Raw genomic sequence first — 72,089 nt, forward strand, 5'->3', positions numbered from 1 at the left:
TTACGCTACTGCGACTTCCACCACTTTTCCCAGGGGCATTAAGACCTTCTTGTTAAGCTACTGCGACCTCCACCACATTTTCAAGGGGCATTGATATTGTCTTTTTATTCCACTGCTACCTCCACTTCTCTTCCAAGCGGCACTAAAACAGTCTTGTTAAGCTATTGCGACCTTCACCACTTTTTCCATGGGCAATAAAACCGTCTTGTTAAGCTACTGCGACCTCCACCACATTTTCAATGGGCATTGATATTGTCTTTTTATTCCACTGATACCTCCACTTCTCTTCCAAGGGGCCTTAAAACCGTCTTGTTAAGCTACTGCGACCTCCACCACTGCTCTTAGGGGCATTAAAACTGTCTTGTTAAGCTTCTGCGACCTCCACCACTTTTCCAAGAGTCATTTAAACCGTCATTTTAAGCTATTGTGACCTCCACCGCTCTTCCAAGGGGCATTAAAACCGTCTTGTTAAACTACTGCGATTTCCACCGCTCTTCCAAGGGGCAGTAAAACCGTCTTGTTAAGCTTCTGTGACCTCCACCACTTTTCCCAGCGGCATTAAAACCGTCTTGTTAAGCTCCTAAGACCTCCACCACTTTTCCCAGTGGCATTAAAGTCGTCTTGTTAAGCTACTGCATCCTCCACCACTTTTCCAAGAGGCATTAAATCCGGCTTTTTAAGCTACTGCGACCCACCACTTTTCCAAGGGGCATTAAAACCATCTTGTTAAGCTACTGTGACCTCCACCACATTTTCAATGGGCATTCATATTGTCTTTTTAATCCACTGTGACCTCCACGTCTTTTCCAATGGGCATTAAAACCATCTTTTTTAGCTACTGAGACCTCCACCACTATTCCAAGTAACATTAAGCCGTCTTGTTAAGCTACTGCGACCTCCACCATTCTTCGAAGGGGCATTAAAACCAACTTGTTAAGCTACTGCGACCTCCACCACTTTTCCAAGGGGCATTAAAACCATCTTGATAAGCTACTGTGACCCCCACCACATTTTCAAGGGGCATTGATATTGTCTTTTTACTCCTCTCTGACCTCCATGTCTCTTCCAAGGGGCATTAAAACCGTCTTGTTAAGCTACTGCGACCTCCACCACTTTTCCAAGGGGCATTAAAACCGTCTTGTTAAGCTACAGCGACCTCCACCACTCTTCCAAGGGGCATTCAAAAAGTATTGTTAAGCTACTACGACCTCCACTATTCTTCCAACGGGCATTAAATCCATCTTGTTAAGCTACTGCGACCTCCAAAACTTTTCCCAGGGGCATTAAAACCTTCTTGTTAAGCTACTGCGACCTCCACCACATTTTCAAGGGGCGGTAATATTGTCTTTTTACTCCACTGCGACCTCCACGTCTCTTCCAAGGGGCATAAAAACTGTGTTGTTAATCTACAGCGACCTCCACCACTTCTCCAATGGGAATCAAAACCGTCTTGTTTAGCTACTGAGACCTCTACCACTATTCCAAAGGGCATAAAACCGTCTTGTTAAGCTATTGTGACCTCCACCAATTCTCCAAGGGGCATAAAAAACGTCTTGTTAAGCTACTGCGACCTCCAACGCTTTTCCAAGGGGCATTAAAACCATCTTGTTAAGCTACTGCGACCTCCACCACTCTTGCAAGTGGCATTAAAACCATCTTGTTAAGCTACTGCGACCTCCACCATTCTTCCAAGGGGCAAAAAAACAGTCTTGTTAAGCTACAGCAACCTCTACCACTTTTCCAATGGGCATTAAAACCATCTTGTTTAGCTACTGAGACCTCCACCACTATTCCAAGTAACATTAAGCCGTCTTGTTAAGCTACTGCGACCTCCACCATTCTTCGAAGGGGCATTAAAACCATCTTGTTAAGCTACTGCGACCTCCACCACTTTTCCCAGGGGAATTAAAACATACTTGTTAAGCTATTGCGACCTCCACCACATATTCAAGGGGCAGTGATATTGTCTTTTCACTCCACTGCGATCTCCACGTCTCTTCCAAGGGGCAAAAAAACAGTCTTGTTAAGTTACAGCAACCTCCACCACTTTTCCAATGGGCATTAAAACCGTCTTGTTTAGCTACTGAGACCTCCACCACTATTCCAAAGGGCATTAAACCGTCTTGTTAAGCTGCTGCGACCTACACCGCTCTACCAAGGGGCATTAAAACTGTCTTGTTAACCAACTGCGACCTCCACCATTCTTCGAAGGGGCATTAAAACCATCTTGTTAAGCTACTGCGACCTCCACCACATTTTCAAGGGGCATTTATATTGTCTTTTTATTCCACTGATACCTCCACTTCTCTTCCAAGGGGCATTAAAACCGTCTTGTTAAGCTACTGCGACCTCCACCACTGCTCCAAGGTGCATTAAAACTGTCTTGTTAAGCTTCTGCGAGCTCCACCACTTTTCCATGAGGCATTTAAACCGTCATTTTAAGCTACTGTGACCTCCACCGCTCTTCCAAGGGGCATTAAAACCGTCTTGTTTAGCTACTGAGACCTTCACCACTATTCCAAGGGGCATTAAACCGTCTTGTTAAGCTACTGCGACCTCCACCGCTCTTCCAAGGGGCATTAAAACCGTCTTCTTAAGCTACTGTGACCTCCACCATTCTTCGAAGGGGCATTAAAACCATCTTGTTAAGCTACTGCCACCTCCACCACTTTCCCAAGGGGCATTAAAACCGTCTTGTTAAGCTACGGTGACCTCCACCACATTTTCAAGGGGCATTGATATTGTCTTTTTACTCAACTTTGACCTCCACGTCTCTTCCAAGGGGCATTAAAACCGTCTTGTTAATCCACTGTGACCTCCACCAATTATCCAAGGGGCATAAAAAACTTCTTGCTAAGCTACTGCAATCTCCACCACTTTGCCAAGGGGCATTAAAACCATCTTGTTAAGCTACTGCGACCTCCACAATTCTTCCAAGGGGCATTAAACCTTCTTGTTATGCTACTGCCACCTCCACCACTTTTCCCAGGGACATTAAGACCTTCTTGTTAAGCTACTGCAACCTTCACCACTTTTCCAAGGGGCATTAAAACCGTCTTGTTAAGCTACTGCGACCTCCGACACTTTTCCAAGGGGCATTAAAACCATGTTGTTAAGCTAATGTGACCTCCATCACTTTCGCAGGGGCATTAAAACCATCTAGTTAAGTTAATGCGACCTTCACCAATTCTCCAAGGGACATTAAAACCATCTTGTTAAGCTACTGCGACCTCCACTTCTTTTCAAGGAGTATTTAAACCGTCATTGATATTGTATTTTTATTCCACTACGACCTCCACGTCTCTTCCAAGGGGCATTAAAACAGTCTTTTTAAGCTACTGCGACCACCACCATTCTTCGAAGGGGCACTAAAACTGTCTTGTTAAGCTACTGTGACCTCCACCACTTTTCCCAGGGGCATAAAAACTGTCTTGTTAAGCTACAGCGACCTCCACCACTTTTCCAATGGGCATTAAAACCGTCTTGTTTAGCTACTGAGACCTCCACCACTGTTCCAAGGGGCATTAAACCGTCTTGTTAAGCTACTGCGACCTCCACCACTCTTCTAAGGGGCATTAAAACTGTCTTGTTATTCTACTGTGACCTCCACCATTCTTCGAAGGGTCATTAAAACCATCTTGTTAATCTACTGCGACCTCCACCACTAGTCCAAGGGGCATTAAAACCGTCTTGATAAGCTACTGTGACCTCCACCACATTTTCAAGGCGCATTCATATTGTCTTTTTACTCCACTCTGACCTCCACGTCTCTTCCAAGGGGCATTTTGAAAACGTCTTGTTTAGCTACTGTGACCTCCAACAATTCTCCAAGGGGCATGAAAAACATCTTGTTAAGCTACTGCGACCTCCACCACTTTTCCAAGGGGCATTAAAACCATCTTGTTAAGCTACTGCGACCTCCACCATTCCTCCAAGGGCCATTAAAACCGTCTTGTTACGCTACTGCGACCTCCACCACTAATCCGAGGGGCATTAAGACCTTCTTGTTAAACTACTGCGACCTCCACTACATTTTCAAGAGGCATTGATATTGTCTTTTTATTCCACTGCGACCTCCACATCTCTTCCAAGGGGCATTAAAACCATGTTGTTAATCTACTGTGACCTTCACCACTTTCGCAGGGGCATTAAAACCATCTAGTTAAGGTAATGCGACCTTCACCAATTCTCCAAGGGACATTAAAACCGTTTTGTTAAGCTGCTGTGACCTCCATCATATTTTCCAGGGGCATTGATATTGTATTTTTATTCCACTACGACCTCCACGTCTCTTCCAAGGGGCATTAAAACAGTCTTTTTAAGCTACTGCAACCACCACTATTCTTCGAAGGGGCACTAAAACTGTCTTGTTAAGCTACTGCGACCTCCACGACTTTTCCCAGGGGCATAAAAACTGTCTTGTTAAGCTACAGCGACCTCCACCACTTTTCCAATGGGCATTAAAACCGTCTTGTTTAGCTACTGAGAGCTCAGACACTATTCCAAGGGGCATTAAACCGTCTTGTTAAGCTACTGCGACCTCCACCGCTCTTCTAAGGGGCATTAAAACTGTCTTGTTAAGCTACTGCGACATCCACCATTCTTCGAAGGGGCATTAAAACCACCTTGTTAAGCTACTGTGACCTCCACTACATTTTCAAGGGGCATTGATATTGTCTTTTTACTCCACTCTGACCTACACCTCTCTTCCAAGGGACAGTAAAACCGTCTTGTTAAGCTACTGTGACCTCCACCAATTCTCCAAGGGGCATAAAAAATGTTTTGTTAAGCTACTGCGACCTCCTCCACTTTTCCAAGGGGCATTAAAACCATCTTGTTAAGCTACTACGACCTCCACCACTCTTGCAAGCGTCATTAAAACCATCTTGTTAAGCTACTGCGACCTCCACCATTCTTCCAAGGGGCATTAAAACCGTCTTGTTAAGATACTGCGACCTCCACCACTTTTCCCAGGGGAATTTAAACCTACTTGTTAAGCTACTGCGACCTCCACCACATTTTGAAGGGGCAGTGATATTGTCTTTTCACTCCACTGCGACCTCCACGTCTCTTCCAAGGGGCGAAAAAAACAGTCTTGTTAAGCTACTGCGACCTCCACGACTTTTCCCAGGGGCATAAAAACTGTCTTGTTAAGCTACAGCGACCTCCACCACTTTTCCAATGGGCATTAAAACCGTCTTGTTTAGCTACTGAGAACTCAGACACTATTCCAAGGGGCATTAAACCGTCTTCTTAAGCTACTGCGACCTCCACTGCTCTTCCAAGGGGCATTAAAACTGTTTTTTTAAGCTACTCCGACCTCCACCATTCTTTGATGGGGTCATTAAAACAATCTTGTTAAGCTACTGCGACCTCCACCGCTCTTCCAAGGGGCCTTAAAACTGTCTTGTTAAGCCACTGTGACCTCCAACAATTCTCTAAGGGGCATAAAAAACATCTTGTTTAGCTACTGCGACCTCCACCACTTTGCCAAGGGGCATTAAAACCATCTTGTTAAGCTACTGCAACCTCCACAATTCTTCCAAGGGGCATTAAAACTGTCTTGTTACGCTACTGCGACCTCCACCACTTTTCCCAGGGGCATTAAGACCTTTTTGTTAAGCTACTGTGACCTCCACCACATTTTCAAGGGCATTGATATTGTCATTTTATTCCACTGCTACCTCCACTACTCTTCCAAGGGGCACTAAAACCGTCTTGTTAAGCTACTGCGACCTCCACCATTTTTCCCAGGGGCATTAAAACCGTCTTGTTAAGCTACTGCGACCTCCACCACATTTTCAAGGGGCATTGATTTTGTCTTTTTATTCCACTGATACCTCCACTTCTCTTCCAAGGGGCATTAAAACCGTCTTGTTAAGCTACTGCGACCTTCACCACTGCTCCAAGGGGCATTAAAACTGTCTTGTTAAGCTTCTGCGACCTCCACAACTTTTCCAAGAGGCATTTAAACGTCATTTTAAGCTACTGTGACCTCCACCGCTCTTCCAAGGGGCATTCAAACCGTCTTGTTCAGCTACTGCGATTTCCACCGTTCTTCCAAGAGGCAGTAAAACCGTCTTTTTAAGCTCCTAAGACCTCCACCACTTTTCCCAGTGGCATTAAAGTCGTCTTGTTAAGCTACTGCATCCTCTACCACTTTTCCAAGAGGCATTAAATCCGGCTTTTTAAGCTACTGCGACCCACCATTTTTCCAAGGGGCATTAAAACCGTCTTGTTAAGCTACTGTGACCTCCACAACATTTTCAATGGGCATTCATATTGTCTTTTTAATCCACTGTGACCTCCACGTCTCTTCCAAGGGGCATAACAAACAGTCTTGTTAAGCTACTGCGACCTCCACCACTTTTCCAAGGGGCATTAAAACCGTCTTGTTAAGCTACTGCAACCTCCACCACTCTTCCAACGGGCATTAAAACCATCTTGTTAAGCTACTGCGACCTCCAAAACTTTTCCCAGGGGCATTAAAACCTTCTTGTTAAGCTACTACGACCTCCACCACATTTTCAAGGGGCAGTGATATTGTCTTTTTACTCCAGTGCGACCTCCACGTCTCTTCCAAGGGGCATGTTTAGCTACTGAGACCTCCACCACTATTCCAAGGGGCATTAAACCGTCTTGTTAAGCTACTGCGACCTCCACCGCTCTTCCAAGGGGCATTAAAACCGTCTTCTCAAGCTACTGTGACCTTCACCATTCTTGGAAGGGGCATTTTAAACCGTCTTGTTAAGCAACTGTGACCTCCACCACATTTTCAATGGGCATCCATGTCTTTTTAATCCACTGTGACCTCGACGTCTCTTGCAAGGGACATTAAAACCGTCTTGTTAAGCTCCTGTGATCTCCAACAATTCTCCAAGGGGCATAAAAACTGTCTTGTTAAGCTACTGCGACCTCCACCACTTTTCCAAGGGGCATTTAAGCCGTCTTGTTAAGCTACAGCGACCTCCACACTCTTCCAAGGGGCATTAAAACCATCTTGTTAAGCTACTGCGACCTCCACCATTCTTCCAACGGGCATTAAAATCATCTTGTTAAGCTACTGCGACCTCCAAAACTTTTCCCAGGGGCATTAAAATCTTCTTGTTAAACTACTGCGACCTCCACCACATTTTCAAGGGGCAGTAATATTGTCTTCTTACTCCACTGCGACCTCCACGTCTCTTCCAAGGGGCATAAAAACTGTGTTGTTAAGCTACAGCGACCTCCACCACTTTTCCAATGTGCATGAAAACCGTCTTGTTTAGCTACTGAGACCTCCACCACTATTCCAAGGGGCATAAAACCGTCTTATTAAGCTACTGTAACCTCCACCTCTCTTCCAAGGGGCATTAAAACCATCTTCTTAAGCTACTTTGACCTCCAGCATTCATCGAAGGGGCATTAAAACCGTCTTGTTAAGCTATTGTGACCTCCACCAATTCTCCAAGGGGCATAAAAAACGTCTTGTTAAGCTACTGCGACCTCCACCACTCTTGCAAGCGGCATTAAAACCGTCTTGTTAAGCTACTGCGACCTCCACCATTCTTCCAAGGGGCATTAAAACCGTCTTGTTAAGCTACTGCGACCTCCACCACTTTTCCCAGGGGAATTAAAACATACTTGTTAAGCTATTGCGACCTCCACCACATTTTCAAGGGGCAGTGATATTGTCTTTTCACTCCACTGCGATCTCCACGTCTCTTCCAAGGGGCAAAAAAACAGTCTTGTTAAGTTACAGCAACCTCCACCACTTTTCCAATGGGCATTAAAACCGTCTTGTTTAGCTACTGAGACCTCCACCACTATTCCAAAGGGCATTAAACCGTCTTGTTAAGCTACTGCGAACTACACCGCTCTTCCAAGGGGCATTAAAACTGTCTTGTTAATCAACTGCGACCTCCACCATTCTTCGAAGGGGCATTAAAACCATCTTGTTAAGCTACTGCGACCTCAACCACTTTCCCAAGGGGCATTAAAACCGTCTTGATAAGCTACTGCGACCTCCACCACATTTTCAAGGGGCATTTATATTGTCTTTTTATTCCACTGATACCTCCACTTCTCTTCCAAGGGGCATTAAAACCGTCTTGTTAAGCTAATGCGACCTCCACCACTGCTCCAAGGTGCATTAAAACTGTCTTGTTAAGCTCCTGCGAGCTCCACCACTTTTCCATGAGGCATTTAAACCGTCATTTTAAGCTACTGTGACCTCCACCGTTCTTCCAAGGGGCATTAAAACCGTCTTGCTAAGCTACTGCGACCTCAACCACTTTTCTCAGGGGCATTAAAATCTTCTATTTAAGCTACTGTGACCTCCACCACATTTTCAAGGGGCAGTGAAATTGTCTTTTTACTCCACTGCGACCTCCACGTCTTTTCCAAGTGGCATTAAAACTGTCTTGTTAAGCTACTGTGACCTCCACCAATTCTCCAAGGGGCATAAAAACTGCCCTGTTAATCTACAGCGACCGCCACCACTCTTCCAAGGGGCATAAAAACTGTCTTGTTTAGCTACTGAGACCTCCACCACTATTCCAAGGGGCATTAAACCGTCTTGTTAAGCTACTGCGACGTCCTCCGCTCTTCCAAGGGGCATTAAAACTGTCTTGTTAAGCTACTGCGACCTCCACCATTCTTCGAAGGGGCATTAAAACCATCTTGTTAAGCTACTGCGACCTTCACCACTTTTCCAAGGGGCATTAAAATCATCTTGTTATGCTACTGTGACCTCCACCACATTTTCAAGGGGCATTGATATTGTCTTTTTACTCCAGTCTGACCTCGACGTCTCTTCCAAGGGGCATTAAAACCGTCTTGTTAAGCTACTGTGACCTCCACTATTCTTCGAAGGGGCATTAAAACAGTCTTTTTAAGCTACTGCAACCACCACTATTCTTCGAAGGGGCACTAAAACTGTCTTGTTAAGCTACTGCGACCTCCACGACTTTTCCCAGGGGCATAAAAACTGTCTTGTTAAGCTACAGCGACCTCCACCACTTTTCCAATGGGCATTAAAACCGTCTTGTTTAGCTACTGAGAGCTCAGACACTATTCCAAGGGGCATTAAACCGTCTTGTTAAGCTACTGCGACCTCCACCGCTCTTCTAAGGGGCATTAAAACTGTCTTGTTAAGCTACTGCGACATCCACCATTCTTCGAAGGGGCATTAAAACCACCTTGTTAAGCTACTGTGACCTCCACTACATTTTCAAGGGGCATTGATATTGTCTTTTTACTCCACTCTGACCTACACCTCTCTTCCAAGGGACAGTAAAACCGTCTTGTTAAGCTACTGTGACCTCCACCAATTCTCCAAGGGGCATAAAAAATGTTTTGTTAAGCTACTGCGACCTCCTCCACTTTTCCAAGGGGCATTAAAACCATCTTGTTAAGCTACTACGACCTCCACCACTCTTGCAAGCGTCATTAAAACCATCTTGTTAAGCTACTGCGACCTCCACCATTCTTCCAAGGGGCATTAAAACCGTCTTGTTAAGATACTGCGACCTCCACCACTTTTCCCAGGGGAATTTAAACCTACTTGTTAAGCTACTGCGACCTCCACCACATTTTGAAGGGGCAGTGATATTGTCTTTTCACTCCACTGCGACCTCCACGTCTCTTCCAAGGGGCGAAAAAAACAGTCTTGTTAAGCTACTGCGACCTCCACGACTTTTCCCAGGGGCATAAAAACTGTCTTGTTAAGCTACAGCGACCTCCACCACTTTTCCAATGGGCATTAAAACCGTCTTGTTTAGCTACTGAGAACTCAGACACTATTCCAAGGGGCATTAAACCGTCTTCTTAAGCTACTGCGACCTCCACTGCTCTTCCAAGGGGCATTAAAACTGTTTTTTTAAGCTACTCCGACCTCCACCATTCTTTGATGGGGTCATTAAAACAATCTTGTTAAGCTACTGCGACCTCCACCGCTCTTCCAAGGGGCCTTAAAACTGTCTTGTTAAGCCACTGTGACCTCCAACAATTCTCTAAGGGGCATAAAAAACATCTTGTTTAGCTACTGCGACCTCCACCACTTTGCCAAGGGGCATTAAAACCATCTTGTTAAGCTACTGCAACCTCCACAATTCTTCCAAGGGGCATTAAAACTGTCTTGTTACGCTACTGCGACCTCCACCACTTTTCCCAGGGGCATTAAGACCTTTTTGTTAAGCTACTGTGACCTCCACCACATTTTCAAGGGCATTGATATTGTCATTTTATTCCACTGCTACCTCCACTACTCTTCCAAGGGGCACTAAAACCGTCTTGTTAAGCTACTGCGACCTCCACCATTTTTCCCAGGGGCATTAAAACCGTCTTGTTAAGCTACTGCGACCTCCACCACATTTTCAAGGGGCATTGATTTTGTCTTTTTATTCCACTGATACCTCCACTTCTCTTCCAAGGGGCATTAAAACCGTCTTGTTAAGCTACTGCGACCTTCACCACTGCTCCAAGGGGCATTAAAACTGTCTTGTTAAGCTTCTGCGACCTCCACAACTTTTCCAAGAGGCATTTAAACGTCATTTTAAGCTACTGTGACCTCCACCGCTCTTCCAAGGGGCATTCAAACCGTCTTGTTCAGCTACTGCGATTTCCACCGTTCTTCCAAGAGGCAGTAAAACCGTCTTTTTAAGCTCCTAAGACCTCCACCACTTTTCCCAGTGGCATTAAAGTCGTCTTGTTAAGCTACTGCATCCTCTACCACTTTTCCAAGAGGCATTAAATCCGGCTTTTTAAGCTACTGCGACCCACCATTTTTCCAAGGGGCATTAAAACCGTCTTGTTAAGCTACTGTGACCTCCACAACATTTTCAATGGGCATTCATATTGTCTTTTTAATCCACTGTGACCTCCACGTCTCTTCCAAGGGGCATAACAAACAGTCTTGTTAAGCTACTGCGACCTCCACCACTTTTCCAAGGGGCATTAAAACCGTCTTGTTAAGCTACTGCAACCTCCACCACTCTTCCAACGGGCATTAAAACCATCTTGTTAAGCTACTGCGACCTCCAAAACTTTTCCCAGGGGCATTAAAACCTTCTTGTTAAGCTACTACGACCTCCACCACATTTTCAAGGGGCAGTGATATTGTCTTTTTACTCCAGTGCGACCTCCACGTCTCTTCCAAGGGGCATGTTTAGCTACTGAGACCTCCACCACTATTCCAAGGGGCATTAAACCGTCTTGTTAAGCTACTGCGACCTCCACCGCTCTTCCAAGGGGCATTAAAACCGTCTTCTCAAGCTACTGTGACCTTCACCATTCTTGGAAGGGGCATTTTAAACCGTCTTGTTAAGCAACTGTGACCTCCACCACATTTTCAATGGGCATCCATGTCTTTTTAATCCACTGTGACCTCGACGTCTCTTGCAAGGGACATTAAAACCGTCTTGTTAAGCTCCTGTGATCTCCAACAATTCTCCAAGGGGCATAAAAACTGTCTTGTTAAGCTACTGCGACCTCCACCACTTTTCCAAGGGGCATTTAAGCCGTCTTGTTAAGCTACAGCGACCTCCACACTCTTCCAAGGGGCATTAAAACCATCTTGTTAAGCTACTGCGACCTCCACCATTCTTCCAACGGGCATTAAAATCATCTTGTTAAGCTACTGCGACCTCCAAAACTTTTCCCAGGGGCATTAAAATCTTCTTGTTAAACTACTGCGACCTCCACCACATTTTCAAGGGGCAGTAATATTGTCTTCTTACTCCACTGCGACCTCCACGTCTCTTCCAAGGGGCATAAAAACTGTGTTGTTAAGCTACAGCGACCTCCACCACTTTTCCAATGTGCATGAAAACCGTCTTGTTTAGCTACTGAGACCTCCACCACTATTCCAAGGGGCATAAAACCGTCTTATTAAGCTACTGTAACCTCCACCTCTCTTCCAAGGGGCATTAAAACCATCTTCTTAAGCTACTTTGACCTCCAGCATTCATCGAAGGGGCATTAAAACCGTCTTGTTAAGCTATTGTGACCTCCACCAATTCTCCAAGGGGCATAAAAAACGTCTTGTTAAGCTACTGCGACCTCCACCACTCTTGCAAGCGGCATTAAAACCGTCTTGTTAAGCTACTGCGACCTCCACCATTCTTCCAAGGGGCATTAAAACCGTCTTGTTAAGCTACTGCGACCTCCACCACTTTTCCCAGGGGAATTAAAACATACTTGTTAAGCTATTGCGACCTCCACCACATTTTCAAGGGGCAGTGATATTGTCTTTTCACTCCACTGCGATCTCCACGTCTCTTCCAAGGGGCAAAAAAACAGTCTTGTTAAGTTACAGCAACCTCCACCACTTTTCCAATGGGCATTAAAACCGTCTTGTTTAGCTACTGAGACCTCCACCACTATTCCAAAGGGCATTAAACCGTCTTGTTAAGCTACTGCGAACTACACCGCTCTTCCAAGGGGCATTAAAACTGTCTTGTTAATCAACTGCGACCTCCACCATTCTTCGAAGGGGCATTAAAACCATCTTGTTAAGCTACTGCGACCTCAACCACTTTCCCAAGGGGCATTAAAACCGTCTTGATAAGCTACTGCGACCTCCACCACATTTTCAAGGGGCATTTATATTGTCTTTTTATTCCACTGATACCTCCACTTCTCTTCCAAGGGGCATTAAAACCGTCTTGTTAAGCTAATGCGACCTCCACCACTGCTCCAAGGTGCATTAAAACTGTCTTGTTAAGCTCCTGCGAGCTCCACCACTTTTCCATGAGGCATTTAAACCGTCATTTTAAGCTACTGTGACCTCCACCGTTCTTCCAAGGGGCATTAAAACCGTCTTGCTAAGCTACTGCGACCTCAACCACTTTTCTCAGGGGCATTAAAATCTTCTATTTAAGCTACTGTGACCTCCACCACATTTTCAAGGGGCAGTGAAATTGTCTTTTTACTCCACTGCGACCTCCACGTCTTTTCCAAGTGGCATTAAAACTGTCTTGTTAAGCTACTGTGACCTCCACCAATTCTCCAAGGGGCATAAAAACTGCCCTGTTAATCTACAGCGACCGCCACCACTCTTCCAAGGGGCATAAAAACTGTCTTGTTTAGCTACTGAGACCTCCACCACTATTCCAAGGGGCATTAAACCGTCTTGTTAAGCTACTGCGACGTCCTCCGCTCTTCCAAGGGGCATTAAAACTGTCTTGTTAAGCTACTGCGACCTCCACCATTCTTCGAAGGGGCATTAAAACCATCTTGTTAAGCTACTGCGACCTTCACCACTTTTCCAAGGGGCATTAAAACCATCTTGTTATGCTACTGTGACCTCCACCACATTTTCAAGGGGCATTGATATTGTCTTTTTACTCCAGTCTGACCTCGACGTCTCTTCCAAGGGGCATTAAAACCGTCTTGTTAAGCTACTGTGACCTCCACCAATTCTCCAAGGGCATAAAAAACGTCTTGATAAGCTACTGCGATCTCCACTACTTTTCCAAGGGGCATTAAAACCATCTTGTTAAGCTACTGCGACCTCCACCACTTTTGCAAGGGGCAATAAAACCATCTTGATAAGCTAATGCGACCTCCACCATTCTTCCAAGGGGCATTAAAACCGTCTTGTTAAGCTACTGCGACCTCCACCACTTTTCCCAGGGGCATTAAAACCTACTTGTTAAGCTACTGCGACCTCCACCACCTTTTCAAAGGGCAGTGATATTGTCTTTTCACTCCACTGCGACCTCCACGTCTCTTCCAAGGGGCAAAAAAACAGTCTTGTTAAGCTACAGCGACCTCCACCACTTTTCCAATGGGCATTAAAAAAGTCTTGTTCAGCTACTGAGACCTCCACCACTATTCCAAGGGGAATTAAACCGTCTTGTTAAGCTACTGCGACCTCCACCGCTCTTCCAAGGGGCATTAAAACTGTCTTGTTAAGCTACTGTGACCTCCACCACTCTTCGAAGGGGCATTAAAACCGTCTTGAAAAGCTACTCTGACCTCCACCACATTTTCAAGGGGCATTGATATTGTATTTTTACTCCACTGTATCCTCCACGTCTCTTCCAAGGGGCATTAAAACCGTCTTGTTAAGCTACTGTGACCTCCAACAATTCTCCAAGGGGTATAAAAAACATCTTGTTAAGCTACTGTGACCTCCACCACTTTTCCAAGGGGCATTAAAACCATCTTGTTAAGCTCCTGCGACCTCCACAATTCTTCCAAGGGGCATTAAAGCCATCTTGTTAAGCTACTGCAACCTCCACAATTCTTCCAAGGGTCATTAAAACCGTCTTGTTACACTACTGCGACCTCCACCACTTTTCCCAAGGGCATTAAGACCTTCTTGTTAAGCTACTGCTACCTCCACCACATTTTAAAGGGGCAATGATATTGTCTTTTTATTCCACTGCTACGTCCACTTCTCTTCCAAGGGGCATTAAAACCGTCTTGTTAAGCTACAGCGACCTCCACCACTTTTCCAATGGGCATTAAAACCGTCTTGTTTAGCTACTGAGACCTCCACCACTATTCCAAGGGGCATTAAACCGTCTTGTTAAACTACTGCGACCTCCACCGCTCTTCCAAGGGGCATTAAAACTGTCTTGTTAAGCTACTGCGACCTCCACCATTCTTCGAAGGGGCATTAAAACCATCTTGTTAAGCTACTGCGACCTCCACCACTTTTCCAAGGGGCATTAAAACCGTCTTGATAAGCTACTGTGACCTCCACCACATTTTAAGGGGCATTGACATTGTCTTTTTACTCCACTCTGACCTCAATGTCTCTTGCAAGGGGCATTAAAACCATCTTGTTAAGCTACTGCGAACTCCACCACTTTTCCAAGGGGCATTAAAACCGTCTTGTTACGCTACTGCAACCTACACCACTCTTCACAGGGGCATTAAGACCTTCTTGTTCAGCTACTGCGACCTCCACCACATTTTCAAGGTGCATTGATATTGTCTTTTTATTCCACTGATACCTCCACTTCTCTTCCAAGGGGCAATAAAACCGTCTTGTTAAGCTACTGCGACCTCCACCACTTCTCCAAGGGGCATTAAAACTGTCTTGTTAAGCTTCTGCGACCTCCACCACTTTTCCAAGAGGCATTTAAACCATCATTTTAAGCCACTGTGACCTCCACAGCTCTACCAAGGTGCATTAAAACCGTCTTGTTAAGCTACTGCGACCTCCATCGCTTTTCCAAGGGGCATTAAAACCGTCTTGTTAAGCTACTGCGATTTCCACCATTGTTCCAAGGTGGCAGTAAAACCGTCTTGTTAAGCTACTGTGACCTCCACCACTTTTCCCAGGGGCAGTAAAACTGTCTTGTTAAGCTACTAAGACCTCCACCACTTTTACAAGGGGCATTAAAACCGTCTTGTTAAGCTGCTGCCACCTCCACCAAATTTTCAAGGGCCATTGATATTGTCTTTTTATTCCCCTGCGACCTCCACGTCTCTCCCAAGGGGCATTTAAACCGTCTTGTTAAGCTACAGCCACCTCCACCACTTCTCCAATGGGCATTAAAACCATCTTGTTTAGCTTCTGAGACCTCCACCACTATTCCAAGGGGCATTAAACCATCCTGTTAAGCTACTGTGACCTCCACGTTTCTTCCAAGGGGCATTAAAACCGTCTTGTTAAGCTACAGCGACCTCCACCACTTCTCCAATGGGCATTAAAACTGTCTTGTTTAGCTTCTGAGACCTCCACCACTATTCCAAGGGGCATTAGAAAGTCTTGTTAAGCTACTGCGACCTCCACTGCTCTTCCAAGGGGCATTAAAACTGTCTTGTGAAGCTAATGCGACCTCCAACATTCTTCGAAGGGGCATTAAAACCATCTTGTTAAGCTACTGCGACCTCCACCACTTTTCCAAGGTGCATTAAAACCGTCTTGTTAAGTTACTGTGACCACCACCACATATTCAATGGGCATTCATGTTGCATTTTTACTCCACTGTGACCTCCACGTCTCTTCCAAGGGGCATTAAAAGCATCTTGTTAAGCTACTGTGACCTCCACCAATTCTCCAAGGGGCATAAAAACCATCTTGTTAAGCTACAGCTACCTCCACCACTTTTCCAACGGGCAATAAAACCATCTTGTTAAGCTACAGCGACCTCCACCATTCTTCCAAGGGGCATTAAAACCGTCTTGGTAAGCTACTGCGACCTCCACCATTCTTCCAAGGGGCATTAAATCCTTCTTCTTAAGCTACTGCGACCTCCACCTCATTTTCAAGGGGCAGTGATATTGTCTTTTTACTCCACTGCGACCTCCACGTCTCTTCCAAGGGGCATAAAAACTGTCTTGTTAAGCTACAGCGACATCCACCACTTTTCAAATGGGCATTAAAACCATCTTGTTTAGCTACTGAGACCTCCACCACTATTCCAAGGGGCATTAAACCATCTTGTTAAGTTACTGCGACCTCCACCGCTCTTCTAAGGGGCATTAAAACAGTCTTCTTAAGCTACTGCGACCACCACCATTTTTCGAAGGGGCATTAAAACCATCTTGTTAAGCTGCTGCTACCTCCACCACTTTTCCAAGGGGCATTAAAACTGTCTTGTTAAACTACTGTGGCCTCCACCATTCTTCGAAGGGGCATTAAAACCATCTTGTTAAGCTACTGCGACCTCCACCACTTTTCCAAGGGGCATTAAAACCATCTTGATAAGCTACTGCGACCTCCACCACTTCTCCAAGGGGCATTCAAACTGTCTTGTTAAGCTTCCGAGACCTCCACCACTTTTCCAAGGGGCATTTCAACCGTCATTTTAAGCTACTGTGACCTCCACCGTTCTTCCAAGGGGCATGAAAACCATCTTGTTAAGCTACTGAGACCTCCACCGCTTTTCCAAGGGGCATAAAAACCATCTTGTTAAGCTACTGCGATTTCCACCGCTCTTCAAAGGGGCAGTAAAATCGTCTTTTTAAGCTACTGCGACCTCCACCACTATTCCCAGGGGCATTAAAACCTTCTTGTTAAGCTACTGCGACCTCCACCACTTTTGCCAGGGGCAGTAATGTGGTCTTTTTAAGCTACTGCAACCTCCACCACTTTTCCAAGGGGCATTAAAACCGTCATGTTAAGCTACTGCCACCTTCACCACATTTTCAAGGGGCATTGATATTGTCTTTTTATTCCCCTGTGACCTCCATGTCTCTTCCAAGGGGCATTAAAACCGTCTTGTTAAGCTAAAGCGACCTCCACCACTTCTCCAAAGGGCATTAACATCATCTTGTTTAGCTATTAGCTATTGTCTTTTTTCTCCACTGCGACCTCCACGTCTCTTCCAAGAGGCATTAAAACCGTCTTGTTAAGCTAGTGCGACCTCCACCACTTCTCCAAGTGGCATTAAAACCATCTCGTTAAGCTACTGCGACCTCCACCACTTCTCCAAGGGGCATTAAAACCGTCTTGTTAAGCTACTGCGACCTCCACCACTTCTCCAAGGGGCATTAAAACTGTCTTGTTAAGCTACTGCGACCTCCACCACTTTTCCAAGGGGCATTTACACCATCATTTTAAGCTACTGTGACCTCCACCGCTCTTCCAAGGGGCATTAAAACCGTCTTGTAAAGCTACTGCAACCTCCACCACTTCTCCAAGAGGCATTAAAACCGTCTTGTTAAGCTCCTGCCACCTCCACCACATTTTCAAGGGGCATTAAAATCGTCTTGTTAAGCTACTGCGACCTCCACCGCTCTTCAAAGGTGCATTAAAACTGTCTTGTTAAGCTACTGCGACCTCCACCATTCTTCGAAGGGGCATTAAAACCATCTTGTTTAGCTACTGCGACCTCCTCCAGTTTTCCAAGGGGCATTAAAACCGTCTTGTTAAGCTACTGTGACCTCCACCACATTTTCAATGGGCATTCATATTGTCTTTTTACTCCAATGTGACCTCCACGTCTCTTCCAAGGGGCAATAAAACCATCTTGCTAAGCTACTGTGACCTCCACCAACTCTCCAAGGGGTAAAAAACCGTCTTGTTAAGCTACTGCGACCTCCACCACTTTTCCAATGGGCATTAAAACCGTCTTGTTAAGCTACAGCAACCTCCACCACTCTTCCAAGGGGCATTAAAACCGTCTTGTTAAGCTACTGCGACCTCCACCATTCTTCGAAGGGGCATTAAAACCGTCTTGTAAAGCTACTGCGACCTCCACCACTTTTCCCAGGGTTATTAAAACCTTCTTGTTAAACTTCTGCGACGTCCAACACATTTTCAAGGGGCAGTGATATTATCTTTTTAGTCCAGTGCGATCTCCAGGTCTCTTCCAAGGGGCATAAAAACTGTCTTGCTAAGCTACAGCGACCACCACCACTTTTCCAATGGGCATTAAAACCATCTTGTTTAGCTACTGAGACCTCCACCGCTCTTCCAAGGTGCATTAAAACAGTCTTGTTAAGCTACTGCGACCTCAACCATTCTTCGAAGGGGCATTAAAACCATCTTGTTAAGCTACTGCGACCTTCACCACTTTTCCAAAGGGCATTAAAACTTTCTTGTTAAGCTACTGTGACCTCCACCACATTTTCAAGGGGCATTGATATTGTCTTTTTATTCCACTCTGACCTCCACGTCTCTTCCAAGTTGCATTTAAACCGTATTGTTAAGCTACTGTGACCTCCACCAATTCTCCAAGGGGCATAAAAAACGTCTTGTTTAGCTACTGCGACCTCCACCACTTTTCCAAGGGGCATTAAAAACATCTTGTTAAGCTACTGCAACCGTCACCATTCTTCCAAGGGGCATTAAAACCGTCTTGTTAAGCTACTGCGACCTCCACCACTTTTGCCAGGGGCATTAATGTGGTCTTGTTAAGCTACTGCAACCTCCACCACTTTTCCAATGGGCATTAAAACCGTCATGTTAAGCTACTGCCACCTTCACCACATTTTCAAGGGGCATTGATATTGTCTTTTTATTCCCCTATGACCTCCACGTCTCTTCCAAGGGGCATTAAAACCGTCTTGTTAAGCTACAGCGACCTCCACCACTTCTCCAATGGGCATTAAAATCATCTTGTTTAGCTATTAGCTATTGTCTTTTTTCTCCACTGCGACCTCCACGTCTCTTCCAAGAGGCATTAAAACCATCTTGTTAAGCTAGTGCGACCTCCACCACTTCTCCAAGTGGCATTAAAACCATCTCGTTAAGCTACTGCGACCTCCACCACTTCTCCAATTGGCATTAAAACCGTCTTGTTAAGCTACTGCGACCTCCACCACTTCTCCAAGGGGCATTAAAACTGTCTTGTTAAGCTACTGCGACCTCCACCACTTTTCCAAGGGGCATTTACACCATCATTTTAAGCTACTGTGACCTCCACCACTTTTCCAAGGGGCATTAAAACCGTCTTGTTAAACTACTGCCACCTCCACCATATTTTCAAGGGTCCTTGATATTCTCTTTTTATTCCCCTGCGACCTCCACATCTCTTCCAAGGTGCATTAAAACTGTCTTTTTAAGCTACAGCGACCTCCAAAACTTCTCCAATGGGCATTAAAACCGTCTTGTTTAGCTTCTGAGACCTCCACCACTATTCCAAGGGGCATTAAATCGTCCTGTTAAGCTACTGAGACCTCCACCGCTCTTCCAAGGGGCATTAAAACTGTCTTGTTAAGCTACTGCGACCTCCACCATTCTTCGAAGGGGCATTAAAACAATCTTGTTAAGCTACTGCGACCTCCACTACTTTCCCCAGGGGCATTAAAACCGTCTTGCTAAGCTACTGCGACCTCCACTACTTCTCCAAGGGACATTAAAACTGTATTGTTAAGCTTCTACGACCTCCACCACTTTTCCAAGGGGCATTTAAACCGTCATTTTAAGCTACTGTGACCTCCACTGCTCTTCCAAGGGGCATTAAAACCGTCTTGTTAAGCTACTGCAATTTCCACCGCTCTTCCAAGGGGCAGTAAAACCGTCTTGTTAAGCTACTCTGACCTCTACCACTTTTCCCAGGGGCATTAAAACCGTCTTGTTAAGCTACTGCAACCTACAACACTTTTCCCAGGGGCATTAAAGTCATCTTGTTAAGCTACTGCAACCTCCACCACTTTTCCAAGAGGAATTAAAACCGGCTTTTTTAGGTACTGCGACCACCACCACTTTTCCAAGGGGCATTAAAACCGTCTTGTTAAACTACTGCCACCTTCACCACATTTTCAAGGGTCATTGATATTCTCTTTTTATTCCCCTGCGACCTCCACATCTCTTCCAAGGGGCATTAAAACCGTCTTTTTAAGCTACAGCGACCTCCACCACTTCTCTAATGGGCATTAAAACCGTCTTGTTTAGCTTCTGAGACCGCCGCCACTATTCCAAGGTGCATTAAATCGTCCTGTTAAGCTACTGCGACCTCCACCGCTCTTCCAAGGGGCATTAAAACTGTCTTGTTAAGCTACTGCGACCTCCACCATTCTTCGAAGGGGCATTAAAACAATCTTGTTAAGCTACTGCGACCTTCACCACTTTTCCAAGGGGCATTACTACCATCTTGTTAAGCTACTGCAACCTCCACCATTCTTCCAAGGGGCATTAAAACCATCTTGTTTCGCTACTGCGACCTCCACCACTTTTCCCAGGGGCATTAAGATCTTCTTGTTAAGCTACTGCGACCTACACCACATTTTCAAGGGGCAGTGTTATTGTCTTTTTACTCCACTGCGACCTCTACGTCTCTTCGATTGGGCATTAAAACCGTCTTGTTTAGCTACTGGGACCTCCACCACTACTCCAAGTGGCATTAAAACCGTCTTTTTAAGCTACTGCGATATCCACCGCTCTTCCCAGGAACATTAAAACCGTCTTGTTAATCTACTCCGACCTCCACCATTCTTCGAAGGGGCTTTAAAACCGTCTTGTTAAGCTAATGAGACCTCCACCACATTTTCAAGGGGCATTGATATTGTCTTTTTATTCCACTGCTACCTCCTCTTCTCTTCCAAGGGGCATTAAAACCGTCTTGTTAAGCTACTGCGACCTCCACCACTATTCCAAGGGGCATTAAAACCATCTTGTTAAGCTACTGCAACCTCCACCATTCTTCCAAGGGGCATTAAAACCATCTTGTTACGCTACTGCGACCTCCACCACTATTCCCAGGGGCATTAAGACCTTCTTGTTAAGCGACTGCGACCTCCACCACATTTTCAAGGGGCAGTGTTATTGTCTTTTTACTCCACTGCGACCTCTACGTCTCTTCGATTGGGCATTAAAACTGTCTTGTTTAGCTACTGGGACCTCAACCACTGCTCCAAGTGGCATTAAACCGTCTTTTTATTCCACTGCTACCTCCACTTCTCTTCCAAGGGGCATTAAAACCGTCTTGTTAAGCTACTCCGACCTCCACCACTTTTCCCAGGGGCATTAAAATCGTCTTGTTAAGCTACTGGGACCTCCACCACTTCTCCAAGAAGCATTAAAGCTGTCTTGTTAAGCTTCTGCGAGCTCCACCACTTTTCCAAGGGGCATTTAAACCGTCATTTTAAGCTATTGTGACCTCCACCGCTCTTCCAAGGGGCATTAAAACCGTATTGTTAAGCTACTGCGGCCTCCACCGCTTTTCCAAGGGGCATATAAACCGTCTTGTTAAGCTACTGCGATTTCCACCACTCTTCCATGGGGCAGTAAAACCGTCTTGTTAAGCTACTGTGACCTCCACCACTTTTCCCCGGGGCATTAAAACCGTCTTGTTAAGCTACTTCGACCTCCACCACTTTTCCCAGGGGCATTAAAGTTGTCTTGTTAAGCTACTGTAACCTCCACCACTTTTCCAAGAGGCATTAAAACCGGATGTTTAAGCTACTGCGACCTCCACCACTTTTCCAAGGGGCATTAAAACCGTCTTGTTAAGCTACTGCCACCTCCACCACATTTTCAAGGGGCATTGATATTCTCTTTTTATTCCCCTGCGACCTCCACATCTCTTCCAAGGGGCATTAAAACCGTCTTGTTTAGCTTCTGAGACCTCCACCACTATTCCAAGGGGAATTAAACCGTCCTGTTAAGCTACTGTGACCTCCACCGCTCTTCCAAGGGGCATTAAAACTGTCTTGTTAAGCTACTGCGACCTCCACCATTCTAAGAAGGGGCACTAAAACCATCTTGTTAAGCTACTGCGACCTTCACCACTTTTCCAAGGGGCATTTAAACCGTCTTGTTAAGCTACTGTAACCTCCACCACATTTTCAATGGGCATTGATATTGTCTTTTTACTCCACTGTGACCTCCACGTCTCTACCAAGGGGCATTAAAACCGTCTTGTTAAGCTATTGTGACCTCCACCAATTCTCCAAGGGGCATAAAAACCATCTTGTTAAGCTACTGCAACCTCCACCACTTTTCCCAGGGGCATTAAAACCTTCTTGTTAAGCTAGTGCGACCTCCGCTCATTTTCAAGGGGCAGTGATATTGTCTTTTTACTCCACTGCGACCTCCACGTCTCATCCAAGGGGCATAAAAACTGTCTTGTTATGCTACAGCGACCTCCACCACTTTTCTAATGGGCATTAAAACCGTCTTATTTAGCTACTGAGACCTTCACCACTTTTCCACGGGGCATTAAACCGTCTTGTTAAGCTACTGCGACCTCCACCGCTCTTCCAAGGGGCATTAAAACAGTCTTGTTAAGCTACTGCGACCTCCACCATTCTTCGAAAGGGCATTAAAACCATCTTGTTAAGCTACTGCGACCTTCACCACTTTTCCAAGGGGCATTTAAACCGTCTTGTTAAGCTACTGTAACCTCCACCACATTTTCAATGGGCATTGATATTGTCTTTTTACTCCACTGTGACCTCCACGTCTCTACCAAGGGGCATTAAAACCGTCTTGTTAAGCTATTGTGACCTCCACCAATTCTCCAAGGGGCATAAAAACCATCTTGTTAAGCTACTGCAACCTCCACCACTTTTCCCAGGGGCATTAAAACCTTCTTGTTAAGCTAGTGCGACCTCCGCTCATTTTCAAGGGGCAGTGATATTGTCTTTTTACTCCACTGCGACCTCCACGTCTCATCCAAGGGGCATAAAAACTGTCTTGTTATGCTACAGCGACCTCCACCACTTTTCTAATGGGCATTAAAACCGTCTTATTTAGCTACTGAGACCTTCACCACTTTTCCACGGGGCATTAAACCGTCTTGTTAAGCTACTGCGACCTCCACCGCTCTTCCAAGGGGCATTAAAACAGTCTTGTTAAGCTACTGCGACCTCCACCATTCTTCGAAAGGGCATTAAAACCATCTTGTTAAGCTACTGCGACCTCCACCACTTCTCCAAGGGGCATTAAAACCGTCTTGTTAAGCTACTGTGACCTCCACCACATTTTCAATGGGCATTGATATTGTCTTTTTACTCCTCTGTGACCTCCACGTCTCTTCCAAGGGGCATTAAAACCGTCTTGTTAAGCTTCTGTGACCTCCACCACTTTTCCAAGGGGCATTAAAACCGTCTTGTTAAGCTACAGCTACCTTCTCCACTCTTTCAAGGGGCATTAAAACCGTCTTGTTAAGCCACTGCAACCTCCACTATTCTTCCAAGGGGCATAAAAACCGTCTTGTTAAGCTACTGCGACCTCCACTACATTTTCAAGGGGCAGTAATATTGTCTTTTTACTCCACTGCGACCTCCACGTCTCTTCCAAGGGGCATAAAAACTGTCTTTTTAAGCTACAGCGACCTCCACCACTTTTCCAATGGGCATTAAAACCTTCTTCTTTAGCTACTGAGACCTCCACCACTTTTCCACGGGGCATTAAACCATCTTGTTAAGCTACTGCAACCTCCACCATTCTTCGAAGGGGCATTAAATCCATCTTGTTAAGGTACTGCGACCTCCACCACTTCTGCAAGGGGCATTAAAACCATCTTGTTAAGCTACTGTGACCTCTACCACATTTTCAATGGGCATTGATATAGTCTTTTTACTCCACTGTGACCTCCACATCTCTTCCAAGAGCATTAAAACCGTCTTGCTAAGCTTCTGTGACCTCCACCAATTCTCCAAGGGGCATCAAATACGTCTTGTTAAGCAACTGCGACCCCCACCACTTTTCCAAGGGGCATTAAAACCGTCTTGTTAAGCTACAGCTACCTCCACCACTCTTCCAAGGGGTATTAAAACCGTCTTGTTAAGCTACTGCGACATCCACCATTCTTCCAAGGGGCATAAAAACCGTCATGTTAAGCTACTGCGGCCTCCACCTCTTTTCCCAGGGAAATTAAAACCTTATTGTTAAGCTACTGTGATCTCCACCACATTTTCAAGGGGCATTGATATTGTCTTTTTTCTCCACTCTGACCTCCACGTTTCTTCCAACGGGCATTAAAACCGTCTTGTTAAGGAACTGCAACCTCCACCACTTTTCCAAGGGGCATTAAAACCGTCATGTTAAGCTACTGCCACCTTCACCACATTTTCAAGGGGCATTGATATTGTCTTTTTATTCCCCTGTGACCTCCATGTCTCTTCCAAGGGGCATTAAAACCGTCTTGTTAAGCTACAGCGACCTCCACCACTTCTCCAATGGGCATTAAAATCATCTTGTTTAGCTATTAGCTATTGTCTTTTTTCTCCACTGCGACCTCCACGTCTCTTCCAAGAGGCATTAAAACCATCTTGTTAAGCTAGTGCGACCTCCACCACTTCTCCAAGTGGCATTAAAACCATCTCGTTAAGCTACTGCGACCTCCACCACTTCTCCAAGGGGCATTAAAACCGTCTTGTTAAGCTACTGCCACCTCCACCACATTTTCAAGGGGCATTGATATTCTCTTTTTATTCCCCTGCGACCTCCACATCTCTTCCAAGGGGCATTAAAACCGTCTTGTTTAGCTTCTGAGACCTCCACCACTATTCCAAGGGGAATTAAACCGTCCTGTTAAGCTACTGTGACCTCCACCGCTCTTCCAAGGGGCATTAAAACTGTCTTGTTAAGCTACTGCGACCTCCACCATTCTAAGAAGGGGCACTAAAACCATCTTGTTAAGCTACTGCGACCTTCACCACTTTTCCAAGGGGCATTTAAACCGTCTTGTTAAGCTACTGTAACCTCCACCACATTTTCAATGGGCATTGATATTGTCTTTTTACTCCACTGTGACCTCCACGTCTCTACCAAGGGGCATTAAAACCGTCTTGTTAAGCCACTGCGACCTCCACCACTTTTCCCAGGGGCATTAAAACCATCTTGTTAAGCTACTGTGACCTCCAGCACTTCTCCAAGGGGCATTAAAACCGTCTTATTAAGCTACTGCGACCTCCACCACTTCTGCAAGGGGCATTAAAACTGTCTTGCTAATCTTCTGCGACCTCCACCACTTTTCCAAGGGGCATTTAAACCGTCATTTTAAGCTACTGTGACCTCCACCGCTCTTCCAAGGGGCATTAAAACCATCTTGTTAAGCTACTGCGACCTCCACCGCTTTTCCAAGGGACATTAAAACCGTCTTGTTAAGCTACTGTGACCTCCACCACATTTCCCAGGGGCATTAAAACCATCTTGTTAAGCTACTGCAACCTCCACCACTTTTCAAAGAGGCATTAAAACCGGCTTTTTAACCTACTGAGACCTCCACCACTTTTCCAAGGGGCATTAAAACTGCCTTGTTAAGCTACTGCCACCTCCACCACATTTTCAAGGGACATTGATATTGTCTTTTTATCCCCCTGCCACCTCCACGTCTCTTCCAAGAGTCATTAAAACCGTCTTGTTTAGCTTCTGAGACCTCCACCATTCTTCCAATGGGCATTAAACTGTCTTGATAAGCTACAGCGACCTCCACCACTTTTCCAATGGGAAATAAAACCATCTTGTTTTGCAACTGAGACCTGCACCACTATTCCAAGGGGCATTAAACCGTCTTGTTAAGCTACTGCGACCTCCACCATTCTTCGAAGTGGCATTAAAACCATCTTGTTAAGCTACTGCGACCTTCACCACTTTCCAAGGGGCATTAAAACCGTCTTGTTAAGCTACTGTGACCTCCACCACATTTTCAATGGGCATTGATATTGTCTTTTTACTCCACTGTGACCTCCACGTCCCTTCCAAGGGGCATTAAAACCATCTTGTTAAGCTACTGTGACCTCCACCACTTCTCCAATGGGCATAAAAACTGTCTTGTTAAGCTACTGCGACCTCCACCACTTTTCCAAGGGGCATTAAAACCGTCTTGTTAAGCTACTGCGACCTCCACCACTCTTCCAAGGGGCATTAAAACCGTCTTGTTAAGCTACTGCGACATCCACCATTCTTCCAACGGGCATTAAAACCATCTTGTTAAGCTACTGCGATCTCCAAAACTTTTCCCATGGGCAATAAAACCTTGTTAAGATACTGCGACCTCCACCACATTTTCAAGAGGAAGTGATATTGTCTTTTTACTCCGCTGCGACCTCCACGTCTCTTCCAAGGGGCATAAAAACTGTGTTGTTAAGCTACAGCGACCTCCAGCACTTTTCCAACGGCCATTAAAACCGTCTTGTTTAGCTACTGAGACCTCCACCGCTATTCCAAGGGGCATTAAACCATCTTATTAAGCTACTGCGACCTCCACCGCTCTTCAAAGGGGCATTAAAACCATCTTGTTAAGCTACTGCAACCTCCACCGCTTTTCCAAGGGACATTAAAACCGTTTTGTTAAGCTACTGCAATTTCCACCGCTGTTCCAAGGGGCGGTAAAACCGTCTTGTTAAGCTACTGTGACCACCATCAATTCTCCAAGGGGCATAAAAAACGTCTTGTTAAGCTACTGCGACCTCCAGCATTCTTCAAAGGGGCATTAAAACCATCTTGTTAAGCTACTGTGACCTCCACCACTTTCCCAATGGGCATTGAAACCATCTTGTTAAGCTACTCTGACCTCCACCACATTTTCAAGGGGCATTGATATTGTCTTTTTACTCCACTCTGACCTCCACGTCTCTTCCAAGGGGCATTAAAACCGTCTTGTTAAGCTACTGTTACCTCCATCAATTCTCCAAGGGGCATAAAAAATGACTTGTTAAGCTACTGCGACCTCCACCATTCTTCGAAGGGGCTTTAAAAGCGTCTTGTTAAGCTACTGCGACCTCCATCACATTTTCAAGGGTCATTGATATTGTCTTTTTACTCCACTGCTACCTCCACTTCTCTTCCCAGGGGCATTAAAACCGTCTTGTTAAGCTACTGCGACCGCCAACATTTCTCCAAGGGGCATTAAAACTGTCTTGTTAAGCTTCTGCGACCTCCACCACTTTTCCAAGCGGCATTTAAACCATCATTTTAAGCTACTGTGACCTCCACTGCTCTTCCAAGGGGCATTAAAACTGTCTTGTTAAGCTACTGCGACCTCCACCACTTTTCCAAGGGGCATTAAAACCGTCTTGTTAAGCTACTGCGATTTACACCGCTGTTCCAAGGGGCAGTGAAACCGTCTTGTTAAGCTACTGTGACCTCCACCACTTTTCCCAGGGGCATTAAAACCGTCTTCTTAAGCTACTGCGACCTCCACCACTTTTCCCAGGGGCATTAAAGTAGTCTTGTTAAGCTACTGCAACCTCCACAACTTTTGCAAGAGGCATTAAAACCGACTTTTTAAGCTACTGCGACCTCCACCACTTTTATAAGAGGCATGAAAACCATCTTGTTAAGCTTCTGCCACCTCCACCACATTTTCAAGGGGCATTGATATTGTCTTTTTATTCCCCTGCGACCTCCACGTCTCTTCAATGCGGCATTACTACCGTATTGTTAAGCTACAGCGACCTCCAACACTTTTCCAATGGGTATTAAAACCGTCTTGTTTAGCTTCTGAGACCTCCACCACTATTCCAAGGGGCATTAAACCGTCCTGTTAAGCTACTGCGACCTCCACCGCTCTTCTACGGGGCATTAAAACTGTCTTGTTAAGCTACTGTGACCTCCACCATTCTTCGAAAGGGCATTAAAACCATCTTGTTAAGCCACTGCGACCTCCACCACTTTTCCAAGGGGCATTAAAACCGTCTTGTTAAGCTACTGTGAAGTCCACCACATTTTCAATGTGCATTGATATTGTCTTTTGCTCCACTTTGACCTCCACGCCTTTTCCAAGGGGCATTAAAACCCTCATGTTAAGCTACTGTGACCTCCACCAATTTACTAAGGGGCATAAAAAACATCTTGTTAAGCTACTGCGACATCCACCACGTTTCCAAGGGGCATTAAAACCATCTTGTTAAGCTACTGCGACCTCCACCATTCTTCCAAGGGGCATTAAAACCGTCTTGTTATGCTACTGAGACCTCCATCACTTTTTCCAGGGGCATTAAGACCTTCTTGTTAAGCTACTGCGACCTCCACCACATTTTCAAGGGGCATTGATATTGTCTTTTTATTCCACTCCTACCTCCACTTCTCTTCCAAGGGGTATTAGATCCGTCTTGTTAAGCTACTGCGACTTCCACGACTCTTCCAAGGGGCATTAAAACAGTCTTTTTAAGCTACTGAGATCTCCACCATTCTTCGAAGGGGCATTAAAACCGTCTTGTTAAGCTACTGCGACCTCCACCACTTCTCCAAGGGGCATTAAAAACGTCTTGTTAAGCTACTGCGACCTCCGCCACTTCTCCAAGGGCATTAAGTCTGTCTTGTTAAGCTTCTTCGACCTCCAAAACTTTTCCATGAGGCATTTAAACCGTCATTTTAAGCTACTGTGACCTCCACCGCTCTTCCAAGGTGCATTAAAACCGTCTTGTTAAGCTACTGCGACCTCCACCACTTTTCCGGGGGCATTAAAACCGTCTTGTTAAGCTACTGCGACCTTCACCACTGTTCCCAGGGGCATTAAAGTCATCTTGTTAAGCTACTGCAACCTACACCACTTTTCCAAGAGGCATTAAAACCAGCTTTTTAAGCTACTGCGACCTCCACCACTTTACCAAGGGGCATTAAAAACGCCTTGTTAAGCTACTGCCACCTCCACCACATTTTCAAGGGGCATTTATATTGTCTTTTTATTCCCCTGCGACCTCCACGTCTCTTCCAAGTGGCATTAAAACCATCTTGTTTAGCTACTGCGACCTCCACTGCTCTTCCATGGGGCATTAAAACTATCTTGTTAAGCTACTGCGACCTCAACCATTCTTCAAAGAGGCATTAAAACCGACTTTTTAAGCTACTGCGACCTCCACCACTTTTACAAGAGGCATGAAAACCATCTTGTTAAGCTTCTGCCACCTGCACCACATTTTCAAGGGGCATTGATATTGTCTTTTTATTCCCCTGCGACCTCCACGTCTCTTCAATGCGGCAGTACTACCGTATTGTTAAGCTACAGCGACCTCCAACACTTTTCCAATGGGTATTAAAACCGTCTTGTTTAGCTACTGCGACCTCCACCGCTCTTCCATGGGGCATTAAAACTTTCTTGTTAAGCTACTGCGACCTCCACCATTCTTCAAAGGGGCATTAAAACCATATTGTTAAGCTACTGCGACCTCCACCACTTTTACAAGGGGCATTAAAACCGTCTTGTTAAGCTACTGTGACCTGCACCACATTTTCAATGGGCATTGATATTGTCTTTGTACTCCACTGTGACCTCCACGTCTCTTCCAAGGGGCATTAAGCCACTCTGACCTCCACCAATTCTCCAAGGGGCATAAAAAACGACTTGTTAAGCTACTGTGACTTCCACCACTTTTCCAATTGGCATTAAAACCATCTTGTTAAGCTACAGCGACCTCCACCACTCTTCCAAGGGGCATTAAAACAATATTGCTAAGCTACTGCGACCTCCACCATTCTTCCAAGGCGCATTAAAACCGTCTTGTTAAGCTACTGCGACCTCCACCACTTTTCCCAGGGGCATTAAAACCTTCTTGTTAAGCTACTGCAACCTCCACCACATTTTCAAATGGCAGTGATATTGTCTTTTTACTCCACTGCGACCTCCACGTCTCTTCCCAGGGGCATAAAAACTGTCTTGTTAAGCTACAGCGACCTGCACCACTTTTCCAATGGGCATTAAAACCTTCTTGTTTAGCTACTGAAACATCACACACTATTCCAAGGGGCAATAAACCGTCTTGTTAAGCTACTGCGACCTCCACCACATTTTCAAGGGGTATTGATATTGTCTTTTTATTCCACTGCGACCTCCACATCTCTTCCAAGGGGCATTAAAACCATGTTGTTAAGCTACTGTGACCTCCACCACTTTCGCAGGGGCATTAAAACCATCTATTTAAGCTACTGCGACCTCCACCAATTCTCCAAGGGGCATTAAAACCATCTTCTTAAGCTACTGCGACCTCCACTACTTTTCAAGGAGCATTTAAACCGTCGTTTTAAGCTACTGCGACCTCCACCACTTCTCCAAGGGGCTTTAAAACCAGCTTGTTAAGCTACTGCGACCTCCACTTCTTTTCAAGGAGCATTTAAACCGTCGTTTAAAGCTACTGCGACCTCCACCACTTCTCCAAGGGGCATTAAAAATGTTTTGTTAAGCTACTGCGACCTCCATCACATTTTCCAGGGGCATTGATATTGTATTTTTATTCCATTACGACCTCCGCTTCTCTTCCAAGGTGCATTAAAACCGTCTTGTTAAGCTACTGTAACCTCCATCACTATTCCAAGGGACATTAAAACCATCTTGTTAAGCTACTGCGACTTCCACCACTCTTCCAAGTGGCATTAAAACCGTCTTGTTAAGCTACTGCGACCTCCACCACTTTTCCCGGGGGCATTAAATGTTAGAACTCTCCTGTTGTTTTTTTTCTAGTTTCTATTTAATCCGGCTCCTCCCTCCTGTCCTTACTGGACTTCATTGTATTTACTACTCTTGAGCTAGCTTGGTGCTCTGTTACCGTTCTCTGTTAGTTTTGCTAGGTCTTCTGACCTCTATGCTCTTTGTTGTGTGTTTGTCTTTGACTGCTACAATTTCTGCTAGGAGGTGTCCAACTTTATCCCAGTCCCTAGTTCTTGTAGGGATCCCTCCCTTAAATCTATAGGTCTTCGTACAGACTAGCCGAGGACTTTAGCGGGTCTGATCGCAGGATCAGGTTCCCCGTTACATCGTAGGGATCTAGTTTAGTTCTATTGTAGGGACAGATCTCCTGTCTTTCCTTAGTGCCTGTAGCAGATCATAACTGTAAGTCCCGTCCAAAAAATTTTCTCTAAGGAAAGACCTCCAGTTTTCTATCATGGTCTCGGTTCAAGATTTGGCTCAACGCTTGCAGGGACTCTCTCTGGAGGTGGCCGAGCTCCAACAACACGTGAGTAGCTGTTCTGGAGCACATTTTGTGGAGCCAAAGGTACGTCTGCCTGATCTATTTTTTAGTGAACAACAAGATTTTTTTTCTTTTAAAAATGCTTGTTTATTGTATTTTCGTTTGAGACCCAGATCCTCTGGTGATGAATCACAGCGCATAGGGTTCATAATGTCACTTTTGCGCAAAGATCCTCAGGGATGGGCCTTCTCTCTCCAATCTAGTGATCTGTGCTTTAGATCAGTCGATAGTTTTTTTTCTGCTTTGGGTTTGTTGTACGATGATCCTGATCGTGTCTCATCTGCTGAGTCTGAATTGAGACATCTGAGGCAGGGATCAGGTAATGTGGAAAAATATTGTTCTCACTTCCGTCGGTGGTCTGCCCAGGTGGGGTGGAACGATTCAGCTTTGAAAAGCTTGTTTCTTGCAGGTCTAGGTGAAAGGGTTAAGGATTTACTGATTGCTTATCCCACACCTGGAAACTTGCAGGAGGCAATGCAATTAGTTATACGGGTGGACAGGAGACTGCGTGCAAGGGTTAATGAGAGCAAATCCTCTGCTATGTCAGCTCCGAGTCCTGAGAGGGTCTGTGCTGACAAAGGAGAGCCGATGGAGATTGGGGCGATGGCACCCCGCTCTCAGGAAAAAGACCGCAGGCTTTCTGAAGGTTTGTGCTTCTATTGCGGAAATTCTGGTCATTTTATTAAGAACTGTGTGCTTCGTATGAAGAAAGAAAAAAAAATGGTCAGTCATGCACGTATAGCCTGCTTAAATTCTAAGGGAGTATTCCTATCTGCTACTACCGCTGCTCAGGATGAATTAATTGAATTTCGGGTATCTGTGGATTGTGGTTCTACTCTGAATGTGATTGATGGGGGATTCTTGGAAAAACTTAAATTAAAACCTAAATCTTTGTCATCCCCTATTGCTGTGGTTTCTGTTGATGGCTCTCCCTTGAAGAGTGTTACTCATAAGGTCTGTGAATTTCCCCTCACTATTAATGGTATTCATCAAGAGAATTTGGATTTGGTAGTATTAAATAATTTGCCTTCTCCAGTAATATTTGGGTTGCCCTGGTTAAAATTGCACAATCCTGTACTGGATTGGTCTACCAATGAAATTAAGTCCTGGAGCCCTAAATGTTATGACAAGTGTTGTAACGGACGTATTGCTGCGGTGGAAAAATGGGAATTACCTGTACCTATTCAGGATTTTTGGAGAGTTTTTTCTGAGGAGGAGTCACAAATTTTGCCTCCCCATAGAGACTATGATTGTACCATTGAATTTGTCCCTGGAGCGACTCTTCCTAAAAGTCGTTTGTTTAATCTTACTATTCCTGAGAGAAAGGCTTTGGAGGAATACATACAGACAAGCTTGGCCGCCGGTCACATTAGGCCTTCCAAGTCTCCTGTGGCTGTTGGATTTTTTTTTGTAAAAAAAAAAGATGGCGGTTTACGTCCTTGTCTGGACTTTCGTGAGATTAATAAAATTACTGTACGCAATCCTTACCCACTGCCATTGATTCCTGATTTATTTAACCAGTTAGTGGGGGCCAAGTGGTTCTCTAAAATTGATCTCCGGGGGGCATACAATTTGTTGCGCATGAAGGAGGGTGATGAATGGAAGACTGCTTTTAACACTCCTGTGGGTCATTTTGAGAATCTGGTTATGCCTTTTCGTCTTACCAATGCTCCAGCATTTTTTCAGAATCTTATTAATGACATCCTTAGACCTTTAATCAGCAAAAATGTGGTTGTGTATTTGGATGACATTCTGATTTATTCGCCTGATCTGGAGTCTCATTGGCGGAGCGTATGTGAGGTTTTACATTTATTAATGGACAATTCGCTTTTTGCTAAGCTAGAGAAATGTGAGTTCGCTGTACAGAGAATTAGTTTTTTGGGTTACATTATCTCCAGTGAAGGTTTTGAGATGGACCCGGTTAAAGTTCAAGCTGTGCAGGAATGGCCTAGGCCTATTGGTTTGAAATCGATACAGAGGTTTTTGGGTTTCGCCAATTATTACAGAAAATTCATAAAAAAATGTTCTATTATTGTCAAACCGCTGACCGATCTCACCAGGAAAGGTGCTAATGCGGTTCAGTGGACTTCTGAGGCCATTGAAGCTTTTGTGCTTCGTAAGGAGAGGTTCACCTCTGCTCCCATCCTTATGCAGCCTGATGAGACTAAGCCGTTTTTGGTTGAGGTTGATGCTTCTTCTGTGGGGGTCGGTGTGGTGTTGTCTCAGGAAAGCAAGGATGGAATACATCCCTGTGCCTTTTTTTCAAAAAATTTTTCTGAGACTGAACTTAATTACGATCTTGGTAATAGGGAATTGCTGGCTATTAAACTTGCATTTGAACACTGGCGTCATCTCTTGGAAGGTGCTGAATTTCCCATTCAGGTTTTCACTGATCATAAAAATCTGATCTATCTTGATGCTGCCAAGCGCTTGAATGCCCATCAGGCTAGGTGGGCACTTTTTTTCTTGCGGTTTAATTTTTCCGTTACTTACATTCCGGGTACCAAGAATGTTAAAGCTGATGCTTTGTCTCGCAGCTTTTCTCCCATGGTCGGTGTTGAGGAGGAAGAGGAGAGCATTTTACAAGAAGGTGTTGTGATTGCTGCTTTGGACTCCGTTTTGGAGGATGAGATTCTTAAAGCTCAGGAGAATGCCCCATCTAACTCTCCCCATTGGAGGTTGTTTGTGCCTAGGACCTTTAGGAGAGATTTGTTTGTTGAGTGTCATGAGTCTCGGTTGGCAGGTCATCCAGGAATTTCTGAGACCAAGAGACTTGTGGGTCGCAGTTTTTGGTGGCCTGGATGGCAGAAGGAAGTCATTAAGTGGGTGCGTCAATGTACTGTGTGTGCTAGATTCAAGTCTTCGCATGCTCCTGCTGTGGGGTTGCTTTGCCCTCTGGAGGTTCCTAGTGCACCTTGGACACATCTGGCTATGGACTTTATTACTGACCTTCCCCCCACTGAAGGATTCACGGTCATCTGGGTGGTCGTGGACCGTTTTAGGAAGATGTGTCACTTGGTTCCCTTCATCAAACTGCCTTGCGCTAAGACACTCGCTAAGGCCTTTGTCAAGGAAATTGTCAGACTACATGGTGTTCCTACTGACATTGTATCTGATAGGGGACCTCAGTTCGTGGCTCGTTTTTGGCGCGCCTTTTGTGACAGGTTGGGAGTTCATTTGTCGTTTTCATCCGGATATCATCCTGAGTCTAATGGCCAGACAGAAAGAAAGAACCAGGATGTTGAGCAGTTCTTGCGTTGCTTTGTGTCAGACAATCAAGAGGGGTGGTCTGAGTTTCTGCCACTTGCTGAATTTGCTCTTAACAACCATACATCCTCTTCTGCTGGATGTTTGCCTTTTTTTTGTTGCTCTGGGAGACATCCGTCTTTTGGGTCATTCTCCAAATTGGTATCGGCTGTGCCTGAGGAGGAGAGTTTTTCCGGTGATTTGGAGAGAGTTTGGAAGGATGTGCTTGATAATCTTCAGGAGGCTAACAAAAAATCTAAGAGGTACTTTGATAGGAAACGGCAAGAGGTTTCGTTTGCTATTGGTGACATGGTTTGGTTGTCCTCTAAGAATCTGCGATTGAGGATTCCTTCTAAAAAATTGGGTCCCAAGTTTGTAGGGCCCTTTAAGGTGCTTCAGATAGTTAAACAATCTGCTGTTAGGTTGGAGGTTCCTACCTCCTGGAAGGTTAATCCGGTGTTTCATGCTTCTCTGTTGAAAAAAGCTGATGTGTCGGTTGGTGACGCCTCTGCCACTGTTCCTCCGGTGGTGGAGGACGGGGAATATGAAATTTCCCGCATCCTAATTCTAGACGGTATAGAGAGAGCTTGCAGTATCTCGTCGCTTGGAAGGGTTTCGGACCCGAGGATAACTCATGGGTGAGGGCGGATGACGTTTCTGCTTCCAGACTTGTCAGAGCGTTTCACAGGAGGTTTCCTGATAAGCCCGGGCCTAGGGGATCCGGAGGATCCTCTTAGAAGAGGGGGTACTGTTAGAACTCTCCTGTTGGTTTTTTTCTCGTTTGTTGGTCACATGACCTTTTTTGCCTATTTAATCCGGCTCCGCCCTCCTGGTCTTGCTGGACTTCATTGTATTTACTACTCTTGAGCTAGCTTGGTGCTCTGTTACCGTTCTCTGTTAGTTTTGCTAGGTCTTCTGACCTCTATGCTCTTTGTTGTGTGTTTGTCTTTGACTGCTACAATTTCTGCTAGGAGGTGTCCAACTTTATCCCAGTCCCTAGTTCTTGTAGGGATCCCTCCCTTACATCTATAGGTCTTCGTACAGACTAGCCGAGGACTTTAGCGGGTCTGATCGCAGGATCAGGTTCCCCGTTACATCATAGGGATCTAGTTTAGTTCTATTGTAGGGACAGATCTCTTGTCTTTCCTTAGTGCCTGTAGCAGATCATAACATTAAAACCGTCTTCTTAAGCTACTGCGACCTCCACCACTTCTCCAAGGGGCATTAAAACCATCTTGTTAAGCTACTGCGACCCCCACCACTTCTCCAAGGGTCATTAAAACTGTCTTGTTAAGCTTCTGCGACCTCCAAAACTTTTCCAAGGGGCATTTAAACCGTCATTTTAAGCTACTGTGACCTCCACCGCTCTTCCAAGGTGCATTAAAACCGTCTTGTTAAGCTACTGCGCCCTCCACCACTTTTCCAGGGGCATTAAAACAGTCTTGTTAAGCTACTGCGACCTTCACCACTTTTCCCAGGGACATTAAAGTCGTCTTGTTAAGCTACTGCAACCTCCACCACTTTTCCAAGAGGCATTAAAACCGGCTTTTTAAGCTACTGCGACCTCCACCACTTTTCCAAGAGGCATTAAAAACGCCTTATTAAGCTACTGCCACCTCCACCACATTTTCAAGGGGCATTTATATTGTCTTTTTATTCCCCTGCCACCTCCACGTCTCTAGCAAGTGGCATTAAAACCGTCTTGTTTAGCTACTGCGACCTCCACCGCTCTTCCATGGGGCATTAAAACTTTCTTGTTAAGCTACTGCGACCTCCACCATTCTTCAAAGGGGCATTAAAACCATATTGTTAAGCTACTGCGACCTCCACCACTTTTACAAGGGGCATTAAAACCGTCTTGTTAAGCTACTGTGACCTCCACCACATTTTCAAGGGGCATTGATATTGTCTTTGTACTCCACTGTGACCTCCACGTCTCTTCCAAGGGGCATTAAAACCGTCTTGTGAAGCTACTGTGACCTCCACCAATTCTCCAAGGGGCATAAAAAACGTCTTGTTAAGCTACTGTGACCTCCAACACTTTTCCAAGGGGCATTAAAACCATCTTGTTAAGCTACAGCGACCTCCACCACTCTTCCAAGGAGCATTAAAACAATATTGTTAAGCTACTGCGACCACCACCATTCTTCCAAGGGGCATTAAAACCGTCTTATTAAGCTACTGCGATCTCCACCACTTTTCCCAGGCGCATTAAAACCTTCTTGTTAAGCTACTGCGACCTCCACCACATTTTCACGGGGCAGTGATATTGTCTTTTTACTCCACTGCGACCTCCACGTCTCTTCCAAGGGGCATAAAAACTGTCTTGTTAAGCTACAGCGATCTCCACCACTTTTCCAATGGGCATTAAAACCATCCTGTTTAGCTACTGAGACCTCCACCACTATTCCAAGGAGCATTAAACCGTCTTGTTAAGCAACTGCGACCTCCACCGCTCTTCCAAGGGGCATTAAAACAGTCTTGTTAAGCTACTGCGACCTCCACCAAACTTTGAAGTGGCATTAATACATTCTTGTTAAGCTACTGCGACCTCCACCACTTTTCCAAGGGGCATTAAAACCATCTTGTTAAGCTACTGTGACCTCCACCACATTTTCAAGGGGCATTGATATTGTCTATTTTCTCCACTCTGACCTCCACGTCTCTTCCAAGGGGCATTAAAACCGTCTTGTTAAGCTACTGTGACCTCTACCAATTCTCCAAGGGGCATAAAAAACGTCTTGTTAAGCTACTGCGACCTTAACCACTTTTCCAAGGGTCATTAAAACCATCTTGTTAAGCTACAGCGACCTCCACCACTCTTCCAAGGGGCTTTAATACCGTCGTGTTAAGCTACTGCGACCTCCACCATTCTTCCAAGGGGCATTAAAACCGTCTTGTTAAGCTACTGCGACCTCCACCACTTCTCCCAGGGGCATTAAAACCTACTTGTTAAGCTACTGCGACCTCCACCACATTTTCAAGGGGCAGTGATATTGTCTTTTTACTCCACTGTGACCTCCACGTCTCTAACAAGGGGCAAAAAAACAGTCTTGTTAAGCTACAGCGACCTCCACCACTTTTCCGATGGGCATTAAAACCATCTTGTTTAGCTACTGAGACCTCCACCCCTATTCCAAGGGGCATTAAACCGTCTTGCTAAGCTACTGCGACCTCCACCGCTCTTCTAAGGGGCTTTAAAACTGTCTTGTTAAGCTACTGTGACCTCCACCATTATTCGAAGGGGCATTAAAACCATCTGGTTAATCTACTGCGACCTCCACCACTAGTCCAAGGGGCATTAAAACCATCTTGATAAGCTACTGTGACCTCCACCACATTTTCAAGGGGCATTGATATTGTCTTTTTACTCCACCCTGACCTCCACGTCTCTTCCAAGGGGCATTTTGAAACCGTCTTGTTAAGCTACTGTGACCTCCAACAATTCTCCAAGGGGCATAAAAAACATCTTGTTAAGCTACTGCGACCTCCACCACTATTCCAAGGGGCATTAAAACCATCTTGTTAAGCTACTGCGACCTCCACCATTCTTCCAAGGGGCATTAAAACCATCTTGTTACGCTACTGCGATCTCCACCACTAATCCCAGGGGCATTAAGACCTTCTTGTTAAGCTACTGCGACCTCCACCACATTTTCAAGGGGCATTGATATTGTCTTTTTATTACACTGCTACCTCCACGTCTCTTCCATGGGGCATTAAAACCGTATTGTTAAGCTACTGCGACCTCCACCACATTTTCAAGAGGCATTGATATTGTGTTTTTATTCCACTGCGACCTCCACATCTCTTCCAAGGGGCATTAAAACCATGTTGTTAAGCTACTGTGACCTCCACCACTTTCGCAGGGGCATTAAAACCATCTAGTTAAGGTACTGCGACCTTCACCAATTCTCCAAGCGACATAAAAACCATCTTGTTAAGCTACTGCGACCTCCACTACTTTTCAAGGAGCATTTAAACCGTCGTTTTAAGCTACTGCGACCTCCACCATTTCTCCAAGGGGAATTAGAACCGTTTTGTTAAGCTACTGTGACCTCCATCACATTTTCCAGGGGCATTGATATTGTATTTTTATTTCACAAGAACCGTCTTGTTTAAGCTACTGCGACTTCCACCACTCTTCCAAGGGGCATTAAAACAGTCTTTTTAAGCTACTGCGACCTCCACCATTCTTCGAAGGGGCATTAAAACCGTCTTGTTAAGCTACTGCGACCTCAACTACTTTTCCCAGGGGCATTAAAACAGTCTTGTTAAGCTACTGTGACCTCCACCACTTCTCCAAGGGGAATTAAAAACGTCTTGTTAAGCTACTGTGACCTCCACGACTTCTCCAAGGGGCATTAAAGCCGTCTTGTTAAGCTTCTGCGACCTCCAACACTTTTACAAGGGGAATTTAAACCCTCATTTTAAGCTACTGTGACCTCCACCGCTCTTCCAAGGTGAATTAAAACCATCTTGTTAAGCTATTGCAACCTCCACCACTTTTCCAGGGGCATTAAAACCGTCTTATTAAGCTACTGTGACCTTCACCACTTTTCCCAGGGTCATTAAAGTCATCTTGTTAAGCTACTGCAACCTCCACCACTTTTCAAAGAGGCATTAAAACCGGCTTTTTAAGCTACTGTGACCTCCACCACTTTTCCAAGGGGCATTAAAACCGCCTTGTTAAGTGCTGCCACCTCCACCACATTTTCAAGGGGCATTTATATTGTCTTTTTATTCCACTGCGACCTTCACGCCTCTTCCAAGTGGCATTAAAACCATCTTGTTTAGCTACTGCGACCTCCACCACTCTTCCATGGGGCATTAAAATTTCTTGTTAAGCTACTGCGACCTCCACCATTCTTCGAAGGGGCATTAAAACCATATTGTTAAGCTACTGCGACCTCCACCACTTTTACAAGGGGCATTAGAACCGTCTTGTTAAGCTACTGTGACCTCCACCACATTTTCAATGGGCATTGATATTGTCTTTGCACTCCACTGTGACCTCCATGTCTCTTCTAAGGGGCATTAAAACCGTCTTGTTAAGCTACTGTGACCTCCACCAATTCTCCAATGGGCATAAAAACCGTCTTGTTAAGCTACTGTGACCTCCACCACTTTTCCAAGGGGCATTAAAACCGTCTTGTTAAGCTACAGCGATCTCCACCACTCTTCCAATGGGCATTAAAACCATCTTGTTAAGCTACTGCGACCTCCACCATTCTTCCAAGGGGCATTAAAAAAGTCTTGTTAAGCTACTGCGACCTCCACCACTTTTCCCAGGGGCATTAAAACCTTCTTGTTAAGCTACTGCAACCTCCACCACATTGTCAAGGGGCAGTGATATTGTCTTTTTACTTCACTGCGACCTCCACGTCTCTTCCAAGTGGCATTAAACTGTCTTGTTAAGCTACAGCGACCTCCACCACTTTTCCAATGGGCATTAAAACCATCTTGTTTAGCTACTGAGACCTCAAACACTATTCCAAGGGGCATTAAACCGTCTTGTTAAGCTACTGCGACCTCCACCGCTCTTCCAAGGGGCATTAAAACTGTCTTGTTAAGCTACTGTGACCTCCACCATTCTTCGAAGGGGCATTTAAACCATCTTGTTAAGCTACTGCGACCTCCACCACTTTTCCGAGGGGCATTAAAACCACCTTGTTAAGCTACTGTGACCTCCACCACATTTTCAAGGGGCATTGATATTGTCTTTTTACTCCACTCTGACCTCCACGTCTCTTCCAAGGGGCATTAAAACGGTCTTGTTAAGCTACTGTGACCACCAACAATTCTCCAAGGGGCATAAAAAACGTCTTGTTAAGCTACTGCGACCTCCACCACTTTTCCAAGGGGCATTAAAACCATCTTGTTAAGCAACAGCGACCTCCACCACTCTTCCAAGGGGCATTAAAACCGTCGTGTTAAGCTACTGCAACCTCCACCATTCTTCCAAGGGGCATTAAAACCGTCTTGTTAAGCTACTGCGACCTCCACCACTTCTCACAGGGGCATTAAAACCTACTTGTTAAGCTACAGCGACTTCCACCACATTTTCAAGGTGCAGTGATATTGTCTTTTCACTCCACTGCAACCTCCACGTCTCTAGCAAGGGGCAAAAAAACAGTCTTGTTAAGCTACAGCAACCTCCACCACTTTTCCGATGGGCATTAAAACCGTCTTGTTTTGCTACTGAGACCTCCACCACTATTCCAAGGGGCATTAAACGGTCTTGTTAAGCTACTGCGACCTCCACCACTCTTCTAACGGGCACTAAAACTGTCTTGTTAAGCTACTGCGACCTCCACCATTCTTCGAAGGGGCATTAAAACCATCTTGTTAATCTACTGCGACCTCCACCACTAGTCCAAGGGGCATTAAAACCGTCTTGATAAGCTACTGTGACCTCCACCACATTTTCAAGGGGCATTGATATTGACTTTTTACTCCACTCTGACCTCCACGTCTCTTCCAAGGGGCATTTTGAAAACATCTTGTTAAGCTACTGTGACCTCCAACAATTCTCCAAGGGGCATAAAAAACATCTTGTTAAGCTACTGCGACCTCCACCACTTTTCCAAGGGGCATTAAAACCATCTTGTTAAGCTACTGCGACCTCCACCATTCTTCCAAGAGGCATTAAAACCGTCTTGTTACGCTACTGCGACCTCCACCACTAATCCCAGGGGCATTAAGACCTTCTTGTTAAGCTACTGGGACCTCCACCACATTTTCAAGGGGCATTGATATTGTCTTTATATTCCACTGCTACCTCCACTTCTCTTCCATGGGGAATTGAAACCGTCTTGTTAAGCTACTGCGACCTCCACCACATTTTCAAGAGGCATTGATATTGTCTTTTTATTCCACTGCGACCTCCACATCTCTTCCAAGGGGCATTAAAACCATGTTGTTAAGCTACTGTGACCTCCACCACTTTCGCAGGGGCATTAAAACCATCTAGTTAAGGTACTGCGACCTTCACCAATTCTCCAAGGGACATTAAAACCATCTTGTTAAGCTGCTGTGACCTCCATCATATTTTCCAGGGGCATTGATATTGTATTTTTATTCCACTACGACCTCCACGTCTCTTCCAAGGGGCATTAAAACAGTCTTTTTAAGCTAATGCGACCACCACCACTTTTCCAATGGGCATTAAAACCGTCTTGTTTAGCTACTGAGAACTCAAACACTATTCCAAGGGGCATTAAACCGTCTTGTTAAGCTACTGCGACCTCCACGACTTTTCCCAGCGGCATAAAAACTGTCTTGTTAAGCTACAGCGACCTCCACCACTTTTCCAATGGGCACTAAAACCGTCTTGTTTAGCTACTGAGAACTCAAACACTATTCCAAGGGGCATTAAACCGTCTTGTTAAGCTACTGCGACCTCCACCGCTCTTCCAAGGGGCATTAAAACTGTCTTGTTAAGCTACTGCGACCTCCAACATTCTTCGAAGGGGCATTAAAAACATCTTGTTAAGCTACTGCGACCTCCACCACTTTTCCAAGGGGCATTAAAACCACCTTGTTAAGCTACTGTGACCTCCACCACATTTTCAAGGGGCATTGATATTGTCTTTTTACTCCACTCTCACCTACACCTCTCTTCCAAGGGACAGTAAAACCGTCTTGTTAAGCTACTGTGACCTCCACCAATTCTCCAAGGGGCATAAAAAACGTCTTGTTAAGCTACTGCGACCTCCTCCACTTTTCCAAGGGGCATTAAAACCATCTTGTTAAGCTACTGTGACCTCCACCACTCTTGCAAGCGTCATTAAAACCATCTTGTTAAGCTACTGCGACCTCCACCATTCTTCCAAGGGGCATTAAAACCGTCTTGTTAAGCTACTGCGACCTCCACCACTTTTCCCAGGGGAATTAAAACCTACTTGTTAAGCTACTGCGACCTCCACCACATTTTGAAGGGGCAGTGATATTGTCTTTTTACTCCACTGCGACCTCCACGTCTCTTCCAAGGGGCAAAATAATCAGTCTTGTTAAGCTACAGCGACCTCCACCACTTTTCCAATGGGCATTAAAACCATCTTGTTTAGCTACTGAGACCTCCACCACTACTCCAAGGGGTATTAAACCGTCTTGTTAAGCTACTGCGACCTCCACTGCTCTTCCAAGGGGCATTAAAACTGTTTTTTTAAGCTACTCCGACCTCCACCATTCTTCGATGGGGTCATTAAAACAATCTTGTTAAGCTACTGCGACCTCCACCGCTCTTCCAAGGGGACTTAAAACTGTCTTGTTAAGCCACTGTGACCTCCAACAATTCTCTAAGGGGCATAAAAAACATCTTGTTAAGCTACTGCGACCTCCACCACTTTGCCAAGGGGCATTAAAACCATCTTGTTAAGCTACTGCGACCTCCACAATTCTTCCAAGGGGCATTAAAACTGTCTTGTTACGCTACTGCGACCTCCACCACTTTTCCCAGGGGCATTAAGACCTTCTTGTTAAGCTACTGCGACCTCCACCACTTTGCCAAGGGGCATTAAAACCATCTTGTTAAGCTACTGCGACCTCCACAATTCTTCCAAGGGGCATTAAAACTGTCTTGTTATGCTACTGCGACCTCCACCACTTTTCCCAGGGGCATTAAGACCATCTTGTTAAGCTACTGCGACCTCCACCACTTTTCCAATAGGCATTTAAACGTCATTTTAAGCTACTGTGACCTCCACCGCTCTTCCAAGGGGCATTCAAACCATCTTGTTCAGCTACTGCGATTTCCACCGCTCTTCCAAGAGGCAGTAAAACCGTCTTGTTAAGCTCCTAAGACCTCCACCACTTTTCCCAGTGGCATTAAAGTCTTCTTGTTAAGCTACTGCATCCTCTACCATTTTTCCAAGAGGCATTAAATCCGGCTTTTTAAGCTACTGCGACCCACCATTTTTCCAAGGGGCATTAAAACCGTCTTGTTAAGCTACTGTGACCTCCACAACATTTTCAATGGGCATTCATATTGTCTTTTTAATCCACTGTGACCTCCACGTCTCTTCCAAGGGGCATAAAAAACCGTCTTGTTAAGCTACTGCGACCTCCACCACTTTTCCAAGGGGCATTAAAACCGTTTTGTTAAGCTACTGCAACCTCCAACACTCTTCCAAGGGGCATTAAAACCGTCTTGTTAAGCTACTGCGACCTCCACCATTCTTCCAACGGGCATTAAAACCATCTTGTTAAGCTACTGCGACCTCCAACACTTTTCCCAGGGGCATTAAAACCTTCTTGTTAAGCTACTGCGACTTCCACCACATTTTCAAGGGGCAGTGATATTGTCTTTTTACTCCAGTGCGACCTCCACGTCTCTTCCAAGGGGCATAAAAACTGTGTTGTTAAGCTACAGCGACCGCCACCACTTTTCCAATGGGCATTAAAACCATCTTGTTTAGCTACTGAGACCTCCACCACTCTTCCAAGGGGCATTAAACCGTCTTGTTAAGCTACTGCGACCTCCACCGCTCTTCCAAGGGGCATTAAAACCGTCTTCTCAAGCTACTGTGACCTTCACCATTCTTGGAAGGGGCATTAAAACCGTCTTGTTAAGCAACTGTGACCACCACATTTTCAATGGGCATTCATATTGTCTTTTTAATCCACTGTGACCTCCACGTCTCTTGCAAGGGGCATTAAAACCGTCTTGTTAAGCTACTGTGAGCTCCAACAATTCTCCAAGGGGCATAAAAACTGTCTTGTTAAGCTACTGCGACCTTCACCACTTTTCCAAGGGGCATTTAAGCCGTCTTGTTACGCTACAGCGACCTCCACACTCTTCCAAGGGGCATTAAAACCATCTTGTTAAGATACTTCGACCTCCACCATTCTTCCAACGGGGCATTAAAACCTTCTTGTTAAGCTACTGCGACCTCCACCACATTTTCAAGGGGCAGTAATATTGTCTTTTTACTCCACTGCAACCTCCACGTCTCTTCCAAGGGGCATAAAAACTGTGTTGTTAAGCTACAGCAACCTCCACCACTTTTCCAATGTGCATGAAAACCATCTTGTTTAGCTACTGAGACCTCCACCACTATTCCAAGGGGCATAAAACCGTCTTTTTAAGCTACTGTAACCTCCACCTCTCTTCCAAGGGGCATTAAAACCATCTTCTTAAGCAAGTGTGACCTCCAGCATTCTTCGAAGGGGCATTAAAACCGTCTTGTTAAGCTATTGTGACCTCCACCAATTCTCCAAGGGGCATAAAAAACGTCTTGGTAAGCTACTGCGACCTCCACCACTCTTGCAAGCGGCATTAAAACCGTCTTGTTAAGCTACTGCGACCTCCACCATTCTTCCAAGGGGCATTAAAACCGTCTTGTTAAGCTACTGCGACCTCCACCACTTTTCCCAGGGGAATTAAAACATACTTGTTAAGCTATTGCGACCTCCACCACATTTTCAAGGGGCAGTGATATTGTCTTTTCACTCCACTGCGATCTCCACGTCTCTTCCAAGGGGCAAAAAAACAGTCTTGCTAAGTTACAGCAACCTCCACCACTTTTCCAATGGGCATTAAAACCGTCTTGTTTAGCTACTGAGACCTCCACCACTATTCCAAAGGGCATTAAACCGTCTTGTTAAGCTACTGCGACCTACACCGCTCTTCGAAGGGGCATTAAAACTGTCTTGTTAACCAACTGCGACCTCCACCATTCTTCGAAGGGGCATTAAAACCATCTTGTTAAGCTACTGCGACCTCCACCACATTTTCAAGGGGCATTTATATGTCTTTTTATTCCACTGATACCTCCACTTCTCTTCCAAGGGGCATTAAAACCGTCTTGTTAAGCTACTGCGACCTCCACCACTGCTCCAAGGTGCATTAAAACTGTCTTATTAAGCTTCTGCGAGCTCCACCACTTTTCCATGAGGCATTTAAACCGTCATTTTAAGCTACTGTGACCTCCACCGCTCTTCCAAGGGGCATTAAAACTGTCTTGTTAAGCTACTGCGACCTCCACCGTTTTTCCAAGGGGCATTAAAACCGTCTTGTTAAGCTCCTGCGATTTCCACCGCTCTTCCAAGGGGCAGTAAAACCGTCTTGTTAAGCTACTGTGACCTCCACCACTTTTCCCAGGGGCATTAAAAGCATCTTGTTAAGCTCCTAAGACCTTCACCACTTTTCACAGTGGCATTAAAGTCGTCATTTTAAGCTACTGCTTCCTCTTCCACTTTTCCAAGAGGCATTAAATCCGGCTTTTTAAGCTACTGCGACCCACCACTTTTCCAAGGGGCATTAAAACTGTCTTGTTAAGCTACTGTGACCTCCACCACATTTTCAATGGGCATTCATATTGTCTTTTTAATCCACTGTGACCTCCACGTCCCTTCCAAGGGGCATTAAAACCGTCTTGTTAAGCTACTGTGACCTCCACCAATTCTCCAAGGGGCATAAAAACTGTCTTGCTAAGCTACTGCGACCTTCAACATTCTTCCAAGGGGCATTAAAACCGTGTCGTTAAGCTACAGCGACCTACACCACTCTTCCAAGGGCCATAAAAACCGTCTTGTTAAGCTACAGCGACCTCCACCACTCTTCCAAGGGCCATAAAAACCTTCTTGCTAAGCTACTGCGACCTCCACCACATTTTCAAGGGGCAGTGATATTGTCTTTTTACTCCACTACGAACTCCACGTCTCTTCCAAGGGGCATAAAAACTGTGTTGTTAAGCTACAGCGACCTCCACCACTTTTCCAATGGGCATTAAAACCGTCTTGTTTAACTACTGAGACCTTCACCACTATTCCAAGGAGCATTAAACCATCTTGTTAAGCTACTGCGAACTCCACCGCTCTTCCAAGGGGCATTAAAACCATTTTCTTAAGCTACTGTGACCTCCTCCATTCTTCGAAAGGGCATTAAAATCATCTTGTTAAGATACTCTGACCTCCACCTCATTTCCAAGGAGCATTGATATTGTCTTTTTACTCCACTTTGACCGCCACGTCTCTTCCAAGGGGCATTAAAACCGTCTTGTTAAGCTACTGTTACCTCCACCAATTCTCCAAGGGGCATAAAAAACGTCTTGTTAAGCTACTGCGACATCCACCACTTTTCCAAGGGGCATTAAAACCATCTTGTTAAGCTACTGCAACCTCCACCATTCTTCCAAGGGGCATTAAAACCCTCTTGTTACGCTACTGCGACCTCCACCACTTTTCCCAGGGGCATTTAGACCTTCTTGTTAAGCTACTGCGACCTCCACCACATTTTCAAGGGGCAGTGATATTGTCTTTTTTCTCCACTGTGACCTCCACGTCTCTTCGAAGGGGCATTAAAACCATCCTGTTAAGCTGCTGTGACCTCCACAGCTCTTCCTAGGGACATTAAAACCGTCTTGTTAAGCTACTGTGACCTCCAACACTTCTACAAGGGGCATTAAAACTGTCTTGTTAAGCTTCTGCGACCTCCACCGCTTTTTCAAGGGGCATTTAAACCAACATTTTAAGCTACTGTGACCTCCACCGCTCTTCCAAGTTGCATTAAAACCGTCTTGTTAAGCTACTGCAACCTCCACCGCTTTTCCAAGGGGCATTAAAACCGTCTTGTTAAGCTACTGCGATTTCCACCGCCGTTCCAAGGGGCAGTGAAACCATCATGTTAAGCTACTGTGACCTCCACCACTTTTCCCAGGGGCATTAAAACCATCTTGTTAAGCTACTGCGACCTCCACCACTTTTCCCAGGGGCATTAAAGTCGTCTTGTTAAGCTACTGCAACCTCCACCACTTTTCCAAGAGGCATTAAAACCGTCTTGTTAAGCTATTGCGACCTCCACCCCTTTTCCCAGGGGAATTAAAACCTTCTTGTTAAGCTACTGCGACCTCCACCACATTTTGAAGGGGCAGTCATATTTTCTTTTCACTCCACTGCGATCTCCACGTCTCTTTCAAGGGGCAAAAAAACAGTCTTGTTAAGCTACAGCGCCCTCCACCACTTTTCCAATGGGCATTAAAACCATCTTGTTTAGCTACTGAGACCTCCACCACTATTCCAAGGGGCATTAAACCGTCTTGTTAAGCTACTGCGACCTCCACCGCTCTTCCAAGGGGCATTAAAACTGACTTGTTAAGCTACTGTGACCTCCACCATTCTTTCAAGGGGCATTAAAACCATCTTTTTAAGCTACTGCGACCTCCACCACTTTTCCAAGGGTCATTAAAACCATCTTGATAAGCTACTGTGACCTCCACCACATTTTCAAGGGCCATTGATATTGTCTTTTTACTCCTCTCTGACCTCCACATCTCTTCCAAGGGGCAAAAAAACAGTCTTGTTAAGCTACAGTGACCTCCACCACTTTTCCAGTAGGCATTAAAACCGTCTTGTTTAGCTACTGAGACCTCCACCACTATTCCAAGGGGCATTAAACCGTCTTGTTAAGCTACTGCGACCTCCACCGCTCTTCCAAGGGGCATTAAAACAGTCTTGTTAAGCTACTCCGACCTCCACCATTCTTCGAAGGGGTCATTAAAACCATCTTGTTAAGCTACTGCGACCTCCACCGCTCTTCCAAGGGGCATTAAAACTGTCTTGTTAAGCTACTATGACCTCCAACAATTCTACAAGGGGCATAAAAAACATCTTGTTTAGCTACTGCGACCTCCACCACTTTGCCAAGGGGCATTAAAACCATCTTGTTAAGCTACTGCGACCTCCACAATTCTTCCAAGGGGCATTAAACCGTCTTGTTACGCTACTGCGACTTCCACCACTTTTCCCAGGGGCATTAAGACCTTCTTGTTAAGCTACTGCGACCTCCACCACATTTTCAAGGGGCATTGATATTGTCTTTTTATTCCACTGCTACCTCCACTTCTCTTCCAAGCGGCACTAAAACAGTCTTGTTAAGCTATTGCGACCTTCACCACTTTTTCCATGGGCAATAAAACCGTCTTGTTAAGCTACTGCGACCTCCACCACATTTTCAATGGGCATTGATATTGTCTTTTTATTCCACTGATACCTCCACTTCTCTTCCAAGGGGCCTTAAAACCGTCTTGTTAAGCTACTGCGACCTCCACCACTGCTCTTAGGGGCATTAAAACTGTCTTGTTAAGCTTCTGCGACCTCCACCACTTTTCCAAGAGTCATTTAAACCGTCATTTTAAGCTATTGTGACCTCCACCGCTCTTCCAAGGGGCATTAAAACCGTCTTGTTAAACTACTGCGATTTCCACCGCTCTTCCAAGGGGCAGTAAAACCGTCTTGTTAAGCTTCTGTGACCTCCACCACTTTTCCCAGCGGCATTAAAACCGTCTTGTTAAGCTCCTAAGACCTCCACCACTTTTCCCAGTGGCATTAAAGTCGTCTTGTTAAGCTACTGCATCCTCCACCACTTTTCCAAGAGGCATTAAATCCGGCTTTTTAAGCTACTGCGACCCACCACTTTTCCAAGGGGCATTAAAACCATCTTGTTAAGCTACTGTGACCTCCACCACATTTTCAATGGGCATTCATATTGTCTTTTTAATCCACTGTGACCTCCACGTCTTTTCCAATGGGCATTAAAACCATCTTTTTTAGCTACTGAGACCTCCACCACTATTCCAAGTAACATTAAGCCGTCTTGTTAAGCTACTGCGACCTCCACCATTCTTCGAAGGGGCATTAAAACCAACTTGTTAAGCTACTGCGACCTCCACCACTTTTCCAAGGGGCATTAAAACCATCTTGATAAGCTACTGTGACCCCCACCACATTTTCAAGGGGCATTGATATTGTCTTTTTACTCCTCTCTGACCTCCATGTCTCTTCCAAGGGGCATTAAAACCGTCTTGTTAAGCTACTGCGACCTCCACCACTTTTCCAAGGGGCATTAAAACCGTCTTGTTAAGCTACAGCGACCTCCACCACTCTTCCAAGGGGCATTCAAAAAGTATTGTTAAGCTACTACGACCTCCACTATTCTTCCAACGGGCATTAAATCCATCTTGTTAAGCTACTGCGACCTCCAAAACTTTTCCCAGGGGCATTAAAACCTTCTTGTTAAGCTACTGCGACCTCCACCACATTTTCAAGGGGCGGTAATATTGTCTTTTTACTCCACTGCGACCTCCACGTCTCTTCCAAGGGGCATAAAAACTGTGTTGTTAATCTACAGCGACCTCCACCACTTCTCCAATGGGAATCAAAACCGTCTTGTTTAGCTACTGAGACCTCTACCACTATTCCAAAGGGCATAAAACCGTCTTGTTAAGCTATTGTGACCTCCACCAATTCTCCAAGGGGCATAAAAAACGTCTTGTTAAGCTACTGCGACCTCCAACGCTTTTCCAAGGGGCATTAAAACCATCTTGTTAAGCTACTGCGACCTCCACCACTCTTGCAAGTGGCATTAAAACCATCTTGTTAAGCTACTGCGACCTCCACCATTCTTCCAAGGGGCAAAAAAACAGTCTTGTTAAGCTACAGCAACCTCTACCACTTTTCCAATGGGCATTAAAACCATCTTGTTTAGCTACTGAGACCTCCACCACTATTCCAAGTAACATTAAGCCGTCTTGTTAAGCTACTGCGACCTCCACCATTCTTCGAAGGGGCATTAAAACCATCTTGTTAAGCTACTGCGACCTCCACCACTTTTCCCAGGGGAATTAAAACATACTTGTTAAGCTATTGCGACCTCCACCACATATTCAAGGGGCAGTGATATTGTCTTTTCACTCCACTGCGATCTCCACGTCTCTTCCAAGGGGCAAAAAAACAGTCTTGTTAAGTTACAGCAACCTCCACCACTTTTCCAATGGGCATTAAAACCGTCTTGTTTAGCTACTGAGACCTCCACCACTATTCCAAAGGGCATTAAACCGTCTTGTTAAGCTGCTGCGACCTACACCGCTCTACCAAGGGGCATTAAAACTGTCTTGTTAACCAACTGCGACCTCCACCATTCTTCGAAGGGGCATTAAAACCATCTTGTTAAGCTACTGCGACCTCCACCACATTTTCAAGGGGCATTTATATTGTCTTTTTATTCCACTGATACCTCCACTTCTCTTCCAAGGGGCATTAAAACCGTCTTGTTAAGCTACTGCGACCTCCACCACTGCTCCAAGGTGCATTAAAACTGTCTTGTTAAGCTTCTGCGAGCTCCACCACTTTTCCATGAGGCATTTAAACCGTCATTTTAAGCTACTGTGACCTCCACCGCTCTTCCAAGGGGCATTAAAACCGTCTTGTTTAGCTACTGAGACCTTCACCACTATTCCAAGGGGCATTAAACCGTCTTGTTAAGCTACTGCGACCTCCACCGCTCTTCCAAGGGGCATTAAAACCGTCTTCTTAAGCTACTGTGACCTCCACCATTCTTCGAAGGGGCATTAAAACCATCTTGTTAAGCTACTGCCACCTCCACCACTTTCCCAAGGGGCATTAAAACCGTCTTGTTAAGCTACGGTGACCTCCACCACATTTTCAAGGGGCATTGATATTGTCTTTTTACTCAACTTTGACCTCCACGTCTCTTCCAAGGGGCATTAAAACCGTCTTGTTAATCCACTGTGACCTCCACCAATTATCCAAGGGGCATAAAAAACTTCTTGCTAAGCTACTGCAATCTCCACCACTTTGCCAAGGGGCATTAAAACCATCTTGTTAAGCTACTGCGACCTCCACAATTCTTCCAAGGGGCATTAAACCTTCTTGTTATGCTACTGCCACCTCCACCACTTTTCCCAGGGACATTAAGACCTTCTTGTTAAGCTACTGCAACCTTCACCACTTTTCCAAGGGGCATTAAAACCGTCTTGTTAAGCTACTGCGACCTCCGACACTTTTCCAAGGGGCATTAAAACCATGTTGTTAAGCTAATGTGACCTCCATCACTTTCGCAGGGGCATTAAAACCATCTAGTTAAGTTAATGCGACCTTCACCAATTCTCCAAGGGACATTAAAACCATCTTGTTAAGCTACTGCGACCTCCACTTCTTTTCAAGGAGTATTTAAACCGTCATTGATATTGTATTTTTATTCCACTACGACCTCCACGTCTCTTCCAAGGGGCATTAAAACAGTCTTTTTAAGCTACTGCGACCACCACCATTCTTCGAAGGGGCACTAAAACTGTCTTGTTAAGCTACTGTGACCTCCACCACTTTTCCCAGGGGCATAAAAACTGTCTTGTTAAGCTACAGCGACCTCCACCACTTTTCCAATGGGCATTAAAACCGTCTTGTTTAGCTACTGAGACCTCCACCACTGTTCCAAGGGGCATTAAACCGTCTTGTTAAGCTACTGCGACCTCCACCACTCTTCTAAGGGGCATTAAAACTGTCTTGTTATTCTACTGTGACCTCCACCATTCTTCGAAGGGTCATTAAAACCATCTTGTTAATCTACTGCGACCTCCACCACTAGTCCAAGGGGCATTAAAACCGTCTTGATAAGCTACTGTGACCTCCACCACATTTTCAAGGCGCATTCATATTGTCTTTTTACTCCACTCTGACCTCCACGTCTCTTCCAAGGGGCATTTTGAAAACGTCTTGTTTAGCTACTGTGACCTCCAACAATTCTCCAAGGGGCATGAAAAACATCTTGTTAAGCTACTGCGACCTCCACCACTTTTCCAAGGGGCATTAAAACCATCTTGTTAAGCTACTGCGACCTCCACCATTCCTCCAAGGGCCATTAAAACCGTCTTGTTACGCTACTGCGACCTCCACCACTAATCCGAGGGGCATTAAGACCTTCTTGTTAAACTACTGCGACCTCCACTACATTTTCAAGAGGCATTGATATTGTCTTTTTATTCCACTGCGACCTCCACATCTCTTCCAAGGGGCATTAAAACCATGTTGTTAATCTACTGTGACCTTCACCACTTTCGCAGGGGCATTAAAACCATCTAGTTAAGGTAATGCGACCTTCACCAATTCTCCAAGGGACATTAAAACCGTTTTGTTAAGCTGCTGTGACCTCCATCATATTTTCCAGGGGCATTGATATTGTATTTTTATTCCACTACGACCTCCACGTCTCTTCCAAGGGGCATTAAAACAGTCTTTTTAAGCTACTGCAACCACCACTATTCTTCGAAGGGGCACTAAAACTGTCTTGTTAAGCTACTGCGACCTCCACGACTTTTCCCAGGGGCATAAAAACTGTCTTGTTAAGCTACAGCGACCTCCACCACTTTTCCAATGGGCATTAAAACCGTCTTGTTTAGCTACTGAGAGCTCAGACACTATTCCAAGGGGCATTAAACCGTCTTGTTAAGCTACTGCGACCTCCACCGCTCTTCTAAGGGGCATTAAAACTGTCTTGTTAAGCTACTGCGACATCCACCATTCTTCGAAGGGGCATTAAAACCACCTTGTTAAGCTACTGTGACCTCCACTACATTTTCAAGGGGCATTGATATTGTCTTTTTACTCCACTCTGACCTACACCTCTCTTCCAAGGGACAGTAAAACCGTCTTGTTAAGCTACTGTGACCTCCACCAATTCTCCAAGGGGCATAAAAAATGTTTTGTTAAGCTACTGCGACCTCCTCCACTTTTCCAAGGGGCATTAAAACCATCTTGTTAAGCTACTACGACCTCCACCACTCTTGCAAGCGTCATTAAAACCATCTTGTTAAGCTACTGCGACCTCCACCATTCTTCCAAGGGGCATTAAAACCGTCTTGTTAAGATACTGCGACCTCCACCACTTTTCCCAGGGGAATTTAAACCTACTTGTTAAGCTACTGCGACCTCCACCACATTTTGAAGGGGCAGTGATATTGTCTTTTCACTCCACTGCGACCTCCACGTCTCTTCCAAGGGGCGAAAAAAACAGTCTTGTTAAGCTACTGCGACCTCCACGACTTTTCCCAGGGGCATAAAAACTGTCTTGTTAAGCTACAGCGACCTCCACCACTTTTCCAATGGGCATTAAAACCGTCTTGTTTAGCTACTGAGAACTCAGACACTATTCCAAGGGGCATTAAACCGTCTTCTTAAGCTACTGCGACCTCCACTGCTCTTCCAAGGGGCATTAAAACTGTTTTTTTAAGCTACTCCGACCTCCACCATTCTTTGATGGGGTCATTAAAACAATCTTGTTAAGCTACTGCGACCTCCACCGCTCTTCCAAGGGGCCTTAAAACTGTCTTGTTAAGCCACTGTGACCTCCAACAATTCTCTAAGGGGCATAAAAAACATCTTGTTTAGCTACTGCGACCTCCACCACTTTGCCAAGGGGCATTAAAACCATCTTGTTAAGCTACTGCAACCTCCACAATTCTTCCAAGGGGCATTAAAACTGTCTTGTTACGCTACTGCGACCTCCACCACTTTTCCCAGGGGCATTAAGACCTTTTTGTTAAGCTACTGTGACCTCCACCACATTTTCAAGGGCATTGATATTGTCATTTTATTCCACTGCTACCTCCACTACTCTTCCAAGGGGCACTAAAACCGTCTTGTTAAGCTACTGCGACCTCCACCATTTTTCCCAGGGGCATTAAAACCGTCTTGTTAAGCTACTGCGACCTCCACCACATTTTCAAGGGGCATTGATTTTGTCTTTTTATTCCACTGATACCTCCACTTCTCTTCCAAGGGGCATTAAAACCGTCTTGTTAAGCTACTGCGACCTTCACCACTGCTCCAAGGGGCATTAAAACTGTCTTGTTAAGCTTCTGCGACCTCCACAACTTTTCCAAGAGGCATTTAAACGTCATTTTAAGCTACTGTGACCTCCACCGCTCTTCCAAGGGGCATTCAAACCGTCTTGTTCAGCTACTGCGATTTCCACCGTTCTTCCAAGAGGCAGTAAAACCGTCTTTTTAAGCTCCTAAGACCTCCACCACTTTTCCCAGTGGCATTAAAGTCGTCTTGTTAAGCTACTGCATCCTCTACCACTTTTCCAAGAGGCATTAAATCCGGCTTTTTAAGCTACTGCGACCCACCATTTTTCCAAGGGGCATTAAAACCGTCTTGTTAAGCTACTGTGACCTCCACAACATTTTCAATGGGCATTCATATTGTCTTTTTAATCCACTGTGACCTCCACGTCTCTTCCAAGGGGCATAACAAACAGTCTTGTTAAGCTACTGCGACCTCCACCACTTTTCCAAGGGGCATTAAAACCGTCTTGTTAAGCTACTGCAACCTCCACCACTCTTCCAACGGGCATTAAAACCATCTTGTTAAGCTACTGCGACCTCCAAAACTTTTCCCAGGGGCATTAAAACCTTCTTGTTAAGCTACTACGACCTCCACCACATTTTCAAGGGGCAGTGATATTGTCTTTTTACTCCAGTGCGACCTCCACGTCTCTTCCAAGGGGCATGTTTAGCTACTGAGACCTCCACCACTATTCCAAGGGGCATTAAACCGTCTTGTTAAGCTACTGCGACCTCCACCGCTCTTCCAAGGGGCATTAAAACCGTCTTCTCAAGCTACTGTGACCTTCACCATTCTTGGAAGGGGCATTTTAAACCGTCTTGTTAAGCAGCTGTGACCTCCACCACATTTTCAATGGGCATCCATGTCTTTTTAATCCACTGTGACCTCGACGTCTCTTGCAAGGGACATTAAAACCGTCTTGTTAAGCTCCTGTGATCTCCAACAATTCTCCAAGGGGCATAAAAACTGTCTTGTTAAGCTACTGCGACCTCCACCACTTTTCCAAGGGGCATTTAAGCCGTCTTGTTAAGCTACAGCGACCTCCACACTCTTCCAAGGGGCATTAAAACCATCTTGTTAAGCTACTGCGACCTCCACCATTCTTCCAACGGGCATTAAAATCATCTTGTTAAGCTACTGCGACCTCCAAAACTTTTCCCAGGGGCATTAAAATCTTCTTGTTAAACTACTGCGACCTCCACCACATTTTCAAGGGGCAGTAATATTGTCTTCTTACTCCACTGCGACCTCCACGTCTCTTCCAAGGGGCATAAAAACTGTGTTGTTAAGCTACAGCGACCTCCACCACTTTTCCAATGTGCATGAAAACCGTCTTGTTTAGCTACTGAGACCTCCACCACTATTCCAAGGGGCATAAAACCGTCTTATTAAGCTACTGTAACCTCCACCTCTCTTCCAAGGGGCATTAAAACCATCTTCTTAAGCTACTTTGACCTCCAGCATTCATCGAAGGGGCATTAAAACCGTCTTGTTAAGCTATTGTGACCTCCACCAATTCTCCAAGGGGCATAAAAAACGTCTTGTTAAGCTACTGCGACCTCCACCACTCTTGCAAGCGGCATTAAAACCGTCTTGTTAAGCTACTGCGACCTCCACCATTCTTCCAAGGGGCATTAAAACCGTCTTGTTAAGCTACTGCGACCTCCACCACTTTTCCCAGGGGAATTAAAACATACTTGTTAAGCTATTGCGACCTCCACCACATTTTCAAGGGGCAGTGATATTGTCTTTTCACTCCACTGCGATCTCCACGTCTCTTCCAAGGGGCAAAAAAACAGTCTTGTTAAGTTACAGCAACCTCCACCACTTTTCCAATGGGCATTAAAACCGTCTTGTTTAGCTACTGAGACCTCCACCACTATTCCAAAGGGCATTAAACCGTCTTGTTAAGCTACTGCGAACTACACCGCTCTTCCAAGGGGCATTAAAACTGTCTTGTTAATCAACTGCGACCTCCACCATTCTTCGAAGGGGCATTAAAACCATCTTGTTAAGCTACTGCGACCTCAACCACTTTCCCAAGGGGCATTAAAACCGTCTTGATAAGCTACTGCGACCTCCACCACATTTTCAAGGGGCATTTATATTGTCTTTTTATTCCACTGATACCTCCACTTCTCTTCCAAGGGGCATTAAAACCGTCTTGTTAAGCTAATGCGACCTCCACCACTGCTCCAAGGTGCATTAAAACTGTCTTGTTAAGCTCCTGCGAGCTCCACCACTTTTCCATGAGGCATTTAAACCGTCATTTTAAGCTACTGTGACCTCCACCGTTCTTCCAAGGGGCATTAAAACCGTCTTGCTAAGCTACTGCGACCTCAACCACTTTTCTCAGGGGCATTAAAATCTTCTATTTAAGCTACTGTGACCTCCACCACATTTTCAAGGGGCAGTGAAATTGTCTTTTTACTCCACTGCGACCTCCACGTCTTTTCCAAGTGGCATTAAAACTGTCTTGTTAAGCTACTGTGACCTCCACCAATTCTCCAAGGGGCATAAAAACTGCCCTGTTAATCTACAGCGACCGCCACCACTCTTCCAAGGGGCATAAAAACTGTCTTGTTTAGCTACTGAGACCTCCACCACTATTCCAAGGGGCATTAAACCGTCTTGTTAAGCTACTGCGACGTCCTCCGCTCTTCCAAGGGGCATTAAAACTGTCTTGTTAAGCTACTGCGACCTCCACCATTCTTCGAAGGGGCATTAAAACCATCTTGTTAAGCTACTGCGACCTTCACCACTTTTCCAAGGGGCATTAAAATCATCTTGTTATGCTACTGTGACCTCCACCACATTTTCAAGGGGCATTGATATTGTCTTTTTACTCCAGTCTGACCTCGACGTCTCTTCCAAGGGGCATTAAAACCGTCTTGTTAAGCTACTGTGACCTCCACTATTCTTCGAAGGGGCATTAAAACAGTCTTTTTAAGCTACTGCAACCACCACTATTCTTCGAAGGGGCACTAAAACTGTCTTGTTAAGCTACTGCGACCTCCACGACTTTTCCCAGGGGCATAAAAACTGTCTTGTTAAGCTACAGCGACCTCCACCACTTTTCCAATGGGCATTAAAACCGTCTTGTTTAGCTACTGAGAGCTCAGACACTATTCCAAGGGGCATTAAACCGTCTTGTTAAGCTACTGCGACCTCCACCGCTCTTCTAAGGGGCATTAAAACTGTCTTGTTAAGCTACTGCGACATCCACCATTCTTCGAAGGGGCATTAAAACCACCTTGTTAAGCTACTGTGACCTCCACTACATTTTCAAGGGGCATTGATATTGTCTTTTTACTCCACTCTGACCTACACCTCTCTTCCAAGGGACAGTAAAACCGTCTTGTTAAGCTACTGTGACCTCCACCAATTCTCCAAGGGGCATAAAAAATGTTTTGTTAAGCTACTGCGACCTCCTCCACTTTTCCAAGGGGCATTAAAACCATCTTGTTAAGCTACTACGACCTCCACCACTCTTGCAAGCGTCATTAAAACCATCTTGTTAAGCTACTGCGACCTCCACCATTCTTCCAAGGGGCATTAAAACCGTCTTGTTAAGATACTGCGACCTCCACCACTTTTCCCAGGGGAATTTAAACCTACTTGTTAAGCTACTGCGACCTCCACCACATTTTGAAGGGGCAGTGATATTGTCTTTTCACTCCACTGCGACCTCCACGTCTCTTCCAAGGGGCGAAAAAAACAGTCTTGTTAAGCTACTGCGACCTCCACGACTTTTCCCAGGGGCATAAAAACTGTCTTGTTAAGCTACAGCGACCTCCACCACTTTTCCAATGGGCATTAAAACCGTCTTGTTTAGCTACTGAGAACTCAGACACTATTCCAAGGGGCATTAAACCGTCTTCTTAAGCTACTGCGACCTCCACTGCTCTTCCAAGGGGCATTAAAACTGTTTTTTTAAGCTACTCCGACCTCCACCATTCTTTGATGGGGTCATTAAAACAATCTTGTTAAGCTACTGCGACCTCCACCGCTCTTCCAAGGGGCCTTAAAACTGTCTTGTTAAGCCACTGTGACCTCCAACAATTCTCTAAGGGGCATAAAAAACATCTTGTTTAGCTACTGCGACCTCCACCACTTTGCCAAGGGGCATTAAAACCATCTTGTTAAGCTACTGCAACCTCCACAATTCTTCCAAGGGGCATTAAAACTGTCTTGTTACGCTACTGCGACCTCCACCACTTTTCCCAGGGGCATTAAGACCTTTTTGTTAAGCTACTGTGACCTCCACCACATTTTCAAGGGCATTGATATTGTCATTTTATTCCACTGCTACCTCCACTACTCTTCCAAGGGGCACTAAAACCGTCTTGTTAAGCTACTGCGACCTCCACCATTTTTCCCAGGGGCATTAAAACCGTCTTGTTAAGCTACTGCGACCTCCACCACATTTTCAAGGGGCATTGATTTTGTCTTTTTATTCCACTGATACCTCCACTTCTCTTCCAAGGGGCATTAAAACCGTCTTGTTAAGCTACTGCGACCTTCACCACTGCTCCAAGGGGCATTAAAACTGTCTTGTTAAGCTTCTGCGACCTCCACAACTTTTCCAAGAGGCATTTAAACGTCATTTTAAGCTACTGTGACCTCCACCGCTCTTCCAAGGGGCATTCAAACCGTCTTGTTCAGCTACTGCGATTTCCACCGTTCTTCCAAGAGGCAGTAAAACCGTCTTTTTAAGCTCCTAAGACCTCCACCACTTTTCCCAGTGGCATTAAAGTCGTCTTGTTAAGCTACTGCATCCTCTACCACTTTTCCAAGAGGCATTAAATCCGGCTTTTTAAGCTACTGCGACCCACCATTTTTCCAAGGGGCATTAAAACCGTCTTGTTAAGCTACTGTGACCTCCACAACATTTTCAATGGGCATTCATATTGTCTTTTTAATCCACTGTGACCTCCACGTCTCTTCCAAGGGGCATAACAAACAGTCTTGTTAAGCTACTGCGACCTCCACCACTTTTCCAAGGGGCATTAAAACCGTCTTGTTAAGCTACTGCAACCTCCACCACTCTTCCAACGGGCATTAAAACCATCTTGTTAAGCTACTGCGACCTCCAAAACTTTTCCCAGGGGCATTAAAACCTTCTTGTTAAGCTACTACGACCTCCACCACATTTTCAAGGGGCAGTGATATTGTCTTTTTACTCCAGTGCGACCTCCACGTCTCTTCCAAGGGGCATGTTTAGCTACTGAGACCTCCACCACTATTCCAAGGGGCATTAAACCGTCTTGTTAAGCTACTGCGACCTCCACCGCTCTTCCAAGGGGCATTAAAACCGTCTTCTCAAGCTACTGTGACCTTCACCATTCTTGGAAGGGGCATTTTAAACCGTCTTGTTAAGCAACTGTGACCTCCACCACATTTTCAATGGGCATCCATGTCTTTTTAATCCACTGTGACCTCGACGTCTCTTGCAAGGGACATTAAAACCGTCTTGTTAAGCTCCTGTGATCTCCAACAATTCTCCAAGGGGCATAAAAACTGTCTTGTTAAGCTACTGCGACCTCCACCACTTTTCCAAGGGGCATTTAAGCCGTCTTGTTAAGCTACAGCGACCTCCACACTCTTCCAAGGGGCATTAAAACCATCTTGTTAAGCTACTGCGACCTCCACCATTCTTCCAACGGGCATTAAAATCATCTTGTTAAGCTACTGCGACCTCCAAAACTTTTCCCAGGGGCATTAAAATCTTCTTGTTAAACTACTGCGACCTCCACCACATTTTCAAGGGGCAGTAATATTGTCTTCTTACTCCACTGCGACCTCCACGTCTCTTCCAAGGGGCATAAAAACTGTGTTGTTAAGCTACAGCGACCTCCACCACTTTTCCAATGTGCATGAAAACCGTCTTGTTTAGCTACTGAGACCTCCACCACTATTCCAAGGGGCATAAAACCGTCTTATTAAGCTACTGTAACCTCCACCTCTCTTCCAAGGGGCATTAAAACCATCTTCTTAAGCTACTTTGACCTCCAGCATTCATCGAAGGGGCATTAAAACCGTCTTGTTAAGCTATTGTGACCTCCACCAATTCTCCAAGGGGCATAAAAAACGTCTTGTTAAGCTACTGCGACCTCCACCACTCTTGCAAGCGGCATTAAAACCGTCTTGTTAAGCTACTGCGACCTCCACCATTCTTCCAAGGGGCATTAAAACCGTCTTGTTAAGCTACTGCGACCTCCACCACTTTTCCCAGGGGAATTAAAACATACTTGTTAAGCTATTGCGACCTCCACCACATTTTCAAGGGGCAGTGATATTGTCTTTTCACTCCACTGCGATCTCCACGTCTCTTCCAAGGGGCAAAAAAACAGTCTTGTTAAGTTACAGCAACCTCCACCACTTTTCCAATGGGCATTAAAACCGTCTTGTTTAGCTACTGAGACCTCCACCACTATTCCAAAGGGCATTAAACCGTCTTGTTAAGCTACTGCGAACTACACCGCTCTTCCAAGGGGCATTAAAACTGTCTTGTTAATCAACTGCGACCTCCACCATTCTTCGAAGGGGCATTAAAACCATCTTGTTAAGCTACTGCGACCTCAACCACTTTCCCAAGGGGCATTAAAACCGTCTTGATAAGCTACTGCGACCTCCACCACATTTTCAAGGGGCATTTATATTGTCTTTTTATTCCACTGATACCTCCACTTCTCTTCCAAGGGGCATTAAAACCGTCTTGTTAAGCTAATGCGACCTCCACCACTGCTCCAAGGTGCATTAAAACTGTCTTGTTAAGCTCCTGCGAGCTCCACCACTTTTCCATGAGGCATTTAAACCGTCATTTTAAGCTACTGTGACCTCCACCGTTCTTCCAAGGGGCATTAAAACCGTCTTGCTAAGCTACTGCGACCTCAACCACTTTTCTCAGGGGCATTAAAATCTTCTATTTAAGCTACTGTGACCTCCACCACATTTTCAAGGGGCAGTGAAATTGTCTTTTTACTCCACTGCGACCTCCACGTCTTTTCCAAGTGGCATTAAAACTGTCTTGTTAAGCTACTGTGACCTCCACCAATTCTCCAAGGGGCATAAAAACTGCCCTGTTAATCTACAGCGACCGCCACCACTCTTCCAAGGGGCATAAAAACTGTCTTGTTTAGCTACTGAGACCTCCACCACTATTCCAAGGGGCATTAAACCGTCTTGTTAAGCTACTGCGACGTCCTCCGCTCTTCCAAGGGGCATTAAAACTGTCTTGTTAAGCTACTGCGACCTCCACCATTCTTCGAAGGGGCATTAAAACCATCTTGTTAAGCTACTGCGACCTTCACCACTTTTCCAAGGGGCATTAAAACCATCTTGTTATGCTACTGTGACCTCCACCACATTTTCAAGGGGCATTGATATTGTCTTTTTACTCCAGTCTGACCTCGACGTCTCTTCCAAGGGGCATTAAAACCGTCTTGTTAAGCTACTGTGACCTCCACCAATTCTCCAAGGGCATAAAAAACGTCTTGATAAGCTACTGCGATCTCCACTACTTTTCCAAGGGGCATTAAAACCATCTTGTTAAGCTACTGCGACCTCCACCACTTTTGCAAGGGGCAATAAAACCATCTTGATAAGCTAATGCGACCTCCACCATTCTTCCAAGGGGCATTAAAACCGTCTTGTTAAGCTACTGCGACCTCCACCACTTTTCCCAGGGGCATTAAAACCTACTTGTTAAGCTACTGCGACCTCCACCACCTTTTCAAAGGGCAGTGATATTGTCTTTTCACTCCACTGCGACCTCCACGTCTCTTCCAAGGGGCAAAAAAACAGTCTTGTTAAGCTACAGCGACCTCCACCACTTTTCCAATGGGCATTAAAAAAGTCTTGTTCAGCTACTGAGACCTCCACCACTATTCCAAGGGGAATTAAACCGTCTTGTTAAGCTACTGCGACCTCCACCGCTCTTCCAAGGGGCATTAAAACTGTCTTGTTAAGCTACTGTGACCTCCACCACTCTTCGAAGGGGCATTAAAACCGTCTTGAAAAGCTACTCTGACCTCCACCACATTTTCAAGGGGCATTGATATTGTATTTTTACTCCACTGTATCCTCCACGTCTCTTCCAAGGGGCATTAAAACCGTCTTGTTAAGCTACTGTGACCTCCAACAATTCTCCAAGGGGTATAAAAAACATCTTGTTAAGCTACTGTGACCTCCACCACTTTTCCAAGGGGCATTAAAACCATCTTGTTAAGCTCCTGCGACCTCCACAATTCTTCCAAGGGGCATTAAAGCCATCTTGTTAAGCTACTGCAACCTCCACAATTCTTCCAAGGGTCATTAAAACCGTCTTGTTACACTACTGCGACCTCCACCACTTTTCCCAAGGGCATTAAGACCTTCTTGTTAAGCTACTGCTACCTCCACCACATTTTAAAGGGGCAATGATATTGTCTTTTTATTCCACTGCTACGTCCACTTCTCTTCCAAGGGGCATTAAAACCGTCTTGTTAAGCTACAGCGACCTCCACCACTTTTCCAATGGGCATTAAAACCGTCTTGTTTAGCTACTGAGACCTCCACCACTATTCCAAGGGGCATTAAACCGTCTTGTTAAACTACTGCGACCTCCACCGCTCTTCCAAGGGGCATTAAAACTGTCTTGTTAAGCTACTGCGACCTCCACCATTCTTCGAAGGGGCATTAAAACCATCTTGTTAAGCTACTGCGACCTCCACCACTTTTCCAAGGGGCATTAAAACCGTCTTGATAAGCTACTGTGACCTCCACCACATTTTAAGGGGCATTGACATTGTCTTTTTACTCCACTCTGACCTCAATGTCTCTTGCAAGGGGCATTAAAACCATCTTGTTAAGCTACTGCGAACTCCACCACTTTTCCAAGGGGCATTAAAACCGTCTTGTTACGCTACTGCAACCTACACCACTCTTCACAGGGGCATTAAGACCTTCTTGTTCAGCTACTGCGACCTCCACCACATTTTCAAGGTGCATTGATATTGTCTTTTTATTCCACTGATACCTCCACTTCTCTTCCAAGGGGCAATAAAACCGTCTTGTTAAGCTACTGCGACCTCCACCACTTCTCCAAGGGGCATTAAAACTGTCTTGTTAAGCTTCTGCGACCTCCACCACTTTTCCAAGAGGCATTTAAACCATCATTTTAAGCCACTGTGACCTCCACAGCTCTACCAAGGTGCATTAAAACCGTCTTGTTAAGCTACTGCGACCTCCATCGCTTTTCCAAGGGGCATTAAAACCGTCTTGTTAAGCTACTGCGATTTCCACCATTGTTCCAAGGTGGCAGTAAAACCGTCTTGTTAAGCTACTGTGACCTCCACCACTTTTCCCAGGGGCAGTAAAACTGTCTTGTTAAGCTACTAAGACCTCCACCACTTTTACAAGGGGCATTAAAACCGTCTTGTTAAGCTGCTGCCACCTCCACCAAATTTTCAAGGGCCATTGATATTGTCTTTTTATTCCCCTGCGACCTCCACGTCTCTCCCAAGGGGCATTTAAACCGTCTTGTTAAGCTACAGCCACCTCCACCACTTCTCCAATGGGCATTAAAACCATCTTGTTTAGCTTCTGAGACCTCCACCACTATTCCAAGGGGCATTAAACCATCCTGTTAAGCTACTGTGACCTCCACGTTTCTTCCAAGGGGCATTAAAACCGTCTTGTTAAGCTACAGCGACCTCCACCACTTCTCCAATGGGCATTAAAACTGTCTTGTTTAGCTTCTGAGACCTCCACCACTATTCCAAGGGGCATTAGAAAGTCTTGTTAAGCTACTGCGACCTCCACTGCTCTTCCAAGGGGCATTAAAACTGTCTTGTGAAGCTAATGCGACCTCCAACATTCTTCGAAGGGGCATTAAAACCATCTTGTTAAGCTACTGCGACCTCCACCACTTTTCCAAGGTGCATTAAAACCGTCTTGTTAAGTTACTGTGACCACCACCACATATTCAATGGGCATTCATGTTGCATTTTTACTCCACTGTGACCTCCACGTCTCTTCCAAGGGGCATTAAAAGCATCTTGTTAAGCTACTGTGACCTCCACCAATTCTCCAAGGGGCATAAAAACCATCTTGTTAAGCTACAGCTACCTCCACCACTTTTCCAACGGGCAATAAAACCATCTTGTTAAGCTACAGCGACCTCCACCATTCTTCCAAGGGGCATTAAAACCGTCTTGGTAAGCTACTGCGACCTCCACCATTCTTCCAAGGGGCATTAAATCCTTCTTCTTAAGCTACTGCGACCTCCACCTCATTTTCAAGGGGCAGTGATATTGTCTTTTTACTCCACTGCGACCTCCACGTCTCTTCCAAGGGGCATAAAAACTGTCTTGTTAAGCTACAGCGACATCCACCACTTTTCAAATGGGCATTAAAACCATCTTGTTTAGCTACTGAGACCTCCACCACTATTCCAAGGGGCATTAAACCATCTTGTTAAGTTACTGCGACCTCCACCGCTCTTCTAAGGGGCATTAAAACAGTCTTCTTAAGCTACTGCGACCACCACCATTTTTCGAAGGGGCATTAAAACCATCTTGTTAAGCTGCTGCTACCTCCACCACTTTTCCAAGGGGCATTAAAACTGTCTTGTTAAACTACTGTGGCCTCCACCATTCTTCGAAGGGGCATTAAAACCATCTTGTTAAGCTACTGCGACCTCCACCACTTTTCCAAGGGGCATTAAAACCATCTTGATAAGCTACTGCGACCTCCACCACTTCTCCAAGGGGCATTCAAACTGTCTTGTTAAGCTTCCGAGACCTCCACCACTTTTCCAAGGGGCATTTCAACCGTCATTTTAAGCTACTGTGACCTCCACCGTTCTTCCAAGGGGCATGAAAACCATCTTGTTAAGCTACTGAGACCTCCACCGCTTTTCCAAGGGGCATAAAAACCATCTTGTTAAGCTACTGCGATTTCCACCGCTCTTCAAAGGGGCAGTAAAATCGTCTTTTTAAGCTACTGCGACCTCCACCACTATTCCCAGGGGCATTAAAACCTTCTTGTTAAGCTACTGCGACCTCCACCACTTTTGCCAGGGGCAGTAATGTGGTCTTTTTAAGCTACTGCAACCTCCACCACTTTTCCAAGGGGCATTAAAACCGTCATGTTAAGCTACTGCCACCTTCACCACATTTTCAAGGGGCATTGATATTGTCTTTTTATTCCCCTGTGACCTCCATGTCTCTTCCAAGGGGCATTAAAACCGTCTTGTTAAGCTAAAGCGACCTCCACCACTTCTCCAAAGGGCATTAACATCATCTTGTTTAGCTATTAGCTATTGTCTTTTTTCTCCACTGCGACCTCCACGTCTCTTCCAAGAGGCATTAAAACCGTCTTGTTAAGCTAGTGCGACCTCCACCACTTCTCCAAGTGGCATTAAAACCATCTCGTTAAGCTACTGCGACCTCCACCACTTCTCCAAGGGGCATTAAAACCATCTTGTTAAGCTACTGCGACCTCCACCACTTCTCCAAGGGGCATTAAAACTGTCTTGTTAAGCTACTGCGACCTCCACCACTTTTCCAAGGGGCATTTACACCATCATTTTAAGCTACTGTGACCTCCACCGCTCTTCCAAGGGGCATTAAAACCGTCTTGTAAAGCTACTGCAACCTCCACCACTTCTCCAAGAGGCATTAAAACCGTCTTGTTAAGCTCCTGCCACCTCCACCACATTTTCAAGGGGCATTAAAATCGTCTTGTTAAGCTACTGCGACCTCCACCGCTCTTCAAAGGTGCATTAAAACTGTCTTGTTAAGCTACTGCGACCTCCACCATTCTTCGAAGGGGCATTAAAACCATCTTGTTTAGCTACTGCGACCTCCTCCAGTTTTCCAAGGGGCATTAAAACCGTCTTGTTAAGCTACTGTGACCTCCACCACATTTTCAATGGGCATTCATATTGTCTTTTTACTCCAATGTGACCTCCACGTCTCTTCCAAGGGGCAATAAAACCATCTTGCTAAGCTACTGTGACCTCCACCAACTCTCCAAGGGGTAAAAAACCGTCTTGTTAAGCTACTGCGACCTCCACCACTTTTCCAATGGGCATTAAAACCGTCTTGTTAAGCTACAGCAACCTCCACCACTCTTCCAAGGGGCATTAAAACCGTCTTGTTAAGCTACTGCGACCTCCACCATTCTTCGAAGGGGCATTAAAACCGTCTTGTAAAGCTACTGCGACCTCCACCACTTTTCCCAGGGTTATTAAAACCTTCTTGTTAAACTTCTGCGACGTCCAACACATTTTCAAGGGGCAGTGATATTATCTTTTTAGTCCAGTGCGATCTCCAGGTCTCTTCCAAGGGGCATAAAAACTGTCTTGCTAAGCTACAGCGACCACCACCACTTTTCCAATGGGCATTAAAACCATCTTGTTTAGCTACTGAGACCTCCACCGCTCTTCCAAGGTGCATTAAAACAGTCTTGTTAAGCTACTGCGACCTCAACCATTCTTCGAAGGGGCATTAAAACCATCTTGTTAAGCTACTGCGACCTTCACCACTTTTCCAAAGGGCATTAAAACTTTCTTGTTAAGCTACTGTGACCTCCACCACATTTTCAAGGGGCATTGATATTGTCTTTTTATTCCACTCTGACCTCCACGTCTCTTCCAAGTTGCATTTAAACCGTATTGTTAAGCTACTGTGACCTCCACCAATTCTCCAAGGGGCATAAAAAACGTCTTGTTTAGCTACTGCGACCTCCACCACTTTTCCAAGGGGCATTAAAAACATCTTGTTAAGCTACTGCAACCGTCACCATTCTTCCAAGGGGCATTAAAACCGTCTTGTTAAGCTACTGCGACCTCCACCACTTTTGCCAGGGGCATTAATGTGGTCTTGTTAAGCTACTGCAACCTCCACCACTTTTCCAATGGGCATTAAAACCGTCATGTTAAGCTACTGCCACCTTCACCACATTTTCAAGGGGCATTGATATTGTCTTTTTATTCCCCTATGACCTCCACGTCTCTTCCAAGGGGCATTAAAACCGTCTTGTTAAGCTACAGCGACCTCCACCACTTCTCCAATGGGCATTAAAATCATCTTGTTTAGCTATTAGCTATTGTCTTTTTTCTCCACTGCGACCTCCACGTCTCTTCCAAGAGGCATTAAAACCATCTTGTTAAGCTAGTGCGACCTCCACCACTTCTCCAAGTGGCATTAAAACCATCTCGTTAAGCTACTGCGACCTCCACCACTTCTCCAATTGGCATTAAAACCGTCTTGTTAAGCTACTGCGACCTCCACCACTTCTCCAAGGGGCATTAAAACTGTCTTGTTAAGCTACTGCGACCTCCACCACTTTTCCAAGGGGCATTTACACCATCATTTTAAGCTACTGTGACCTCCACCACTTTTCCAAGGGGCATTAAAACCGTCTTGTTAAACTACTGCCACCTCCACCATATTTTCAAGGGTCCTTGATATTCTCTTTTTATTCCCCTGCGACCTCCACATCTCTTCCAAGGTGCATTAAAACTGTCTTTTTAAGCTACAGCGACCTCCAAAACTTCTCCAATGGGCATTAAAACCGTCTTGTTTAGCTTCTGAGACCTCCACCACTATTCCAAGGGGCATTAAATCGTCCTGTTAAGCTACTGAGACCTCCACCGCTCTTCCAAGGGGCATTAAAACTGTCTTGTTAAGCTACTGCGACCTCCACCATTCTTCGAAGGGGCATTAAAACAATCTTGTTAAGCTACTGCGACCTCCACTACTTTCCCCAGGGGCATTAAAACCGTCTTGCTAAGCTACTGCGACCTCCACTACTTCTCCAAGGGACATTAAAACTGTATTGTTAAGCTTCTACGACCTCCACCACTTTTCCAAGGGGCATTTAAACCGTCATTTTAAGCTACTGTGACCTCCACTGCTCTTCCAAGGGGCATTAAAACCGTCTTGTTAAGCTACTGCAATTTCCACCGCTCTTCCAAGGGGCAGTAAAACCGTCTTGTTAAGCTACTCTGACCTCTACCACTTTTCCCAGGGGCATTAAAACCGTCTTGTTAAGCTACTGCAACCTACAACACTTTTCCCAGGGGCATTAAAGTCATCTTGTTAAGCTACTGCAACCTCCACCACTTTTCCAAGAGGAATTAAAACCGGCTTTTTTAGGTACTGCGACCACCACCACTTTTCCAAGGGGCATTAAAACCGTCTTGTTAAACTACTGCCACCTTCACCACATTTTCAAGGGTCATTGATATTCTCTTTTTATTCCCCTGCGACCTCCACATCTCTTCCAAGGGGCATTAAAACCGTCTTTTTAAGCTACAGCGACCTCCACCACTTCTCTAATGGGCATTAAAACCGTCTTGTTTAGCTTCTGAGACCGCCGCCACTATTCCAAGGTGCATTAAATCGTCCTGTTAAGCTACTGCGACCTCCACCGCTCTTCCAAGGGGCATTAAAACTGTCTTGTTAAGCTACTGCGACCTCCACCATTCTTCGAAGGGGCATTAAAACAATCTTGTTAAGCTACTGCGACCTTCACCACTTTTCCAAGGGGCATTACTACCATCTTGTTAAGCTACTGCAACCTCCACCATTCTTCCAAGGGGCATTAAAACCATCTTGTTTCGCTACTGCGACCTCCACCACTTTTCCCAGGGGCATTAAGATCTTCTTGTTAAGCTACTGCGACCTACACCACATTTTCAAGGGGCAGTGTTATTGTCTTTTTACTCCACTGCGACCTCTACGTCTCTTCGATTGGGCATTAAAACCGTCTTGTTTAGCTACTGGGACCTCCACCACTACTCCAAGTGGCATTAAAACCGTCTTTTTAAGCTACTGCGATATCCACCGCTCTTCCCAGGAACATTAAAACCGTCTTGTTAATCTACTCCGACCTCCACCATTCTTCGAAGGGGCTTTAAAACCGTCTTGTTAAGCTAATGAGACCTCCACCACATTTTCAAGGGGCATTGATATTGTCTTTTTATTCCACTGCTACCTCCTCTTCTCTTCCAAGGGGCATTAAAACCGTCTTGTTAAGCTACTGCGACCTCCACCACTATTCCAAGGGGCATTAAAACCATCTTGTTAAGCTACTGCAACCTCCACCATTCTTCCAAGGGGCATTAAAACCATCTTGTTACGCTACTGCGACCTCCACCACTATTCCCAGGGGCATTAAGACCTTCTTGTTAAGCGACTGCGACCTCCACCACATTTTCAAGGGGCAGTGTTATTGTCTTTTTACTCCACTGCGACCTCTACGTCTCTTCGATTGGGCATTAAAACTGTCTTGTTTAGCTACTGGGACCTCAACCACTGCTCCAAGTGGCATTAAACCGTCTTTTTATTCCACTGCTACCTCCACTTCTCTTCCAAGGGGCATTAAAACCGTCTTGTTAAGCTACTCCGACCTCCACCACTTTTCCAAGGGGCATTAAAATCGTCTTGTTAAGCTACTGGGACCTCCACCACTTCTCCAAGAAGCATTAAAGCTGTCTTGTTAAGCTTCTGCGAGCTCCACCACTTTTCCAAGGGGCATTTAAACCGTCATTTTAAGCTATTGTGACCTCCACCGCTCTTCCAAGGGGCATTAAAACCGTATTGTTAAGCTACTGCGGCCTCCACCGCTTTTCCAAGGGGCATATAAACCGTCTTGTTAAGCTACTGCGATTTCCACCACTCTTCCATGGGGCAGTAAAACCGTCTTGTTAAGCTACTGTGACCTCCACCACTTTTCCCCGGGGCATTAAAACCGTCTTGTTAAGCTACTTCGACCTCCACCACTTTTCCCAGGGGCATTAAAGTTGTCTTGTTAAGCTACTGTAACCTCCACCACTTTTCCAAGAGGCATTAAAACCGGATGTTTAAGCTACTGCGACCTCCACCACTTTTCCAAGGGGCATTAAAACCGTCTTGTTAAGCTACTGCCACCTCCACCACATTTTCAAGGGGCATTGATATTCTCTTTTTATTCCCCTGCGACCTCCACATCTCTTCCAAGGGGCATTAAAACCGTCTTGTTTAGCTTCTGAGACCTCCACCACTATTCCAAGGGGAATTAAACCGTCCTGTTAAGCTACTGTGACCTCCACCGCTCTTCCAAGGGGCATTAAAACTGTCTTGTTAAGCTACTGCGACCTCCACCATTCTAAGAAGGGGCACTAAAACCATCTTGTTAAGCTACTGCGACCTTCACCACTTTTCCAAGGGGCATTTAAACCGTCTTGTTAAGCTACTGTAACCTCCACCACATTTTCAATGGGCATTGATATTGTCTTTTTACTCCACTGTGACCTCCACGTCTCTACCAAGGGGCATTAAAACCGTCTTGTTAAGCTATTGTGACCTCCACCAATTCTCCAAGGGGCATAAAAACCATCTTGTTAAGCTACTGCAACCTCCACCACTTTTCCCAGGGGCATTAAAACCTTCTTGTTAAGCTAGTGCGACCTCCGCTCATTTTCAAGGGGCAGTGATATTGTCTTTTTACTCCACTGCGACCTCCACGTCTCATCCAAGGGGCATAAAAACTGTCTTGTTATGCTACAGCGACCTCCACCACTTTTCTAATGGGCATTAAAACCGTCTTATTTAGCTACTGAGACCTTCACCACTTTTCCACGGGGCATTAAACCGTCTTGTTAAGCTACTGCGACCTCCACCGCTCTTCCAAGGGGCATTAAAACAGTCTTGTTAAGCTACTGCGACCTCCACCATTCTTCGAAAGGGCATTAAAACCATCTTGTTAAGCTACTGCGACCTTCACCACTTTTCCAAGGGGCATTTAAACCGTCTTGTTAAGCTACTGTAACCTCCACCACATTTTCAATGGGCATTGATATTGTCTTTTTACTCCACTGTGACCTCCACGTCTCTACCAAGGGGCATTAAAACCGTCTTGTTAAGCTATTGTGACCTCCACCAATTCTCCAAGGGGCATAAAAACCATCTTGTTAAGCTACTGCAACCTCCACCACTTTTCCCAGGGGCATTAAAACCTTCTTGTTAAGCTAGTGCGACCTCCGCTCATTTTCAAGGGGCAGTGATATTGTCTTTTTACTCCACTGCGACCTCCACGTCTCATCCAAGGGGCATAAAAACTGTCTTGTTATGCTACAGCGACCTCCACCACTTTTCTAATGGGCATTAAAACCGTCTTATTTAGCTACTGAGACCTTCACCACTTTTCCACGGGGCATTAAACCGTCTTGTTAAGCTACTGCGACCTCCACCGCTCTTCCAAGGGGCATTAAAACAGTCTTGTTAAGCTACTGCGACCTCCACCATTCTTCGAAAGGGCATTAAAACCATCTTGTTAAGCTACTGCGACCTCCACCACTTCTCCAAGGGGCATTAAAACCGTCTTGTTAAGCTACTGTGACCTCCACCACATTTTCAATGGGCATTGATATTGTCTTTTTACTCCTCTGTGACCTCCACGTCTCTTCCAAGGGGCATTAAAACCGTCTTGTTAAGCTTCTGTGACCTCCACCACTTTTCCAAGGGGCATTAAAACCGTCTTGTTAAGCTACAGCTACCTTCTCCACTCTTTCAAGGGGCATTAAAACCGTCTTGTTAAGCCACTGCAACCTCCACTATTCTTCCAAGGGGCATAAAAACCGTCTTGTTAAGCTACTGCGACCTCCACTACATTTTCAAGGGGCAGTAATATTGTCTTTTTACTCCACTGCGACCTCCACGTCTCTTCCAAGGGGCATAAAAACTGTCTTTTTAAGCTACAGCGACCTCCACCACTTTTCCAATGGGCATTAAAACCTTCTTCTTTAGCTACTGAGACCTCCACCACTTTTCCACGGGGCATTAAACCATCTTGTTAAGCTACTGCAACCTCCACCATTCTTCGAAGGGGCATTAAATCCATCTTGTTAAGGTACTGCGACCTCCACCACTTCTGCAAGGGGCATTAAAACCATCTTGTTAAGCTACTGTGACCTCTACCACATT

The sequence above is a fragment of the Phyllobates terribilis genome, unplaced genomic scaffold, assembly GCF_046119375.1.
Source record: "Phyllobates terribilis strain yellow unplaced genomic scaffold, ASM4611937v1 Scaffold_3__8_contigs__length_932513732, whole genome shotgun sequence".
Classification (NCBI taxonomy): Eukaryota; Metazoa; Chordata; class Amphibia; order Anura; family Dendrobatidae; genus Phyllobates; species Phyllobates terribilis.